This window comes from Nuphar pumila, chromosome 15 (genome assembly GCF_984573655.1).
Source record: "Nuphar pumila chromosome 15, dmNupPumi1.hap1.1, whole genome shotgun sequence".
NCBI classification, from domain to species: Eukaryota; Viridiplantae; Streptophyta; class Magnoliopsida; order Nymphaeales; family Nymphaeaceae; genus Nuphar; species Nuphar pumila.
The window spans coordinates 34,027,408-34,099,496 of NC_143263.1; the positions used below are offsets into that span (position 1 = coordinate 34,027,408).

Below are 72,089 nucleotides of genomic sequence, written 5' to 3' on the forward strand. Positions count from 1 at the left end.
AATCCAAAAATAAAACTTAAATCCAGAATACTAACTACGGATCCAATTGGATATTGAATCTCAACCTCGTTACCCTTTGGCCTTCTTCTTCTTCTTCTTGTTTGTTTGGTTTGGTTCTAATTTCTGATCCACGGTTACATCATCCTCTTTGGGTTGAGAAGGATTTTCCCAATAGGCATTGCATGTTCCATTGCTTGATTCACATTAGTAACCACAAGACAAATCTATCTCAACATAAATAGTAGAACAAAGACCCGTGATGTACCTACTAACATACTGATCCTATTGTCTCTTAAAGCTGCGATGAAACTCTATAGTATACTCGGCCACAAACTTAGAACCCTATCGAAGCCAAAGGCATCAATGGTAGGCTTGTTGAGCATAACTGAGAAGTATAAACTTGGCTTCCATGACTGGTTGCATCTTAACCCATGTTTCTATGGTGTTTAGTCCTTAGTCTTTAGTCCTTGACCCTCACAAATCTGGTGCAAATCAGTCTACCACAATAGTGTGTACACAACAAGTGCAACCCGATGGTGCTTCAGAACCTCTTGAGAAGTAAAGTACACTGGTTTTGTGTAGGATACATGGGTAGTTGCGGGTAGGCTAGAGGTTGGATACACTGGTTTTGGCATTGGGTGGCTAGGATAACAAGCTTGGTAAGGATCTGATTGGATTGCGACCAGATCAAGGGGGTAATATTTCATTAGACCCGAATTGAGGTAGGATGGATACTAGATCAGGTTTTAAGGGTATATATGGACCGGTTTAAACCATATCCAGATAAAAAATTACATTGGATCTGGTTTTGACCCGGTCTGAATTAGAACTGGAGCTCTGTCTGGATCCGATTAGACTCAGTCTTGGTAAGGTTTAAAGTATTTGGACTAAAATGACGGACGTGATCATCACCAGTATTTGGTATTCGCGACAGCGTTGCCCATTTTTTATGTAGTGTTTGTTCCACGTTACAAGCGCAACCTTCGACTGCGTGGAATAGCCCTCAGAGTCTTACGAAAATGCATGGATTATTGTTCGAGATGTCAATGGATAGCATTTGATCCGATATCCGACCAAGTCCAACTCAGTTTAGTTGCATTTGGTAAGCCAAAACTACATCTGATTATAAGCAAATCTTAAAATGGTTTTGATCTTCTGCAACCGAATTGAACAAATATCCAATGGATATCCACGTCTATTTACATGTAAAAAAGCCGATTTGGTATGAGTTTTTCACTGTCCAAATCCGAATTTTCCGAATTCAGATCCATTTAGCCAACACCCAATTAGTCATATATGGTATTAGCCACATCCAACCCGATTCCCAACTGTTTATGTCCCTAATTATCGTGCATTTTTGTGTAAACTCCCAGGTTTCAGCAGCACGCAACCACATCCTTAAAGCATAAGAATGTTAATACAATGGGTTTGGGTCAGATATCAATCATGCCCCAACTGGACTTGGTCAGTTAATTGGTTGATGTATAGCTGATAAATAATCCCAATCCAGAACAGGATAATTATAAAATCTAAAAGCGAGTTACAGATAAATTTAGATTTGATTCAATTCTAACCGGTTCTGGATCTAGTAAGCAAACTCTGACCTAAGTTAGGACTATGTAGACAAGGTGTAACTAGTTTGTTATGGAAATCAGAGCCAACTCCTATCCATACCCATAGATAGGAGAGTCAGTCTGTGTTAGCAGCCATTGAAGATCGAAGTTGCGTTCAGATGACCAAAATCTAGACTTATTCATGTTTCTGCAGATGTTCTTATTCTTATTTTGATTTGTGGTTCATTGAGAAAATTTAAATGCTTTGAGGTGTAAACTATGGGGTTGTTCGATGGCTTGTTCAGGAACAAACAAAATGGATAGAACACTCGTTCTGTACATTCATCATAATTGTACAAGTCTAATGTTTGTTTCAACCATACAAGGATGTTATGTTCTAAATGTCTATTGTTTGATGACGTTGTGCAGACAACTTGAACAGACATGGATAATCGGTCAGATTACTTTTTTTTGGATTGTATGACCAGATCTATATACCATTCTATATGTTTTAACAAGTTTATTATGGTTTTGCCTCATATATAGATCAAATTTTGAACTTATGTCTAAAATCATGAATTTTTATATCAAATATGGATCTCGAATTTGATCTAAATATCAAAAAATAAAAAAATGTATGTAAAACAAATACACGACAATTTTTTTATACAATGACATTCTAATTGGTATCCGATATGGATCCAATTATGAACGTATGTCTAAAATCATGGATTTTTGTCCTGAATATGGATCTTGAATTGGATCTAAATACCATAACATAAAAAATATTTAAAATCTAAAATCTTGGATTGAATTTTAAAACTAAAAATATTTAAAAATTGAGTATTTTGAGAAAAATAAGAATTGATATTTTTTACAAATGATTTAATCAATGTCATATTACATCTAATTATGAAAGTTTATCATAAAAATATCAAATCTTATTAAATCAAATTAACTATAAAAATCAAATTATCAAACCCTATTAAATCATAAAACCTTAAAATGCAAAAAAGTAAATCATAAATAAACTAAAAAATCATAAATTATAAGAAAAATAAATCATAAAATTAAATAAAAAATCCCTAATTCAAACCTTGATCAAAGAAAATAAAAAACTCTAATTTAAGAAATTTGATTTAAATGACTAATCAATGAAAATCAAAATAAAAACCCTAATCAATGAAAATCAAAGAATAAAACCCTATTTTCTGAAGAAAAAAAAACTTAAAATGAGAGAAGAACGAAAAAAGAGAAGAGCAAAAAAAAAAGAAGGAAAAAGAACGAAGGAGAGGAAAGAACGAAGAAGAAGGAGACCTCACCGTGCCTGGCCGACACCACCACCACCAGCGTCGGTGACCCTCAGTGCTGCCTCACCCCACTCGGCCTCATCCCTCACCATTGGCCTCACACCCTTGCTCGCTGACTGCAAGAGAGAGAGAGAGAATCGGTGGACCCCTTTTTCAAAGCCCCTGTTCCCCACGTTCACGTTCTAAACGTAACAAGGGGGTGTTTTGGATATCGCTATTTTCTAATAAATATAAAAATAGCTTAAAATTAAAATTTTAATATAATTTTAATGGTTTTAACATGTGTAATGTTCTGATTGATACATAATATTTTTTTAATTATTTTTTGACCGATTCAGAATGATGCACTTGAGTATCTGTATCGGCGGATACACCCGAATAGTTGGCCAAACGATACATTCCGATTCGATACTGACAACATTGCTCGAGAGCCCCACCACCTGAACTGGGGCTTCCAATTGTCAAATATCAGGGAAACTAGGAATTCACATGCAATACTGGAAAAGTAAGACTGCACTCTCTACTTGTTTTTAAAAAAAAAAAATCAGTGCCATTCATGTAGGGCCTGGGTAATTTGAATTACAATGACAGAGACCATTCTCATCCTTTTTTTTTTTTTTTGTGGTGAGAAAATGGCTGAAGTTAACTTCTCATGCAGTAGACCCACAGTGTTGATCCATACCTGTTGTAGGTTTGATGCAAAGGAGAATTGAACTTGTAAAATTCAGTTCCTGCAAACATCCCCATCCTCACTCTAACCAATTGGGCGACCCCTCAGGCTGAAAAATGGGACAAGCCACTCTCATTCAAACTCATGAAATAGACTCGGCAAACATGAGTATTCATCTCTAGCTTATATAGACTTATCAACCAGTAATAAATATACTTTACGAGCATGATGGTTTATGTAACACTAACTCTTCCAACAGGGTACCGCACACTTGGACACAACTTCCTTTGTGTTAGGTGAAGTCAACCACACTCAGATCCATTTCTATCCAAAAGTAGATTGAGTTAACCTGAATCAAGTCCATTTTTATGTATATTATATATATAAATACATAAATGCACACATTAACTTAAAACTGTTATATATATATATATATATATATATATATATATATATATATATATATATATATATATATATATATATATATATATATATATACCCTTCTCGCACCCGGTACCCAAGTTTTTTCTTAAAGTACTGCATCGCCGCATCAGCACCCTTACTCGCACCAGCATCAGCACCTTCACCTATGTGACATAGATGATGGTTGATGTGTTTAACTTGCAAGCAAGAGTACAAATCCTATTGCTTACAGTTTGTAAACAATGTACTTATTTTGTAAATGAACCAGTTTGAGCTTGGTTAGGTCACTTTAAAATCGAAGTTTTATTATTTTTAATTTTAAAAAAAATGTATTCTTTTGTTAGCAAGCCAGCTCAAACTTGGCTCGTTTAACTCAAACTCACCACAAGCCTCACAAGAATAAGTGGAACATGAGCATTCTCTGGTTGGTTCATTCTGCCAGCCTTACCCTTTGGATATTAATACTTGAAATCATTGACCAGCAAGAAATCTGATTTAACTGTGAAACTATGGTAATCTAGTTCAAGTTATTCACGTACTCCAACGAAAGCAGACAAAGACAGCAAATAAAGTTTATGATTTCATTCTAAATTCTTTGAATGTAAGATCGTCCACTTAAAAACCACTGTTTACACCTAATCATCAAGACGACATCACAATAGAAAGCTTAAACCAAGTATTGACCTACCTTGACTGAAAATACTACCTAAAGCTAGGTTACAGATAGGGGTGTCAATGGGTCGGACTCCTGCTAAAATGGGTGAATCCAGACCCGAATCCAACTAATTGATGTGGGTATTGGATTCAAATTCAGGTCCGGCCATTTTTTTATTATAAAAACCATATTTGGATCCGATAAGAATTACATAAACCAGACCTGGTTTGTACTCGATAAAATAATAGTTTTTTTTACATTGAAAATTTGTGGATCTTAATTGCAACTCAGATCAGACCCCAGTTGGTATAAAATCTCATAAACCATGCCCAACCCATTTAATAATTGGTTCTCATGGATCCAACCCGGATAGTTAATTAGACCCCCTTATTTGCAACCAAACCCTGACCCCATAGGATCAGGTACGGGTAGGGATGGGGTCATACCTGATTCGTTGACATCCCTCGTCACAAAGGATCTATAGGTCAAATTTTCCATACAAAACTGGGTTAAATATTTGGTCACATGGCTTTTAAGTAGAAAGGCCTCTTTTCATTTTTTTTCTTTAGTTTTTCATGAAACTAACTTTACCCAAGTGATCTAATTCTTTTGCATAGTAGGAATTGGCTCTTAGATCATCTATGGGGTCATGTGGGCATGTATTTATAAGGATTAAAAAATCAATGGTCTACAATATGCAATTTTTTTTTTTTGAAAGGCAAACTGGGTTGGGCAGACCCCTACCAGTTATACAACTATACCATTGGGTTTTAAACCTGCAACGTCCCAACACAAGGTGACAGGCACTACCTGCTCCTACCAGACAAGCGGAGCCCCCGTTGGTTATAATATGCAAAAATTTTGACTTGTAAAATCATCGTTTTTATCGATTAAAACGTGATTATGGAGCCGATCCCTAACATTTTGTTTTTTTGAAAGGCAAGCTGGGGTTAGGCAGACCCCTACAAGTTATACAACTATACCATTGGGTTTTGAACCTGCAACGTCCCAACACAAGGTGAACTGCACTAGCAGATCCCTAACATTTGAAACATGTTGAATACATCTGCTGTGAGCTCTAATTGGATCCAAACAACCTGCACCTATGATTTCTAGAGATGTCGCCATGACCAAATATTGACCCTACAAAAAGCTGATATAGTATCTGTATATTGATGCACACTGCAATGACCAATGAGATGGAAAAGAAAGGTATAAGAAAACCTAATCCTAACTAAGTAATAATTCTAGCTAGGGGCCAACGTTGCCTGGTGGAAGGTCTAACCTGAGTCCAATAGAATGTGCAGCTGCAGCCAGCAATGTCCTTTTTTAATTTTTTTGCTAAAAACTCTCTCTCTCTCTCTCTCTCTCTCTCTCTCTCTCTCTCTCTCTCTCTCTCTCTCTCTCTCTCCAACCTATGACCAACTCAACAAGCTCTCTCCCTAGCATAGCTTGTTTGTAAAGGATCACACTTTGGATTGTGCTTTTCCAAAGTAAAATGGTTTTTTTTCAGTTGTAAATTGTGAACTATTGGTTTTTGAAGCCCTTGAATATCCTTATTATACATTACAATCACATTCTTCAAGGCTTTTTTGTTTTCCCTAAAGAAACCATATAGTTCACAACTGCAGAGCTGTTTCGACCATTTGATTATTTGATTGGATGGTCCAAAGTGGGTGCGCACCAAAACTTGATCCACACCTACAATTCTACCATGTATATATATATATATATATATATATATATATATATATATATATATATATATATACACACCAAATCTTCTCAAAAATTGAAGCTTCAATTTGTACGTGCAGAATGCACTCTTGAAATGTGTTGCACCGTTTCTTATATTGCTTGATGGTAAATACATGGTTACTAGAAGCTTCTTTAAGATCTTCAAAGCTCTTTTCTCAAGAAGCTTGCTCCAGAAGTGCAAAACAACACCCTTTCACACTTCTGAGGCTTTATGAAAAATTTTGTAAAAATGGCATGCTGGATTCTCTCAAAATACGAAAATGCCGCTTTCTAGATATTGTATTCTATAATAGAATTTACACATATAATAACAATTTTTGGTAAAAATACTTAAAATTCATTTTAAGTACTGAACATAGGTTTTAACTATACTTTAGGTTATTCTCTACTCGTTTTTGTTGTTCTTATTTGCTTCCCTCTACTCTTCCTAAATGTTTCACACTTCACACATCTAAGCATTTCTTAAATACTTGCGTCTCACTTCTCGCATCATGCATCAGTTCATCCATCCACTTGTTACTCTTGGAACTATGGTTGAGCACTTGTCTCTTGCCTGGTAACTTAACCCCTATGCCACAAGGAAACACCATTTTGGCTGATGACATGAATTGGAGGACACTATAACACGTTAACATTGTAACGACCCCAACTCATACTCCTTGAAAATGCAATTTTTTTTTAAATCATTGCGAAAATCTTCCCAGAAACCTGAAGCCTTTACAGTTTCACTCTCAATTGGATAAAACAACTAATCACAATAGAGCTTATAATTATCATTCATACCAAACCTTTATTGAAATAATAAGTGATAAGTCTCAAGACAATTGCATAAATGAAAAACTCAGAGTGCAATAACAACTAAATAAAACGAAAATGAAATAAAAGAAGAGTTATGTTGTTCATCTGTGATCTGTTTAGCAAGTGTGTGACACCCATGACTCTCCTAGAAGCCAGTTGTTTCATTGATCACCTGCGGCTGCGAAAAATCATAAAAGTATGGTGTCAAAACCGAAATTCTGAGCACAAGTACTTCTAATGAAACAAATGAGCTAAAGAACACAGATAAGATTTCATGCAATAGTTTAGAGAAATACAATTATGATATTTACATAACTCAATTAATTATTCATGCAACATAGAGCATTTATTAAGGATGAAAGAACATTAATCAATAACAAGAATCACCATTTATTTAAGCAGGATATTTAACGTAAATTAAAAATTAAACATCATGCATTCACCAACATGTTACAATTAAGAAAACAGGTAAAATATGCATGTTCTAATGTATAGCAGGATTATGCATGATTTATGTGAAATGCATGAACATTTTAATATCTTTCATTAAAGTTTTCTTTTTCATATGCATGCCTTATTAAATGCATATCATTTAAGTTCTTTTTTTTAATTATCATTGTCTGCGGATACACCAAACGAGTATAATTTCTTGAGGTCAAGCTAACTTCTCAGAGTAGCTTAGCACACAAGTTGTATTTTATTACTAGGTTTCAAAATTAACCCTCGACTGAATCACCTTTGGAACATTAGACATCCATATCTAATGTCGTGACACCATGAACCCTCCACGCCCATAAGTACTACTTTCTTGGTATATCAAAACAACAGTTGTGTCGAACACACCATTCAGAGGTAAAGTGGCGGACTCTCCCTAAAATTGTGGCTAGAAGAAAGAACCTCAGCATCGAGTTAAGGGGTAAGAAGTAAAGCACACAAAGTTTTTTTGTATCCTCGTGGTCCCCCAAAATCGAATCTCTAAGATTCTCATTCTTTCGATGAGAGATTTCAGAATGTATATTATATTGTTCTTATTCATTATTTTTTTATTAAAAGCCAATTATTAAGTTTTGCAGTTCATCATGCAAAAGCAAAGGCAAAAGGTCACATCCACCCCGCGAGAACCATCATGGGACTTCCGCCAGTAGAAACACATAAAACAGTGCAATAAAAATAAATGTGATTTTTGCGATGCATTTAAATGTGAATAAAGAAGGAGCATCTCGTGCTCAAGGCTCTCCAGGCCTACGATGATTTACTTGAATCATCGATGCACCATGAGCAAAAATCATAACAATATGTTATAATTCGCATGCTTTCTAAATGCACATTCATATATGTAGTTTTCAGTTGTGTGTGCGAAACAAAGATATTTAAGAGCATGTTTACATTCAATTCATGTAATAGTGGCAATTGCACGCTTTCACGTAATGCACATATTCAATTTAATGGCATGCTTTCATTCATTGTGCATTACTCATGTCATTTGCATACACATATTCGCCTCAAAGCATAGTTTTCTTAGGTGTGCATACATTTGTCAATGCATAGTACCCTTTGAACATGCATAGGTTTGTTACATGATATCAATAAACGTGTATATGCATATCACTACATATTTCCATCATGTGCACACATAATTGTCAATGTATGTTTTTCATTGGAAGAAAACATCAAATACACATTTTATCATTGCATATTTTGATCAAGTCAATGCTTAATTGTAAGTGCTTATTCTATATATATATATATATATATATATATATATATATATATATATATATATATATATATATATATAAAGAGGTTCACACCCAGCCGACCTAGTCGGTTGGGGTTCCAAACAGGCCCAGCCGACCCTGGTCAGCTGGGTCTAATCTTGACAGACCCCATGCCGGACTTGTCCCAGTCCAGCCCAAGAGCCGGGCAGGTCCCTGCTAGCCCGGGCTAGCCGAACCAGCCCAACCGAGCCCATCGGCTGGGCCCGACAGCACATGCACAGGCCCAGCCCGGGCCTGTGTGTGTTGTCAAGGCTGGGCAGACCTTGCCAGCAATATATATATATATATATATATATATATTCACAGCACCCAGCCGACTGGGCTAGGGCTCGACTTCTGCCCAGCCGATCCTAATCGGCTGGGCCTGGCAGTGCTACTCACACAAACTCACAGTTCTACAGATTCGTGAATTAAAATATCCAATACGAATAATCAAATTCATGAATACATCACAGATTTGCGTATTTATGATTTAACAGAAAACACAATGCTTATGTGACTTACAAACTCTCAACATGATCACGATTCCAGACTTTTTTTTGCTGAACACAAGATTTCATCACTCAAGTTTATGCAAACTAAACCATACATTCACGATTTATCAAGCAGCCTTTACCAACTTGTGGGTTTCCAGAATCATGTGAGTATCATTATACAACTGATAGAATCTGATTCGGCAAATGTCAAGACATACAACCAATTAGATCCACGTGAACCCCATCATACCTGATTCACATCAACATGAAGGTATATATACAACCAAAACTGACTCACGTGCATGTTAAGGCATGCTTGTAACAAGCAGTACATCTTATGAAATAAATTCTGCCTTTACCAAAAGCAAAATACAGAGAGAGAAATTTACATATGTATATTTTTTTAAAGTGTAAAAAGAAAACAAAAAAAAACATCCATGTAAAAGGAGATTCATGGATTCTTTTCCCTGTATTCTAGGATGAACATATAGATCCATCCCTTTATCATGGATTTACACTAAATATTGCATGATAATCGAATCGATGTTCAATTTCTCACTTGATTCAAAGAGAAAACCCGTACAATTACGTGGATCGAAAAAAAGAACAAGGTTGATGGTGAAAAAAAAAATCGTTGGATGGTATAAGAAGATGGCCTCCTTCTCCTTCCTCCTTTCTTCCTCTCTTCCTCTTTCTCTTTCTCTTTCTCTCTCTCCTCTTTTCCCTCTTTCTCTTTTTTTTTTTTCTAAGTAAAGAATAAGAGAGGGGGTGACCCCCCCCCCCCCTTTTCTCCAGCTCTCTCTCTAAGAGTGAGTTCCGAAAAGGTGAAACTCTCCCTCTCTTGGTTTCCTAATTTTTTTAAACTTTACCAAATGTTGACTTTTTTACATTTGATAGTTTTTTTAACTTTTTAAAGCTTTTAAAACTCTCTTTACGTAAATATAAGGGCTCTTTTAAGGAGTCCCACTCAGCCCTAAACCAAAATTCGGAATTAATATTATTTAATTAATTAATTATTAAATATTGATTAATTAAAAATATCTAAAAACTTTAAAAATAACCAAATTAATCCTAAAGGCTTCTTAACTATAATAAAACTCAAATTAAGGCTTTATACTAAATTTAAAGCTGAAAAAAATATTAGGTTTGGATTTGAATTTGAATCCGGATCCAAGATCTAAACTCATACCTAAAACAAAAATTGAAGCAAGACCTAGATCAAATCCAACTTTACGTAGGACCTAAATAGAACCCAAATCTATAAAAAATCAGATCCTAGGCCTTGGATCCAATCCGATCCAACTCCGGATCTATTTCGATAAACTATCAATTTTCAGAAAAATATGATTTTCGGGCCAACCAAAATCTGAATTGAGAAAAGTAAAACACCGTTGCGCTCAGAATTTTGAGACGCATCCAACAATATATTACACGAATATCAAATTCTGAATTTCACCCAAAAATAACCCATATTTTGCTTAAATTTTGATTGAATTTAAAGATCGAAATTAAAACTTTTTTCTCATGTTTAGTTTGGCTCACCTTGACCTTGTCGATGAGACCTGAGTCAAGCCCATACTCAAAAGCTTCAGTTTAAAAATCGAGCCTCAAATGATTTTTCTCCCAGACTTAGCCAAATTTTCGTCAAAATTATAAAATGACTAAGTACCAAAATACGAGATATTACAAACATGATCCGGATACGTATGGACATTATTTTAATATTTTAAATAGTTTTTAAAAAGCTTAATTATATTTCAATAAAAATGCAATTTTTTATATTACAATATCAAAATGGGTTCTTTATTGATTAAAAAAAAAACATGTTCCATTTTCTAAAAAAATTGTACGAAGTTGTCGCATATCGAGTGTGTATCTTTCTTCATAGTTTCACCCCGTAAAATCGAAATATCATGAAAAGAAACACAGCCACCAAGTTAAGACCAAAAAATTGCACACCACTATTGTGCAAGAACCTTCCTCAAAGCAATTCATTCTAATTTAGAGACTGATAAGTGAAAATAATAAAAGAAAATTAATTACATTTTTTTTAAAGGCAAGCTGGGGCTAGGCAGAAAATTAATTACAATTGTTAGAAAATATAGTATCATTAGCCCAATCTATCAGGAAGAGCAAATACAAACTTTTCAACTGTATATTAACTCTGGAAGTTCATTTTGTCTACACAAAGTACCATCAAGATGATCGATTTTCTTTTCAGGAAATGCAAGCTTTCCAGCCAATTGTTTTTTAGGTGGTCATCTATCATTTCCTTAATCTATCATTAGCAATATGCATGCAAATGCATGAATAGAATTCCTAGCAAAAGGAGGAAACAAGTCAACAACTAACAGATGAATCACAAAATCAGGTCTCCTGTATTGTGCAAGGATTTTTCTCAAAACAGTTAAGAATACTTCTAATTTGATGCATTGGCCAGCGAAAGGAATTCAATGATATTCTAAAGAAATTATAACATTATATGCATGTTTGCTCTTTGAAGATAAAATTAGCGCACACCAAGTTTGGGGCATCCAGTTGGCAAGGGTAAATCCAAATTTTCAATGGTTCTGAAGGTCCTTGGAACTATTTTATCTACATAAATAGTACCCTCAAGATGATCACACTCATGTTGTAATATGCGAGCCTTCCAGCCAAAAGCTTCCACTTTAATCGGCAAACCGTCCCGCCCAAATCCTGTTACTTCAACCTCAAGGTGACGCTCAACAAGTGCTCTAAATCCATCAACACTGTGCAATACAAGATGAGATACTATTATCTAGAACAGTAAAACAAACAACAGTGTGTGCGCGCATACACGCAGGCAACAAACACACACATGTAAACAAGCACACATGCTAAAACAGGCAAAAACTTTGTACAGAAGGAATACACAATTTTTGAATGCTAAAACAGGCAAAACTTTGCTCTTGAAGGGAATAAAAAGAAAAAGGGAAAAGCTTTGAAACATATCCATGCATATTTGGGAAACAATGCAAAGGCTGGATGTTATCATCTTATGGAAGAGGTCACAGGTTTGAAGACCCCCATGGGGTTGTAACCTCGAACAATTAAGATCATATAGGAAATATACAGCTAAAGCAATTGCTGGTATACAAGATTCCCGATGTAACTAACCGAACTCCATAATTTGATACTGTTTTCAACATCATTGTTTTCTCGGTTGATTATAGAGTTTAAATTTCAAAAAATGGTATATTCAGGGAAAGCTATTTACTAACTTTCAATAAATGTACCACATCAACCAGTGGGTTCTACAAAAGGCAAAGGACAAGTGTGTTTGACAAAAATAAATTTAATGCATAAATGAGAAAATCATGTAAACTTGTCTAGTAACCTCAAAGAGTGTTGTACAAAGTCTGACTGAGGCAACAAGTAGGTTTGTGATCAAAACTTTCCAATCCAAAGTAACTCAAGTAGGCAAATGTTGGTCAGTCCAGATAGTTGATAATTCAATTACTGACAGGATTGCTTAGGCAACTAGAAAACAGCAAGATCAGATAGCCTTGATGTAAAAAAAAAGAGGACATATTAACAACATTAGCAGCACAGAAGGCACACAAACTGCAATATTTTCCTTACCTCAAACATCCTTCAAAAAAGAAGGCAGTTCTGTCACCTTTTTTTGTAAGTTTTGGGTTGATGATAACCTTCCAAAGAATGAAAATAAATGATCAGAAAGGAACTCATGCAATGAACAATGGAAGGCAGGCAAGCAAGCATCCTTCTGTAACCTTTACCAGAAGTTCAAAGGGTTTTCTGGCCTGGCCTTTAGTTTCCTCTTTCGGAGCATAACTGATATATGTTTCTGTATCTTCCAAGACTATAATCTGCACAGAAGGATTTAAATTGAATTGTTTCTTGCATCTTGAAGCAGTAAACACATGTTTCACTGTCATATGGCAGGGAAGATGAAACAAATAACTTTTCAACTTTATTGGGAAAAAATCCGAGAGACCCCTGAACAAAAAAAAATGCAAAGATAAGAGTAAACAAAACAAGGATACGGACATCCAAACTCCAGCTTTTGCATGACATTCAGAACATAAAATGCCAGGTGATTTTCTTTTGCATTTATATCTACATTTGCTTCCTTCTCTCTCAAAAAAAATCTACATTTGCTTCTTACACAAATTAGAATTGTCTTTTAAAAAAATATACATCTCAAATTAAGCTCTCATACAATGATCATGAATAAGATGAAAATCTTGTCTTTGTACAGGGTATCCTTTGCATAACAAAGTCACACATGGAAAAAAGTTCTTTTCGCATGGTTCTAACAAACCTTAATAGTATTATGGATTTGAACATGCTTATGCTTATCATTCTACTGATCCCTATGGAGAAGGAGGATCATCAAGTCCATGGGCATGCAGAAGAAGCAAGTCAAACCCCATTAGTAGTTTTAATAGCATCATTCTCTTGCTAGGTCATGGATAAGAAGCAACTCAAATCCCATTAGTACTTTTAGCAGCAGCATTATCTTGCTAGGCCTTATTCCAGCAATAGTAAGACAGTCAAATTCTTTCCTGCAGAATACCAGTATTTATAGATCACCTAAAATAACAAAATTGGTTCCAAAGAAGGTGCACATAACTATAATAAATTGAAAAAAAAACATGCAACCATGGGTTGGATGAAAGTCCTAAGACAACCTCATTTTGACCAAATTGTCGATTTTGCAAAAGAATAAGCTCTCTTAAAGGGAACAGCACATGAGCTCGTTCTATTTACAAAAAATCATATTTTAGACTGAAAATAACCATATGCATCTCACAAACAGCACCAACATTATGTCATCCTGTTACAAAAAATTGATCAGCCCATTGAAAACAATCAAATACATATATGGCACCAACATTATGAAAACTACCAATTGGCCCAATTCAGAATGATTATTGGATATCATATACTAGTTGTGCATCCACAGGGCACACCATGATGTGCTGGAGATTCAGTTCCATCAAATATGAAAAAGATGACTGACTTAACCTCTCTCCACCCAACCTATGAAAAGTAATAGGGTTCTACACAAGCCAAAGCAGCTCTCTATTATCTAGTCGGGGAATCCATTGTGGTGCATATATCTGCACATAGAGCCCAAAAAAATGGAAAATAGATCAGTGGCATGTCACTAGCTTTGGTAGGCACTTCTACATCTCCTGGTCTTCAGACCTGAAAATCATTTTTAATAGCTTATCCTGCAGCCTAGAACTCATGCCACAGAGATTAGTTCCTTAAATCAGATGCAGTCAATTAACCACAAGGGCTCCCAACAGTGTTCTGCACTAAACAAGTAAAAAGTTTTTCCATCGCTGGCCAAACATCCAAATTTAATTGGAGGATGCACTATCAAAAGATAACAGACATCCAAGGGGCATCTTGTATCTGAGAATGTCCCATAACATGACCCAATTTGAACAGATACTCATGGGCAGCGGCCTCCTAATAATCGCAGCAGCAACATTAGCTTTTCTTGTTACATCAGAATATTTGGCAAGTCCATTACAAGTCTTACAAATAATAGACTAAAATAATGTGAATCAACAGTTTTAAACTTTCAGCAACACTCCCTTTGCATGCATCCAAACATTTCGTTATTTCCATCAGTGTACCTTGACTGCTGTAAAATACATGTGATAACTGCACTTTAAAGTTTTACAGTGTAACGAAATATCAAACAAACAAATACAAGGTATTACAAAAGTCACCAACGCCAAATACACACCGCAAAGGGCAATACACAAATGCACAAAGACACGAGAAAAAGAGAGAGAGCAACACTTTAAAAATAATAATATTATCAATGAAATGCACTTAAAAAATGCATAGCTTACAAATGGGTAAGGCACCCATATATACATCCACAAGAGGAGAGGTCAAAAGAGAGAACAAAACAACAGCTAACTAGCTGTTAGCCTAATGGCTAGTTCTCAACAACTAATTCAAATAAAAAATAAAAAATAAAAAAATACACAGAGAAAGAACAGGCTTGGAAATGCTTGGGAGAGAAGGGTTTAAAATGGTTGACAAATCTTTTTAACAAGATTTGGCGGACAAATAAGATGCCTAATGAGTGGAGGAAGAGTACTTCGGTGCCTCTACATAAGAATAAGGGTGATATACAAGATTGCACAAACTATCGTGGTATAAAATTCATGAGTCATACTATGAAACTTTGGGAGAAGGTGATTGAGTCTAGGTTGAAGAAGGTTGTCATGATATCGGAGAATCAATTTGGTTTTATGCCTAGAAGATCAACTATGGAAGCTATACATCTTCTTAGATACCTTATTGAGAGATATAGAGAAAGGAACAAAGATTTGCATATGGTTTTTATTGATTTGGAGAAGGCATACGATAGAGTACCTAGGGACGTTCTCTGGTGGACAATGATGAAGAAAGGTGTTTCTCTCAAGTACATTAGTATAATTAAAGATATGTATGAAGGAGTAGTAACCAATGTCCGCACTTGTGGAGGGGTGACAACCAATTTTCCTATAATGGTTGGGTTACATCAAGGATCTGCTTTAAGACATTTCCTATTTGCTATAGTGATGGATGAGCTTACGAGATCAATTCAAGAAAATGTGCCGTGGTGTATGTTGTTTGTTGATGATATTGTTTTGATTGATGAGTCTAGAGCTGGGGTTAATGCTAAGTTAGAATTATGGAGACAGACATTGGAAGCAAGAGGTTTTAAGTTGAGTAAGAGTAAGACAGAATATATGGAATGTCGGTTTAGTAAGCAACGAAGTAGTGATGGGAGTGTAGTGAAGCTTGGTGAGCAAGAAATACCGGTGGATGATTGTTTCAAATATTTGGGATCCATCATTCAAAAGTATGGAGAAATTGATGGAGATGTAAATCATAGGATAAAGGTTGGGTGGATGAAATGAAAAAGTGCAACTGGAATGTTGTGCGATCGTAGAATGCCATTGCGGTTGAAGGAAAAGTTTTATAGGACAACTATTAGGCCCGCTTTGCTATATGGTACGGAATGTTGGGCTGCCAAGAGACATCATATTCAAAAAATGAGTGTAGCTGAGATGCGTATGCTTAGATGGATGTGTGAAAATACAATAAAAGATAAGATTCGAAACGAGGAGATATGTAAGAAGGTAGACGTTGCATCCATTGAAAATAAGATGAGAGAGAATCGTTTACGGTGGTTTGTACATATTCGGCGAAGGCCTAATGATGCTCCAGTTAGAAGGATGGAGAAATGGGAAAATATATTAGTTAAAAGAGGTCGGGGTAGGCCTAGGAAGACTTGGATGGAGATGATAGGAAAGGATATGAATGCTTTGAGCCTCACCGAGGACATGGCATTGGATAGAAATGATTGGAGGAGAAGGATTCATGTGGAAGACCCAGAATGATTTTCTTTTTTGGTTCATATTGTTAAAATGTAAAACTGTACATATATGTATATATAATAATATTATATTATTATATATATATATATATAAATACATTTTTAATTTCTTTCTTTTCTGTATTTTTTTTCCTTTATTTTTATTTTTTGTCTTTATGTCATCTAGTTCAGTTTGAACTAAAATGACTGTTGCTAGTCAAGTCCTGTCCAGACTTGACTAACAATAGAGCTGTTGGACTGACACAGTCCATCAACAGCTCTAAATAGAGCTGTTGGACTGTGCCCAACAGCTCTATTGAGTCCTCTTTCAGCTGTGTATATAAAGGGGTGCAGCCCCTCTTGTATTTTACTCCAATGCTTCTTAAGCAATTGGTTTTTCATATCAATAAAGAATACATTTTTATTTTTATTTTGTTTCCAGTTATACCCTTTTTAAGGGTTATGCTTTAGTGTCATTCTTGACACTTGCTCTTGTTAATCAAAGCTCGTGTTTCGAAGATCCCCATTTCATTTCATGGTATCAGAGCCGCGGAAGTACTAAATCTTGAGGAAAAGCTGCCTCGGTTTTCGTGCCCGTTTGCAAAAGTGTTCGCCACTTGAAGAGAAGTGTTTTATCACTTCATTGGAGAAGATTTCACATCTTGTTGTATTGTTGTTTTTTTTTCTTTCTTTCTCATTTTCCTTCTTGTTTCTCTTCTATCCCTATTCTTTCTTTCCTTGTAATCGATGGATGACAATGATAAAGTCACCATCATGCCTATGAAACTAAGCGATACGAACTATGTAACATGGGCTTCAATCATGAAGCACCATATATGGGGAAAAGGCTTATGGGGGATTGTGGATGGTTCCGATTCGGAACCTAAGCTATCTCTTACTAAAAAGGAGGGAGATAAAGACGTCCCTCTATCGGAAGAAGAGAAAATCAAGGCTATTGCCTCATACGAGAAGAAATGGAAAGAATGGAGAATATCTCATGCGAAGATAATGTCATGGCTTATCAATAGCGTTGACATTAAAAAATGCTCAAGTCTTGCCAAATTTGATCATGCCGATAAGGCATGGGAATACCTTAAGAATATGTATTCCCTTAAAGATATTGCACACGTGTGCAACCTCCAAGAAAAAGTTCGAATGATGACACAAGGAGACAAAACTATTCGTGAATATTACAATGGGTTGTCCGAACTTTGGGAAGAACTTTCCCTTTTAGAACCAAAGTGGCATTGTGCCGAAGACATCGAGCTTCGTCAGAAACAACTCGATGTTGAACATTTTTACCAGTTTATCACTGGATTAAGGCCGGAATTTGAAACCACTAAATCGGCCCTACTTCACCGGGGAAAAATTCCTTCTATTGTTGAAACTATTGAAGAGTTAACAATGGAAGAAAATCGTCTCCGGAAAGGTTCTTTAAAAATTGAAGATGATTCCGTTTTAGCCGTGTCTAGACCAGGGAATCATGTTCGATCATATAGGCCTCCTCACTTTAACCGACAAAATGGTGACTATGATAAGAAGAAAGTTATTTGTCATCACTGTCATGAACCGGGACACTACAGGCCACAATGTCCCAAACTTAAGGAGCTGAGAGAAAAAAGAGTTGCAATTGCTGGATCGGAGCCTAAAGATCAGGATGCACCAGTTTCCCTGGCCCAACTAATGGAGATCCTTCAGCCTCTCATCAAAGGTGCCTCTTCCTCATCTGAAGCTTCAACCGGCGCAGCAGCCTCATCTTTTTCTGATTTAGGTAAAATTTCTTGGCTTCTTGACTCTGGTGCATCTTTTCATATGACCCCAAATAATCAAAGTCTATCCAAATGTGTTAAAAATAAAACAAGTGTGTCAAAGGTCTTTACTGCTGATGGGACTTCTCTTGAAATAGAAGGAATAGGAGATTTTGAAAAAATTTATAAAACAAAAAATTTTTTTATTCCAGAAATTAGACATGTTCCCAAATTAAATTTAAATCTTTTATCTGTATCTCAAATTTCTGATTATGGGTGTAATATTTCTTTTTCTTCTCATGGTTGTTGGGTACAGGATCGCCAGTCAGGCAAGTTGATTGGGGAAGGCCATAGAGAAGGAGGACTCTATTACATGGATTTTTTGGAAATGCCGAAGAAAGCTTTTTGTTATAATATTCAAAAAATAGAGTTGGAACTGTGGCATAAGAGACTTGGTCACCCACATATAGCTAAAATCCAACATTTTCCAAATCTAGGGAAATTTTGTAACTCTGAATCATTTGATTGTAAAGATTGTATTCTCGGCAAAATGAAAAGATTACCATTTCAGAACAGAACCTTTTTCTCTTCAAGACCACTTGAATTAATACACTCGGATGTTTGGGGTCCTGCACCAGTAATTTCTAAAGGAGGATTTGTTTACTATGTTATTTTTGTCGATGATTTCTCCCGACATACGTGGATGTACTTTCTCAAACATAAGTCTGAAGTATTTTCATACTTTCAAACTTTTCATAATATGGTTAAAAACAAATTTCAAAATGATATTACTATTTTTCGCACAGATTCAGGGGGAGAGTTTTTATCCACAGATTTTCAAAATTATCTTAAATTGCATGGCATCACACATCAAAGATCTTGTCCTTATACACCTCAACAAAATGGACTGGCAGAACGAAAACATCGCCATATTATAGAAACCACTAGAACTTTATTAATAGCAAATCAAGTCCCTAAAGACTTTTGGGCAGAAGCTGCCTTAACTGCCACCTATCTCATTAATAGGATGCCATCTTCTTCGTTACAAAATATCACTCCCATTGAAAAACTTATGAACATTTCTCCAGACTACTCTAGATTAAGAATATTTGGGTGCAAATGTTTCATATTTACTGACAAAAATGATAAACTTTCCCCTCGTGCGATTCCCTGTGCCTTTTTAGGATATGCTGAAAACCAGAAAGGTTATAGATGTTTTGACTTCAAAAATAATAAACTATATGTGTCTAGAAATGTTTCCTTTCTTGAAAAGGAGAGCTTCTTTGATTTTAGAAAATTAAAAGACGTCACTGAGTACTCCTTTTTGCTAGATCTAACATCAACATCTGATGAATATGACCTTGATTGTAACTTTGATGATGATCCAAGAATTATTGATCTTAATGTTGAAAATGAAGAAGTTCATAGAGATACTAGTATTCAATATTCCAGGCGACAAGAGTCTAATACTCCATGTGCACTTGAGAAATATTCTAACATTCCAACTAGACAATCATCCCGAATCTCGAGGCCTCCAGAAAAGTTTGTATCATACGAGTCTTTCTCACCCACATATAGGGCAGTTATTGCATTAATTCACTCATATGAAGAACCATCCACATATTTTCAAGCAAAAAATGATATCAAATGGATAGAAGCCATGAAAGTTGAATTAGATGCACTTGAAAAGGCTTCTACATGGAATATTCAAGATCTTCCTCCAGGGAAGAAAACTATAGGATGTCGATGGGTTTATAAAATTAAAACCAAGAGTGATGGTACTCTTGAAAGATATAAAGCCCGTTTAGTAGCCAAAGGTTATGCCCAAGAATATGGGATTGATTATGAAGAAACCTTTGCTCCGGTGGCTCGTATGACTACTGTCCGAACCTTAATTGCCTTAGCTTCTATCAAAAAATGGTCTATTTTTCAAATGGATGTCAAAAATGCTTTTTTAAATGGAAAGCTAGTTGAAGAAGTATATATGGAACCCCCTCCTGGTCTAAGTATTCCTAAGGGTAAAGTCCTTCGCTTAGAAAAAGCTCTTTATGGACTTAAACAAGCACCAAAAGCTTGGTATGATAGGTTTAGTCGTGTTATGATTGATATTGGTTTTCAATTCTGTTTAACTGACACTGCTTTGTTTATTAAGAATTCTGATGCAGGGATCATTGTGCTTCTTCTCTATGTGGATGATATGATCATCACCGGAAGCGATAAACAGGGAGTTGAAACAATCAAAACACTTCTTAAATCTCATTTTGAAATGACTGATTTGGGCTTGTTGAGATATTTTTTAGGCATTGAAGTTGCTTATTCTCCTAGAGGATATTTATTATCTCAGACTAAATTTGTTTTGATATTGTTTTCAGGTCTGGTATTACTGATGATAAGAAAGTTGACACTCCAGAAGTTGTTAATGTTAAAATAAAGATTGATGATGGAGAACTTCTTGCAGACCCTACTCCTTACAGACAGCTTGTCGGGGCACTTTCCTATCTATCCATTACCAGACCAGATATAGCACATGCTGTTCATACAGCAAGTCAATTTCAACATGCTCCTACTTCTGTTCATATGGGAGCAGTCATGCGTATTATCAGATACATCAAGTCCTCTATTTCACGAGGACTTTTCTTATCTTCCTCCTCTTCTCTTGATTTAATTGCATATACTGATGCTGATTGGGGAGGTGATCCCAATAACAGACACTCAACCACTGGCTTTTGTGTCTTTTTAGGGGAATCATTAATCTCGTGGAGGTGTAAAAAGCAGCAGAAGGTATCTCTCTCATCCACCGAAGCTGAATACAGAGCCATGGCAACCACGACCATGGAAGTAGTTTGGCTCCGACGACTGCTTGCTGACATGGGAGTTGAAGCAACAAAGGTTTCACAAATGTGTTGTGACAACAAAAGTGCGATCTACATTGCCAGTAACAGAACATTCCACGAACGCACCAAACACATCGAAATGGATTGTCACTACGTCAGAGAGGAATATCTACACGGGATAATTGATCTGCCATATGTCACTTCAGAATATCAGTTAGCAGACCTCTTTACAAAGCCTCTCACTGCTCCCCGATTTCACTTTCTCTTAGACAAACTTTCGCTCATTGTACCGTAAGTTTGAGGGGGAGTGTTAAAATGTAAAACTGTACATATATGTATATATAATAATATTATATTATTATATATATATATATAAATACATTTTTAATTTCTTTCTTTTCTGTATTTTTTTTCCTTTATTTTTATTTTTTGTCTTTATGTCATCTAGTTCAGTTTGAACTAGAATGACTGTTGCTAGTCAAGTCCTGTCCAGACTTGACTAGCAATAGAGCTGTTGGACTGACACATTCCAACAGCTCTAAATAGAGCTGTTGGACTGTGCCCAACAGCTCTATTGAGTCCTCTTTCAGCTGTGTATATAAAGGGGTGCAGCCCCTCTTGTATTTTACTCCAATGCTTCTTAAGCAATTGGTTTTTCATATCAATAAAGAATACATTTTTATTTTTATTTTGTTTCCAGTTATACCCTTTTTAAGGGTTATGCTTTAGTGTCATTCTTGACACTTGCTCTTGTTAATCAAAGCTCGTGTTTCGAAGATCCCCATTTCATTTCACATATCGCCGACCCCAATTGTTTTGGGATGAAGGAGTAGTTGTTGTTGTTGTTGTTGACAGAGAAAGAATATTATATAATATACAATGTGTATATTATACAACATACATATATATAGAATTTATATACATACGTATATAAATATATATAAACAACACGATAATACATTAATATCTTAACACTCTCCCTCAAACTTACAGTGTGATCACCGATAGTTTGTCAAGAAGGAAAATAAAATGAGATGAAGGCAATGCTTTGGTGAAAAATTTGACAAGCTGACATTCGAAGGACACATAGGGAAGCTCTATTATTCTTTTAATATATTCATCTTTAACATAGTGACAGTCCATCTCTATGTGCTTTGTACACTCATGGAATGTATGATTGCTAGCAATATAGATAGCACTCTTGTTATCACAACACATCTTTGATGAATTTGAGATGCTAACTCCTATGTCCTTAAGCAAACTCATCAGCCATACAATTTCAGTAGTCACCAAGGCACGATACACAACTTCGGTAGATGATAGAGATACCTTTTTTTTGCATTTTGCACCTCCACAAAATAAGTCTCCTAAAAACACACGAAAACCAATAGTTGAAACTCTATCATTATGATTTTCTCCCCAATCAGTATCAATATATGCAATTAAATCTAAAAAGAAAAAAAATGAGAAAAACCCTTTAGAGATAATGTTCTTGATGTATCTGACAATTCTTAAGACAACACTCATGTGAATAGAGGTAAGAGCATGTTGAAAGTGACTTGTTGTATACACTACATATGCCATATCTAGACGAGTGATAGAAACATATGTTAGAAATCCAATTAAATGTCTCTAGCCATCTTCTAGTCTCATCTTATTATTGACAACTTCAAGTGTGTCAACTTTCTTCTCATCGAAGAGGTCAGACCGGGCTATAATATCAACAACACGCTTTATTTGTGACAAGAGATCTCCTCGTGGGGAGTATGCTACCTCTATACCTAAAAAATATCTCAAATAACCAAAGTCAAACATATCAAAATGTTTCTTAAGAATAATTTTCATTTATTCTACTCCTTTTTGTCATTTTCAATGATGAGCATATCATCAACATAAAGAAGTAAAATGACAATATCAAAACATACTTCTATAACAAAAAGAACAATGTCAGTAAAACAAGAATTATATCATAAACTTGTCATAACTTTACTGAATCTATCACACCAAGCTTTAAGAACTTGTTTAAAAACATAAAGAGCCTAACACTAGTCATTTTCTAATGGAAGTTATAGCAATAAGAACCCTAACACTAGTCATCCGAGCAATAGGAGAAAAAATTTCTTTATAATCAAAACCATACTCTTAAAAATATTCCTTAGCCACTAATCTAACTTTATATCTTTCTAAGGTTCTATCTTCTTTGGTTTTTACTATTCAAAGAGATGAATCCTCAAAAAGAAAAAGATGAGAGAAGCATAATGAAAGCAAGAGAAGTACAAAAGAGCCACCAAGGGCATATAATGATCAAAAGAGAGTGCACAAATACAAGTCCACAGAGGGACAATACACAAACCAATCAATGACAAATAGATAAAATCACAAGAGCCATCAATGGGCATACACAAAAGAACACAAAACATAAAAATAATAAATCTTTATTGAGTTAGAATGCTTAGGAAAGCATTAACAAAAATAGGAACAAGATGCCCTTTTTATACATCTCAAAAGGGACCAAGGGAGCCCATATAGTCGTTGGGAGCTCGCTATATTTATAACCATTGGGGAGTCGAATGACTTTATAGCCATTCGACCATAAAACCCCTACATTAAAAGGGAATTAAAAAAAAGAAAAAACTAAAAAAATACAAAAGGACTGATGTGCCCCTAATGGACACAACCTATTATATAAATGTGAAATGACAAAAATACTCCTAATGGGTATTACCTATTACAACCATTTAAAATATATATACATATATACATATTTATATGTATATATAGCTAAACATATATAGTTACATGTACAACTTAACACTCCTCAAACTTACACAGTGTGATAACCAGAAAGTTTGTAAATACAAGTCTACAAATGTCTTCATTGGTGATCGTCACCAAATGCCTTCATCAGTTATCTTCATCTTCATGATATGATGCATCAAAGCTATTAAATTCTCAACCCATCTCATCTTTAAAAACCTGCGGAGAGAACAAAAACCAAAGGTTTCAACTACACAAAGAAAAATATCCTAACTAAATAGTTTTAAACGAAAAAGAGTTTTAACACGATAAAAGTTAAGAATATCTATAGATTGTATATAGTTTCAAAAAATATATTTTGAACAACAACACAAGTTAAAGTAGATGGATATAATATTATAATATATATATATATATATATATATATATGGAGAGAGGATGGTTAAGCACGCCAACAAAACATAAATGTACTATATATAAACTAAACATTTTTAAAAGCAAGTATCAAAAAATAACTTTAAGCAATACTTTTAAAATTTTAGAAAATTTAGGAACAATTCAAGCAAGATACAATCTATGTGGTCAAAAGCGCCGACTAGGTGCCTAGTTGGGCTAGGCATCAGAAAAACTAGGAATCGGTGAGATTCCTAGACTTCTTAAAAAATGTACCATATTCAAAGAGATGAATCCTCAAAAAGAAAAAGATGAGAGAGGAACAAGAAGGGAAAACTAGAATAAAAGCTTCATTGAGAAATGAATGAGGGAGGGTTTTACAGATTACAATGAATATAGGGGTCGACCCCCTTACTCTAACAAACTACATAAAAAATGGATACAAATGAACCTCTTATTTTGACTTCTATGCTACAAACAAATACAAGGTATTACAAACGGCACCAAGGCCAAATACACACCACAAAGGGCAAGAATCATAAGCCATTAAGGGCAATACACAAATGCAATAAGGCACAAGAGAGAAAGAGAAAGAGAACAACACTTAAAAAAATAATATTATTAATGAAATGCACTTAAAAAATGCATCACTTACAAATGGGTAAGGCACCTATATATATACACAAGAGGAGAGGTCAAAAGAGAGAACAAAACTAGCCGTTAGGCATCCTCAACAACTAGTCAAACTAGCCGTTAGGGATGCCTAAGGGCTAAGGGTTAGTTCTCAACAGCTAGTTCAAATAAAAAAAATAAAAAACAAAAAAATACAAAGAAAGAATATTATATAATATACAATGTGCATATTATGCAATATATATACATATGTATATATATAAATATATATAAACAACACAAAAATACATTAATATCTTAACATACTGCTACTATAAATAAAAGGGAAAATGATCACATGACTGAACAGTTCTCTTGGGAAAAAAGGTCCAATGGTTTCGTGCAAACCCCTGACTCTACACACATGGTAGCACCATGATGTTGTTTTCATTTTTGGCCCTATTCACAATAGTTGTGCCATTGCTCTAAAAAAGAACAGAATAATGAATATGTGACAAACCAACAAAAGAATCAGCAAGCTTATCAACCTTAGTGTCTGTGTACCATGTCAACATGAGTGACACTGGAGGACAGTTCATGGACGCAACCAACCAATTCCATAGAATTGGTTTATAAAAGACATTTTTTCTTTGAGTGGATGTTTATAAAAGATGTTCTAACAGTGCCGCATACGATCTGTAACATTGGATAATCCAAATGGATCGCATCATGTTCTGAAGATAAGTTTCAGGAACACTATGAGCTGTACTTCTGAGAGAAACGACATCCATAATCAAGTAAACAGCTCACATGCACAAAGATAAGCTCTGAGCCTAACTGTAATTCCAGGTGATCATAGTCATAACTGGAGGTAAAGGAACCTGCAGCAGACTGTCTAAATGGCAAGGATCAGAACACATGATGAGCACCATTATAAGAAACACATCCTCTGAGGCTAGAGAAGCACATGAAGAAAGTGAAGTGAGATGGTCGAAAACAATATCTTCTTCCAGTATAAAGTGCCTCACACAAAGTGATCCCTTAGTAGTGATTACAATTAAAAACTATCTGAGGCATTAATTATAACAAAAAAGGGGAGGAAAAAAACTCCCTGCTACTGTTTAATAAAGTCTATTGAAATTGTCATTGTGCAAACAACTCTACCTCCAACCTAGATGACAACAGAAGCATATCTTCACATAAAATAGAGATGAGTTGTCTTAGTAAAAGACATGAGCTCATTAGAGTAATTTGTCACACAACTAAATTTTTTTTCTCTCCCCCCCTGGCACCTTCAGTGCCTACAATTTATATAGCCTTTTACAAGTAACTGCTTCCACGCTGCCGAGTGAGTAGCTGAACCCTTCGGCCGTCACCTGTCCCCCACGTCCCGCATCTTTCAATGCTGCCCCTTGCGCCTTAGTGGTCGAAGGCCACTTCCATCTTTCTCGGCCACGGTCGTGGTTTTCAGGTGCCACTTAGCCGCAACCGTCTTGCATGATGGCAACTGTTCCCAATGTGGCACGGCAGCCTTGGCTCCACCTGTCTCACGCGCTTCTACAGACTTCGGCCCCTTGTCTGAGCAGCCGTGCCTCAACCCCGAGCATTTCGGAGTTGTGGCCCACGCGGCCGGCCTACTGCCAGCCAAGTGCTTCGGCCTGCTTCAGCTACGCGCCCTCAGGGCTACACAACACTTGGCCGACGGCCCAGAACCTTGCCTATGGCCAAGTGACTTTGCCTTAGTCTTCCTTGCTTCTGGCCGCCCACTTCGCTTGCTCATGCCGACTTATGTTGGCCCTCGCCTATTGCAGCCTTGAGCCCAAGTGTCCATCCGAGTGCAAGTCCTTCTTTGGCCAAGTACTTAGTCATTCTGTCCTTAGAACTTGGTGCCGCCAGTAGTCCCTTTCTGCCGGCCATGCCTTAGGCTGCCCATGGCCACCCCGCCATCGGCCAGCCCGGGGCCAAGTCTTCACTTGGTCCCCTATATAGGTACTTTAGGATCTGTTGGGCCGAATCCAGGAGGAGCACCAAAACTCCTGGCTAGCCATAAATTCCAGTGTTACAAGCCTCCCCCACCAGCGGAGCCGGACGTCCCAGTCGCGGCAGCAAGGTATTCGTTCACCTCCTTTTCAAATTGCCATAAAGTACAATCTCGCTCCCAACTTCGCTCACTTTTTGGCAAGCCTCTCCACTGAACCAGAAATTCGCGAAAGTGACCTGACTTACTGTGGCCCTTCAGCCGATGGTCCACAATTTTGTCAACTTGTCTTTTGAACTACTTCGAAACACTTGGCGGAGCCCGGACCGGACGGTCTCTGCTTAGGTCTAGCTCATCCTCCAAGTAAGGCTTAAGGAAGCTTACATGGAAAACAGGGTGGGACTTGATGCGCGTCGGTAAGGCTAGACGATAGGCCATGTTCCCGAACCTCTGAATCACTGTAAAGGGTCCATCATAACGGGCAACAAGTCCTCGATGCACCGTCTTGCTGCTGATTTTCTTCCAAATCTGCGGAATAAGTTTCAACATAACTTGGTCTCCGACTTGAAATTCCAAGGGCCGCTTGTGCTTGTCTGCATTTTTCTTCATCCTGCGCACCGCTTTGGACAAGTAGTCACGGGCCTCATCCAATTGTTCTTGCCTGTCTCGCGCTACTTTGACGGCAGCCGGGCACCTAACCTGCACTGAAAGGGCCAAATCCGGCGGTATAAGGGGTTGTTGGCCTGTGGCCAACTCAAAGGGGCTCCTACCTGTCGAACTGCTCCTTTGCAGGTTGTAGCAGAATTGGGCTACATCAAGTAAACTCACCCAATTCTGTTGGTTAGCAGACACATAGTGGCGCAGATATTCCTACAAGATTGAGTTAACCCTCTCAGTTTGGCCATCACTTTGAGGGTGGTTGTTGGTCGAAAGCTTCAACTTCGTGCCAAGCAACTCAAAAAAACAAGTCCAAAACCGGCCAGTAAATCGCGTGTCTCGATCACTGACTATGTTCAACGACATTCCCCAAAGTTTCACCACATTGGACATGAAAAGCTTCGTCGTTTCCTCGGCCGAACAACCCTTAGGGGCTGGAACAAAGGTGCCATACTTGGAAAATCTGTCAACAATTACCAAGATTGAGGCATTGTCGTCTACCTTCGGCAAGCATGTGATGAAGTCCATGGAGACGATCTGCCATGGGCGCTCCGGAATCGGCATCGGGTCCAACAAGCTGCCAGGTTTCTGCCTGTCCACCTTGTCTTGCTGACAAACAAGGCAAGTCCGAACATAGTGCCGAGTGTCCTCCTCCATCTTTGGCTAGTAGAACCCACGCTCCATCAAAGCCAGCGTGCGGTCTTGGCCCGGGTGTCCAGCCCATTCTGCATCATGGTACTCCCCCAGGAGTTCCTTCCTCAAGCCACCAGTCGCTGGTACATACACCTAGTTGCTTTTGTCATAGATGACTCCCTCCTGAGTCATGAACCAACGACATGTTCCTTCCTCGATCATTTGCAGCAACGGCGCGGTTGTTGGGTCTTTCTCCGCCATGTCCCGAATTTTTTACAGCAAGTCACCCCGCACTTGCATCGCAGCCATCACTTGGGGCATCCGGCTAAGTGCATTTGCGACCGAGTTAGTCTTGCCCGACCGATGCACAATCTGAAACTCAAACTCTGCCAAGAAGTCCTGTCATCGAGCCTGCTTCGGTGTGATGCGCTTCTGAGTTTGAAAGTAACTATTGGCCACATTGTCAATGCGAATAACAAAGGGACTCCCCAACAGGTAGTGCCGCCAAAGCCGAAGGCAGTGGACCACGACGATCATCTCCTTTTCGTGGACGGTGTATCTTCGCTCAATCTCATTAAACTTGTGACTCTCAAAGGCAACAGGATGCCCTTCGTGCAAAAGGACTCCTCCCAAGGCAACATCTGATGCATCAGTCTCCACCTCAAAGGGTTTGGAGAAGTCAGGCAGTTTTAGCACCAGTTCCTCGGTCAAAACAACCTCATTTTTACCGAAGGCAAGGTCCCAGCGGTCGGTCCATCTCCATGGGCGATCTTTCTTTAAAAGATCAGTCAAAGGCGCCACTATCTGTGAATACGCCTTCACGAATCTTCTGTAGTAGTTTGCTAGGCCAAGGAAAGACCGTAGCTCGGCAACCTTGACAGGGACTAGCCACTCCTCTATGGCCTTGATTTTGCGAGGATCCATCTCAATGCTCCCATCCCCAACATAGTGTCCTAAGAAAGGCACTTTTGTTGTGCAAATATACATTTCTCAGGCTTCAAGTAGAGTCTGTTTTCCCTTAACTTCCCAAGGACCAACCTTAAGTGTTGGGCGTGTTCACCCACACTTTGGCTAAAGATGACTATGTCATCAAGATAAACAACTACAAAGTCATCAAGATACGGACGAAAGACATTACACATTAAGTTGAAAAAGGTTGTCGGGGCATTGGTTAGCCCAAACGGCATGACACAGAACTCGTACAAGCCATATCGAGTTATATAAGTTGTTTTAGGCTCATCGCATGCCGCGATGCGCACTTGGTAATAACCAGACCGCAAGTCAAGTTTGGTAAAAAACTTAGCGGTTCCAAGCCAATCGAACAAATCTTCAATTCGAAACAGTGGGTACCTATTCTGGATGGTTAGCTTGTTTAATGCCCTATAGTCCACACAAAGGCGCATTGACCCATCCTTCTTCTTCTAGAACAGGACAGGGGCTTTCGATGGTTGGATGTAGTCGGCCTGCAGCAACTCATCCAGTTGACGTCGTAGTTCGGCCAACTCTGGGGGTGCCATCCGGTAAGGGGCCTGGGCCGGCGGTTGAGCGTCGGGCACCAACTCAATGGTGTGGTCCACGTCGCTTCGAGGAGGCAGTTCCTTCAGCATTGAAGGCGGGAGCACGTCCGCGAACTCCTCCAACAGTTCCTGCACTGTCGAAGGCACAGGTTCGGCGCAGGCTTCACTTTAAAGATCCCTTAAGGTAGCTAAGTAAGTCTCCTCGCCGCGCCGAAGTCCATCTCGAAGTTGCAATCCATCTCTAAGATCCCACCTTGACAGGCACCATTTGCGCTTCTCCATTGACGTCGGACGGCGATGCGTTAATGGCCTTCACTTGACAATGGCTTTCGCTCAACTTGAGTCCAAGTTTCCCCATAAGTCTGGCCGCCACGAAGTTACGAGTGGTGCCAGTATCCACCATCGCATAAACGTAGCATCCGTTTATGGTAGCAAACACATACATCAGCCCAGGGCTTAGGAGTGCCTCCTTTACTGTTTTCTGTTGGAAGGCACTCACAATCTACAAGGGATTGAGTTGGGTAGGTTCTGTCGTCTTTGCCTCTACTTCGGCCGTCTCTAGCACCATGACAGAGTTCATGGACTTTCTCTGCGGGCAGTCCTTTGCTCGATGGGATCCTTTGCAGATGAAGCATCCTGAGTAAGTGGAGGACTTAGTCGTTTCGACCTTCGTCCGTTCTTTCACCTTAGTCTTCCCAGACTTCTTCCCAAACTTGCATGTCTTGGGTCGAGGCTTGGCCGAGTCTCTGGATGGCTGGGCTTTGAAATCTACCAACCGGTCGGCCATAGCCAAGGTCGAAGGCAAGTCTTTAACTTCCAGGCACCTCAGTTCGGTCTGAGCCCAAGGGGCCAGGCCGCTCATAAAATTGAAGAGTTTGTCTTCCTCAGACATGTTCTTCACGTCAAGCAGCAGAGCAGAGAAGGACTTGACATATTCTCGCACAGTAAGTGCTTCGCGGGCCAGCCATGCGACGTTGAAAGGAAGGAATTGCGCCTTCAACTCCTTCATTTCCTCCCAAGTGTCTATGGTCGACCGTTGAGCATTGGCGTCGTCTTCCAGTTTGGTTCGCCACCACAGCTTGGCGTCACCGGTCAGGTACATGCTTGCCATCGTGACTTGCTCCTCTTCCTTGGTGTGGGCAGCTTTGAAGAACTGCTCCATGTCCCAAAGGAAGTTCTCCAAGTCTTTGGAGCTTCGAGCGCCGATGAAGCCTTTTAGTTCCGGCACTTTGACACGGGGTTTCTCAGCTACAGACGGATTCCCGAGAGCTCAACCTGCAAGTCCATCATTGCAACAACAAGTTCTTCTCGACCATCGTTCGGGAGTTTGTCGATCCTTTCACCAAGGCCGACTAGGCGTCCTTCCAGCACCTCCACCCGAGTGCCTAACTCAACAAGTTGAGTAGTCTGAGTTCCCACCAACTCCTCCAAACGAGTCCGACGTTCACGAGTTTCAGCAACAGACATTGTTGAACAACCTGGCTCTGATACCACTTGTCACACGACTAAATTTTTTTTCTCAAAGAGACTAGTCGCGTTCATGAGTTGGAGGTAGAGTTGAAAATTTTAGTCGTGTGACAATTACTCTTATGAGCTCATGCCTTTTAATAAGACAACTTCGCTTGCTCAAGCCTTTCACTTGATACCTGCAAGTCCAAACAAATGTTGGACCTGCGCAACAGAAAGGCGATGGCATACCTGGAGCGGCCATTTCCGTCCAGCAGTGGTTGATGTTGTTTCGCATAGTAGAAGAAACGTGGAAAGTTTCACTCCTCAGTTTGACTGCAGCCCTCCAATGAGCGCAGGCACCTTCAACAATCGGTGAGTAGGATCCCTTTTCCTCTTTTGAAAAACTCGGAAAAAGATAATTTCTTGCTTAATCTTTTTCTTGATGTTTCTCTTGATACGGGTTTCTCGATACCCGATTTTATAGCCTTAGTTAGGGAACAGTTAAGATAATTGTTCCCTCTAATCTTTAGTGTTTATTGGAAATGACATCTTTTTTAGGAGTCCCGAACGTGGGTAACTACCACACAATGTAGGTTACTCCAACATTCTCCCACTTGTCCCAACGATAAACTCTTAACCAGAAAACTTTATGAGAATGATTTAATGAATAGATTGGCCTTTACAAATCTATTCTACATATCCTTAGTTGAATTTATGATCCTTATGAGATTAACAACAAACAACCATAATGAGAATCAATAAACTGTATGTGATCACTTTATTCATATGCATATATTAAAAAGAGTTTAACAAGCCCATCCTCAATAGATGCTCGGAATACAATCCCAGTGCTAGCCTTTTAGTAAGAAGATTAGCAATCATCTTTTTTATACCAATATTAACAATTTGTACTAGATAATTCTTTGTCCTTTCTTTAATAATAAAGTATTTTAGCTTCATATGCTTACATGACGTAGTACTTTTGTTGTTGCTCGAAAAGGACACTGCAACTTCATTATCATAGTAGACCTTTAGTGGCTTCTCAATGAAATCAATCACCTTTAATTGTGATGTGAAGTACTTCAACCATATAGCCTGCAAAGTAGTCTCGTATAATGCTATAAATTCTGCCTCCATGGTGTGAGCAACAGTGGTCTTCCCACTCTTCCAAGAGATCACGCCCCCAGCAAGTAAGAAAACATACTCAGTAGTAAACTTTCTACTATCAAGGCATCCTCCTAAGTCCGCATCTGAGCAGCCAATGACCTCGAGGTGATTAACCTTATGATACGACAACATATAGTCTTTTGTTCCTTGCAAATATCGCAAGACTTTCTTAGCAGCCTTTCAATGGGATATGCCTGGATTAGACTAAAATCTACCAAGCACTCCTATTGCGAAAGAGATATCTGGACGCGAACAAATATGTGTGTATTACAAGCTGCCAACAACTGATGCATATGGATAAGCACTCATCTGTGCTTTGTCAATATCGTCCTGTGGATAATCCTTTAAGCTCAATTTGTCACCTTTTTATATGGGTGTTGTATTAGGAGAATAATTCTCCATCACATATCGCTTTAATACCCTATTTATGTAGGATCTTTGGGAGAGGCCTAGAAAGCCTTTTGCTCTGTCTCGGCGGATCTCTATGCCAAGTACATAAGTAGCCTCACCCATATCTTTCATATCAAAATGTGATGCAAGAAACTGTTTTGTCTCTATAAGTAACTTTATATCATTCGTTGCCAGCAAAATGTCATCCACATACAACATCAATATAATGAACTTACTCACACTTTTTTTAAGGTATATACATTCATCAATAATGTTTTCTGTAAACCCGAAAGTCACAATGACTTAGTAAAATTTAATATACCACTGTCGGGAAGCTTGTTTAAGTCCATATATTGATTTGTTATGTTTGCAAACCAAACGATCATCTTCAGAGAAACCAAGAGGTTGATCCATATATACCTTTTCATTCAAATTTTCGTCGAGGAACACTTTTTTACATCCATCTGATGTAGCTCTAAGTTATAATGAGCTATGAAGGCTAAAATTATCTTCATTGACTCCTTAGTTGAGACATGAGAGAATGTCTTATTATAGTCAATGCTTTCTATCTGGGTGAATCTTTTAGCAATCAATCTTGCCTTATGTCTCTATGTCACCTTTAGAGTCCCTTTTGGTCTTAAAGACTCATTTACACCTTATGGGTTTTACTTCTTTAGGTAACTCGACAAGATCCAACACTTGATTCTTAGCCATAGAGTTCAACTCTTCTTTCATGACTTTTATCCAATGCGAAGATTGTTTGCTTTCAACAGCTTCTATAAAAGTCAACAGGTCATCATCTATATCTATGAAATCATTAGGCTCCTAAAGGTACACCACATAATCAGGATGTATGGCAGATTTTCTAAGTCTTGTGGATCTCCAAACAAGTCATTCTTCAGGTTCAAATTAAACACGTTCATCATGTTCGTGCTTTTCTATATTGTTCATAATAGGTTCATTTTGGATTTGTACATCAACAACCGGGTGATCAACCACATCATTATTAGGAATAACAATATGGTATCTCTCGGTGTTCTCCTTAACAGGTAGTGAAACTGAATCTTGTACTTCCTCAAAACCAAGGTTTTGAAGTGCACTTAATCTGACTGAACCATCTTCGAAGAATTTTGCCTTATCCGTTTCAACAATCTGTGGTGAATGAGATAGACAATAAAATTTGTATCATTTTGATCTCTTTGGATAACCAATGAAATATCCACTGGTTGTTCTTAGATCAAAGACTTTAATATGAGGGTTATACAACTTAGCATCTGAAGGACATATCCATATGTGCATATAAAACAGTGATGGTTTCCTACCTGTCCACAACTCGTAGGGAGTTTTAGGTACAGATTTCGTAGGAACCTTATTCAAAATATGCACAGCAGTCCTTAAGGCTTCACCCCACAACTTGATGAGAAGTGTTGAATAATTAAACATGGCCCTCATCATTTCTTTAAGCGTACGATTTCTTCTTTTAGCTATACCATTTTGGTAAGCACTATCAAACATGGTATACTGAGGCACAATGCTTTCCTATTTTAGAAATCGCGCTAATGGTTATTCTCTTTGCCTCATCTCAGTAAACCTATCATAATATTCGCCACCTCTATCAGATCTGACTATCTTAATAACTTTATCAGTTTGTTTTTCTACTTCTTTCTTAAATTCTTTAAATATTTGAAAAACATCAGATTTTTCATAAATCAAGTAGAGATACATATACCGAGAAAAGTCATCAATAAAGGTGACAAAATATCTTTCGGCTGTATAACAGAGGGTAAAAGGTCCGCATACATCCGTACAAACTATCTTCAATATCTCACTACTACGTTTGGCACCCTCTTTATATGTGTTTGTATGCTTAGCCTTTATGCAATCAACACACGGGTCATTGTCGGTAAAATATAGAGATTTCAAGATCCCTTCATTTACAAGTCTCTTTATTATCTTTTTCAGAGATATGACTCAACCTTCGATGTCAAAGCATATAGGATTTATCATTTATCATGCTATGTTTATTCTCAAACAATGCGTATTCAGAAGTCAGAGACTCTTCAGTTTAGATTTTCACGTTTAATTTATACAAACCATCATAAACTAATGCAGAACCAATTTCAATAGAATTTCTATAAATGAATAACTTGAAATTTTCAAATTTAAAGCAATATCCAAATTTATTCATTATTGAAATTGAAATTAAGTTTCTACTATATGATGAAACATAAAAGACATCATGAAGATCTAAATCTACACCTGTATCTAAAGTGATCTTGCAGGTCCCAACACCTTTCACATGCGAACGCATCTTGTTCCCCGAATAAATGTTCTTCTCATGCATTGTTGATTCCCTTCTGTTTAGAAACAGCTGCAGACATTTGGAAATATAAACAGTAGCACCAGAGTCAATCTACTAGCTATTTTCAAGAATTTCTAATAAGTTACATTCATGAGAAACAAATGACAAATTACCTTTCTTTTCTAACCATTTTTTCTACTTTATAGAATCTATCTTTCTATGTCCCTTCTTCTTGCAAAAGAAGCACTTTATGGGAGCAAAATCGAGTTGCTTGCCTTGAGATGACTTATCTCCTGCTGACTTTTTCTTAACATTTTTTTTAAATGCATTCTTCTTTGGTCCTACCTTGGATCCATGAGAAGCCATATGTGCACTTTACACATTCTCTTCTTTCAATCTCTCTTTTTCTTCAACACACTTGTACATAAGTTCAATGAATGTCCATTCATCATTATGTGTGTTGTAAGAGATTTAGAAAGGTTCATACTCCAAAAGTAAGGACGCTAGAATCAAATATACTAGGAATGTGTCAGAAATGATAAGCTTCATGTCATTCAGCTGAAGTGTAATGTTCCTCATTTTCAAAATGTGTTGGCGAATATTATCTCCTATAGAATATTTCATAGATATAAGTTTTGACATTAAGGTATTGGCCTTGGCCTTATTGGAATTGACAAACTGTGCCTCAATGACACTCAGGAATTTCTTTACTGTCCTGCATTGCGGGATAGCACTGCGAATATTCTTTGTCACCTTAGATTGCAAAAGTAACATACTAACTCTATTCGAGTGCTCTCACTTCTCAAAAGCAGTCTTTTGTTTAGAAGTGCTTTGATCTGTCAGGGCAGTAGGCTCATCCATTCTGAAGGTCAAATCCATATACCCTAATGTAAAAAAGACAGTTTCTTTTCAATCACTAAAATTAGATCCATCAAGAAAAAGAATATATTTGAGTCATCTAAAATCATAGAACCAGAAACTGCACGGCAAAAAACATGTATCAAAAGGAAGCATATATGAGACAAACCTGATGGAAAAAGCAATAAATAAAAGGCTCTTGATATGCTTATTTTGGGGGCGAGTGTACGGGTTCATTGAAATCTTACTTTGGTAAGAACTCCAACACACGTAACCACTACGCCTACCAACCATAGTTGGTAAAACTAAAGTTCATGTGAAGCTAGACCATCAATACATGGTACCTTTGGATACACATGCACGATCTATCTCATCACACTTGCCTTATTCTACCGTACTTAGATTCCGAACACAATGAAACTCCCTTTAAGTCGCTCATCATTTCATGAATTTAAGTACAACATCAATATTAGATAAAACTATATGATAGAACAAAATTGACAACATATGTGTATTCAGTTACTTTGGTAACATGAATTCATTAAGTTATCTAGCTATCCTTGATTCTAATATCAAACATTCATTTATACATGCATAATTATAAATAAAATGCATGAGCATGACAAAATAAAAGCTTTTAACATGATGTTACTTAATGTTTATGCCCATAAACCGAAGAAAAAACAAGTATCCAAATCAAAAATATAATATACCGGTGAAATAATAGCCTAAACTGGTCATAAAAACTTGTGAACGTCAGCTAGTCTCTTTGAGAAAAAAAATTTAGTCATGTGACAAGTGGTATCAGAGTCAAGTTATTCAACAATGTCTACTACTGAAAATTTAGTTCCTGTCAAGGTTGTCGAGCTACGGCCTTTCTTAGAACGATCCCATCCCCAACATAGTGTCCTAAGAAAGGCACTTTTGTTTGTGCAAATATACATTTCTCAGGCTTCAAGTAGAGCCTGTTTTCCCTTAACTTCCCAAGGACCAAACTTAAGTGTTGGACATGTTCATCCAAACTTTGCCTAAAGATGACTATGTCATCAAGATAAACAACTACAAAGTCATCAAGATACGAATGAAAGACATTACACATTAAGTTACAAAAGGTTGTCGGGGCATTGGTTAGCCCAAACGGCATGACACAAAACTCGTACAAGCCATACCGAGTTATACAAGCTGTTTTAGGCTCATCGCATGCCGCGATGCGCACTTGGTAGTAACCAGACCGCAAGTCAAGTTTGGTAAAAAACTTAGCGGTTCCAAGCCGATGGAACAAATCTTCAATTTGAGACAGTGGGTACCTATTCCGGATGGTTAGCTTGTTCAATGCCCTATAGTCCACACAAAGGCGCATTGACCCATCCTTCTTCTTCTAAAACAGGACAGGGGCTTTCGATAGTTGGATGTAGCCGGCCTGCAGCAACTCATCAAGTTGATGTCACAGTTCCGCCAACTCTGGGGGTGCCATTCGGTAAGGGGCCTGGGTCGGCGGTTGAGCGTCGGGCACCAACTCAATGGCGTGGTCCACGTCCCTTCGAGGAGGCAGTTCCTTCGGCATTGAAGGCGGGAGCACGTCCGCGAACTCCTCCAACAGTTATTGCACTGTCGAAGGGACAGGTTCGGCGTAGGCTTCACTTTGAAGATCCCTTAAGGTAGCTAAGTAAGTCTCCTCGCCACGCCAAAGTTCATCTCAAAGTTGCAGTCCATCTCCAAGATCCCACCTTGTCAGACACCATTCGCTCTTCTCCATTGACGTCGGACGGCGATGCGTTAATGGCCTTCAATTGACAATGGCTTTCGCTCAACTTGAGTCCAATCCCCCACAAGTCTGGCTGCCACGAAGTTATGAGTGGTGCCAATATCCACCATCGCATAAACGTATCATCCGTTTATCGTAGCCAACACATACATCAGCCCAGGGCTCAGGAGTGCCTCCCCACCACGCTTCCTTAGAACTTTTCTGATTGCGGTTTTCAGACGGACCTGTCGTCTGAATGGCGACGCCCCTCTTACCAACCTCAATTAGGTCGGTTTCTTAAAGAAGGGAGGCGCAAATGCTGTATTCGGATCAGATGGGCGATCCTCTGCCATTTTTCGGGAAAGCCGACCTCTTGAGCCGGCTGTTTCCCAAAAACACCCAAAAAAAAACTTTTACCTCCTGTCTTGGGCGTTGATCGGACCTTCCTTGTTTTTCCTCTCTTGTGAGCGCAGCAGATCTGCCGCACCGTCTTGTTGACGGTGATGCTGGCCATGGCGGTCATCGGCACCTCTGCAGCGTGTCGGGTTGTCGGAGATGTCACCTCCCCACCATCGTCGGTCATGGCCGTCGACTATAGTCAAGGTGGCGGAGGCTGCCGCATCGTTTGCCGACGGAGTCGCCGGCGACCTTTCGGTTGCTGGATCGTCGGAGACGGTGGCGACACTCTCTAAGAAAGGGGAGAGAGAAAGTTAGAAGGAGGGTTGAGAGTTTCTGAAACCCTAATTCGTAAGAAGAGGGCTAAGTTTCGTGTCAGGTCCATATTTAGATCTGGACCCACCCCACCCGTACTGATCCATAAGGATCAACTGCATCGAGTCTTTGTTTAGGTGAGGGATTCAGTATTCTCAGAAACCCAGACCCATGTAGCTTCGGATCAGGATCGGGTCCATAATTGGATTCGAATCCAACTTACCCGTACTGATCCATAAAGGTTCTTTGGATCAGATCGGATTTGGTTCTCAGGTAAGAGACCCAGACCCGTTTTGGTTTTGGAATCGGGTCGGGTTTGTGGAACCCGATCTGGACTCTGGATATGTATCTGATCCATACTGTTTCACTAGATCGGGTCATTGCTTTAGATCCAACCCATAAAGTTGTCAGGTTGGATCTGGATATAGGGTTGCAGATCACAGTACCCGAGTCCAAATGTCCCTGGATCGGATTCGGGTAACTGGACCTGGTTCTATCTATGTTAGATCCAGAATCCGGTTGAACCGGATTATATGGTTCTGGATCTGGCAAACTTGAAAGAACCAGATCCACTGCACTGTAACAGTGTCAGAACCATTTCAGTCGGTTCAGATTAATCCTGAACCGATTCGGGTCTCTCTAGAACTAGTTCTCAATCATCTGAGACGGGTTCAGTGCTACTGGGACCGGTTTGGATTGTTACAGACCCGATACAGTGTGTTTTTTAACCAGTTCAGGGGTTTTATAACCGGTTCATATGGTTTTAAAACCGGTTCGTGAGGTTTTAGAACCGGTTTGAGGGTTTTTATATCCGGTTCATAAGGATTAAGAACTGATACAGTTAATTAATGACCAGTTCAAACCTTTATTTCACCGGTTCATTATATTTTTGATATGGATTGTTGTTTTTCTTTGGTTCACGAGCATAAACATTAAGTTACAGCGTGTTAAAAGCTTTATTTTGTCATGTTCATGCATTTTATTTGTAATTATGCATTATAAGTGAATGTATAATATTGGCATCAAGGATAGTTAGATGACTTAGTGAATTCATGTTACCAAAGTGACTAAATACACGTGTGTTATCAAATTTTTGTTTTATCGTAGAGCTTTAGCCAATATTAATGTTGTACTTAAATTCATGAAATGATAAACGACCCAAAGGAAGTTTTGTCATGTTAAGAATTTAGGTAGGGTAAAATAAGGCAAATGTGTTGAGATATATCGCACATGTGTATCCAAAGGTACATTGTGATGATGGTTTAGCTTCACATGAACCTTAGTTTTACCAACTATGGTCAGAAGGCAAGGTGGTTACGCGTATTGAAGTTCTTACCAAAGTAAGGTTTTAATGACCCCCTATACTCGCCTGGAAATAAGCATACTCAGGGCTTTTTATTTATTGCTTTTTTCATCAGGTTTGTCTCGTATATGCTTCCTTTTGATATATGTCTTTTGTCATGCAGTTTCTGGTTTTGTGGTTTTAGATTGCTCGAATACTATTCATTTTTTTTATGGATCTAATTTTAGTAATTGAAAAGAAATTGTCCTTTTTACATTAAGGTATATGGATTTGGATTTGGCCTTAAGAATGGATGAGCCTACTGCCCTGACAGATCAAATCACTTCTAAACAAAAAATTGCTTTTGAGAAGTGAGAGCGCTCGAATAGACTTAGTATGTTACTTTTGCAATCTAAGGTGACAAAGAATATTCGCAGTGTTATCCCGCAATGCAGGACAATCAAGAAATTTCTGAGTGTCATTGAGGTACAGTTTGTCGATTCCAATAAGGCCAAGGCCAGTACCTTAATGTCAAAACTTATATCTATGAAATATTCTAAAGGAGATAATATTCGCCAACACATTTTGAAAATGAGGAACATAGCGTTTCAGCTGAATGACATGAAGCTTATCATTTCTGACACATTCCTAGTACATTTGATTATGGCGTCATTACCTTTGAAGTATGAACCTTTCAAAATCTCTTACAACACACATAATGATGAATGGACATTCAATGAACTTTTGTCCAAGTGTGTTGAAGAAGAAGAGAGATTGAAAGAAGATAAGGTGCAAAGTGCATATATGGCTTTTCATGGATCCAAGGTAAGACTAAAGAAGAATGCATTTAAAAAAAAATGTTAGGAAAAAGTCAGCAGGAGATAAGTCATCTTAAGGCAAGCAACCTGATTCTGCTCCTATAAAGTGTTTTTTTTGCAAGAAGGGACATAGAAAGGCAAATTGCATAAAGTACAAGAAATGGTTAGAAAAAAAAGGTAATTTGTCATTTGTTTATTATGAATGTAACTTATTATAAATTCTTGAAAATAGCTAGTGGATTGACTCTGGTGCTACTGTTCATATTTTAAATGTCTGCAGTTGTTCCTAAATAGAAAGGAACCAACAATACATGAGAAGAGCATTTATTCGGGGAACAAGATGCATTCGCATGTGAAAGGTATTGCGACCTGCAGGATCACTTTAGATACAGACGTAGATTTGGATCTTCGTGATGTCTTTTATGTTTCATCATCTAGTATAAACTTAATTTCAATTTCAAGACTGGATAAATTTGGATATTGCTTTAAATTTGAAAATTTCAAGTTATTCATTTACAGAAATTCTATTGAAATTGGTTATGCATTAGTTTATGATGGTTTGTATAAATTAAATGTGAAGATCCAAACTGAGGAGTCTCTGACTTCTGAATACGCATTGTTTGAGAATAAACGTAACATGATAAATGATAAATCCTATATGCTTTGGCATCGAAGATTGGGTCATATCTCTGAAAATATAATAAAGAGACTTGGAAATGAAGGGATCTTAAAATCTCTATATTTTACCGACAATGACCAATGTGCTGATTGCATAAAGGCTAAGCATACAAACACATATAAAGAGGGTACCAAACGTAGTAGTGAGATATTGAAGATAGTTCATACGGATGTATGTGGACCTTTTACCCCCTGTTATACAGCCGAAAGATATTTTGTCACATTTATTGATGACTTTCTCGGTATATGTATCTCTACTTGATTTATGAAAAATCTGATGTTTTTCAAATGTTTAAAGAATTTAAGAAAGAAGTAGAGAAACAAACCGATAAAGTTATTAAGATAGTCAGATCTGATAGAGGTGGCAAATATTATGATAGGTTTACTGAGATGGGGCAAAGAGAATAATCATTAGTGCGATTTCTAAAATAGGAAGGCATTGTGCCTCAATATACCATGTTTGGTAGTGCTTACCAAAATGGTGTAGCTAAAAGAAGAAATCGTACGCTTAAAGAAATGATGAGGGTCATGTTTAATTATTCAACATTTCTCATCAAGTTGTGGGGTGAAGCCTTAAGGACTGCTGTGCATATTTTGAATAAGGTTCCTACGAAATCTGTACCTAAAACTCCCTACGAGTTGTGGACAGATAGGAAACCATCACTGTTTTATATGCACATATGGATATGTCCTTCAGATGCTAAGTTGTATAACCCTCACATTAAAATCTTTGATCTAAGAACAATCAGTAGATATTTCATTGGTTATCCAAAGAGATCAAAAGGATACAAATTTTATTGTCTATCTCATTCACCACAGATTGTTGAAACGGATAAGGCAAAATTCTTCGAAGATGGTTCAGTCAGATTAAGTGCACTTCAAAACCTTGGTTTTGAAGAAGTACAAAATTCAGTTTCACTACATGTTAAGGAGAACACCAAGAGATACCATATTGTTATTCCTAATAATGATGTTGTTGATCACCCGGTTGTTGATGCACAAATCCAAAATGAACCTATTATGGACAATATAGAAGAGCACGAACATGATGAACGTGTTCAATCTGAACCTGAAGAATGACATGTTTGGAGATCCACAAGAGTTAGAAAATCTACCATACATCCTGATTATGTGGTGTACCTTTGGGAGCATAATGATTTCATAGATATAGATGATGACATGTTGACTTCTATAGAAGCTGTTGAAAGCAAACAATCTTCGCACTGGATAAAAGTCATGAAAGAAGAGTTGAACTCTATGGCTAAGAATCAAGTGTTGGATCTTGTCGAGTTACCTAAAGAAGTAAAATTCATAAGGTGTAAATGGGTCTTTAAGACCAAAAAGGACTCCAAATGTGACATAGAGAAACATAAGGCAAGATTGATTGCTAAAAGATTCACCCAGATAGAAGGCATTGACTATAATGAGACATTCTTTCATGTCTCAACTAAGGAGTTAATGAAGATAATTTTAGCCCTCATAGCTCATTATAACTTAGAGCTACATTAGATTGATGTAAAAACAGTGTTCCTCGACAGGAATCTGAATGAAAAGGTATACATGGATCAACCTCTTGGTTTCTCTGAAGATGATCGTTTGGTTTGCAAACTTAACAAATCAATATATGGACTTAAACAAGCCTCCCGACAATGGTATATTAAATTTTCCCAAGTCATTGTGATTTTCGGGTTTACAAAAAACATTATTGATTAATGTATATACCTTAAGGAAAATGGGGGTAAGTTCATTATATTGATGTTGTATGTGGATGAGATTTTGCTGGCAACCAACGATATAAAGTTACTTATAGAGACAAAACAGTTTCTTGCATCACATTTTGATATGAAAGATATGGGTGAGGTTGCTTATGTACTTGGCATAGAGATCTGCCGAGACAAAGCAAAAGGCTTTCTAGGCCTCTCCTAAAAATCCTACATAAATAAGGTATTAAAGCGATATGGAACGGGGAATTGTTCTCTTAGTAGATCACCCATATCAAAAGGTGATAAACTGAGTCTAAAGGATTGTCTACAGAACGATATTGACAAAGCACAGATGAGTGTTTATTCATATGCATCAGTTGTTGGCAGCTTGCAATACGCGCAGACTTGTTCACGTCCAGATATCTCTTTCGTACTAAGAGTGCTTGGTAGATTTCAGTTTAATCCAGGCATATCCCATTGGAAGGCTGCTAAGAAAGTCTTGCAATATTTGCAAAGGACAAAAGACTATATGTTGTCGTATCATAAGGTTAATCGCCTCAAGGTCATTGGCTACTTATATGCGGACTTAGGAGGATGCCTTGATAGTAGAAAGTCTACTACTAGGTATGTCTTCCTACTTGTTGGGGGTGTGATTTCTTGGAGTGGAAAGCAGACGACCACTGTTGTTCACAACATGGAGGCAGAATTTATAGCATTATACGAGACTACTTTGCAAGTCATATGGTTGAAGAACTTCATATCACAGTTAAAGGTGGTTGATTTTATTGAAAAGCTACTGAAGGTCTACTATGATAATGAAGTTGCAGTGTCTTTTTCGAACAACAAAAGTACTACGTCATGTAAGCATATGGAACTAAAGTACTTTATTATTAAAGAAAGGACAAAGAATCATCTAGTACATATTGTTAATATTGGTACCAAAGAGATGATTGTTGATTCTCTTACTAAAGAACTAGCGCGCCGGGATTGTATTCTGTACATGTATTAAGGATGGGCTTGTTAAACTCTTTTTGACATATGCATATGAATAAAGTGATCACATACAGTTTATTGATTCTCATTATGGTTGTTTGTTGTTAATCTCATAAGGATCAGAGATTCAATTAAGGATCTGTAGAATATATTTGTAAAAGCTAATTTATTCATCAAGTCATTCTTATAAAGTTTTCTTGTTAAGAGTTTATTGTTGGGACAAGTGGGAGAATGTTGGAGTAACCCACATTGTGTGGTAGTTGCCCATGTCCGAGACTCCTCAAAAAGATGTCCCTTCCGATAAACACTAAAGATTAGAGGGAACAGTTATCTTAATTATTTCCAAACTAAGGCTATAAAACCGGGTGTCAATGAGAAACACGGATCAAGAGAAAAATAAAGAAAAAGATTAAAGAAGAAATTACATTTTCTGAGTTTTTCACTAAAGAGGAAAAGGGATCCTGCTCACCTATTGCTGAAGGTGCCTTCTGTCATTGGAGGGTTGCAGTCCGGCTGAGGAGTGAATCTTACTCTACTTCTTCTACTCTGTGTCCGCCACCCCCAGACAAAAATGGCTTCTTATCAGTTTAAGGATAATTGGAGAGAACAGAACATATTATCACCATGTCTTAATTCTTCCTCGAGCCTCGTGATGATCAGGAATTTAACGAAAGAGCTTTACGAGCGGCATTGTCCTTGTTCACTCACGTGATAGTGCCGCATTGGGGCTTTTGCCCACTGTCCAATATTCCCCGATGCTGCCCACCTGTCCGCGGCAGTGTCTCAGTTTCAGTGTGGCTGATCATCCGAAAGAAACATCCCTTTTTCTCACGGCACAATTTTCCTAACCGTTTACCGTACCACATTCTAAACTCGACCGGTGGTGCTCTACAACAATAGTAGAATGACAAGATTTCTAGTAGCAGAGTGTGCAATTTGGTCACGAATGTAACTATAAGCAACCCTAACGGCTATCTGCAAAGTGATTCAAGCTCAACAAAACTTCAATGCCATATAAGGAACATCAACTACCACCGGCAAAGCGATTCAAGCCTAAGAAACTTCAGAATGTCATTCAAAGCCCCAGCCAACATAAGAAACAGGCCAATTCAGATGGGCATTCTCAATATCACAATTAAAAACTAAACTGAACAATCTACAAAGTACAAACAAATAGCGTTTCGAAACGCCCATTTTGCAGAAACAGTGGAACGAACTCAAACTGGGCTTCTCTGTAAACTAAAAAGATCCAGTAACGCACCACCAACTAACACTGCCCGAGAAGATTGGTGACCAAAAAACACAAGAGATAGAGAGAGAGTCTTTCAGGATTTGCAGGGAAAAAAGCATACTCTGTAAGGAAATCCAATCTGGGGCGCAGCGAGACCGACGACGGGGGCCTTCCGCATCACGGCGACCATATCGTCGATCACTTTCTGGATGCTCTCCGACCTGATGTCCTGAAACTCGACCTCGCTCGCGGGCTCGTGGAGCACGGGGTCGCCCGCCTTCACTATCTCTGGCTGCTTCCCTTCCTTCTGGCCGAAACCCAGAAACCAACCAGCAGAAGGAACGGTTTTGGAAGGGGAGCCGATGCTTCCTCTTCCCTTTGTTGAAATGGGTCTGATCGATTGTGGCTCTCGGCCGATGAGGAGAGGTAGCAGGTGGTGGGTAGGCGAGCTCTTGGCTCTTCTGAGGAAGCCGTGGCCTTGGCCGCCGGCGACCGGAAGGAGCCGAGCGGAGATGCTTCGGAGACGCACCACCATCTTCGCTTTACGTGATTGTGATTTACGCATAAACGATAAGGATGGGAGCGCACACGCAGCCTGTAGATTGGCTCCCCACAGGAACGTTCGATGGGGCTGTTTGGGATCACGTGAAAGGTTGAGCCAAGTTCGCGAAGAGGTTTGCTTTTTTACTCTACGCAGTCCTTATGTTGGAGATCACGAACTCGGTCGGATTTTGCATGAACAGAGCAACTTTATCGAACCAGGCCATTGTGTTCGGGATTAAGGTTCGGCCCGGTCCCACCCAAGGCCGATTTATGCCCAAGAAGTCCAACCCCATGGCCCGGCCCAAACCCTCTCAGGTTCGGGCTAGGTTCCATTGACATGGGCAGCCCTTAGCTCATTGATAGAATAAATAAGATTGATATGAGGGTTTCATACTTTTTGAAAGGCAAGCTCAACCCAACCAAATTCAGAGTGATGCAAACATGCTAAATGAGTTTTTTTAGACTTTTCAGCGTTTTTTCTTGATTTCAACACCAAAATGGGCCGTGTCATGTGTTTGAGATTAAAAAAATGATATTTGAAGTCTCAAAAATTTACAAAGGTTTTGGATCATTGGTTTTTCTAACCTTTTAATAACCCATTGGTGTATTTTGGAATCGAACTCTCCAAGAACTGATCCCTATCAAATTATCACATCGGTCGGAGTTTAAAAATAAAACAAAAGATACCCGAGAAACCTATTTATCAACGTGTCATTTTGTTTAATTTAGGTCACACGGTCACATGAACAAAATAGCGTGTCCATATGACGTTGGTTTGAGTAGACTCGCCAGCCTCATTGACTCGGCTACAGTCAATCGAATTGACTCGGAACAGTTCAGAGGGCCGAGTCGAATCAGAATCGTTTCATCCTAACTCCCACTGCGCTGTCACTCTTTGTGAGGGAACATCATGTCATATTTAATCTCCACCGCACATCTCACTCGGGAACTGTTGAGATTCTATCACCCCCATCAAGTGAAATGTGCAGTGAAGATAATCAGTTAACATTCAACCGAGAGTGCAAACTCAGTAAGAAATAAAGCTTCCCCGGCTCGAAAGAAGAAGCAAGGAACTCTCTCTCTCTCTCTCTCTCTCTCTCAAAAGAAGCAAAGAAAGAAAAAAAGAGAGAGACGGAGAAGATGAAAGCTCTCAGCAAGATGATGGTGGTCGGAATCTTAGTCACCCTCTTCTTCACCGTCCAGGACTCCTCCGAGTGGAAAAAACTCGATGTCCATGGCCACGACGTTCTCCTCGCCAGAAAGGCCGACGTCGCCGACGTCTACCCAGACCCGCCCGACCTCCAGTACGACTTTTACCGCGAAGCCTGCCCTGTGGCGAAGCACGTCATACGTGAGGCAGTCCAAGAACTCCTCACCAAACTCTACGACGTCACCCCCTCCCTCCTTCGCCTCGCCTTCCACGACTGCTTCGTCCAGGCAACAGCTTTACCCCCCTCCCCCATTCTCTTTCTTTTCTTTTCTTTCTTGGCCGCCCGGATGGAAGCGACGATTAACTCCTGTGAGTCTCGTGTTTGGTTTCGTTCCTTGGGTCCGCAGGGGTGCAATGGGTTGGTGCTGCTGGAATCTTCCGACGGGGTTCTAGCTGAGGAGGCGCCGGCGAACAAGAACTCGACGCCATCAAGGAGAGGATGGAGGAGGTATGCCCGCTCTCTGTCTCCTGCGCTGACATTGTTGCCCTCGCTGCCAGAGACGTCATCTTCTTGGTGGGTCTCTCTCTCAGGAATTCCCCCATCATATTCTCACCTACACGCTGACGATATGATCCTGTTCGATCGTGCCTCCGTGTAGTAAATGTTGATATTCAAACTCATCCTTCAATTTTTTCTCTCTCTATCAGGTTTATCTCTAAACAACAATAAATGTTGTCTGTACATGTTCAATATTCCTTGCTGACCACAAGGCAACATATTTTTGTCTGTGCTACTTCGGATCCTCCTATTTTCTATCTAGGTCTCCCTTTGCAACTTACGTGCATCCCCTCAGCCGCTTGGAATGCCACTCTTCAAAAAGTTCATACCAAAATTTCCTCCTGGCAAGCTTCCTACCTTTCCATCGTAGATAGGCTTGCCCTCATCAAGCACGTCTTATCGTCTATCGCAAAATTTCTTATGTCTATGTTCTTGAAGCCCACGAGCGTGGAGAAGAAATTCTCCCGTTTGATGGCGGATTTTCTCTAGTCTGGTTGTCATCCTCAGACTAAGCGCTATCTGGTGGGTTGAAATTCTATGTTGCTCCCTAGGTGTATGGTGGGTCTAAGGATTCTTGCTCCGAGACTTAGAAGTATTGCTCTCGTCGTAAAGCAATGTTGGATGGTGCACTGTCCTGGCAATCTGTGTGCTCCCTTACTGCATGCTAAATATGGCTCACTTGAGTCATTCTTTTTTTATTGTCGTCATCACAGGCTTTCTACTTTGCACCTGCGTCGCATGTGGCTTAAAGTCATGTCTTTCGTCCTCATGAATGAGGGCGATCCTGACCCTGCCGCTCAACTTTTGCATCGGGAATTGCGTCCAGCGGCGTTTTTTGCACAAAATCTCTTTATCGATCTCTTCTTCCTCCTGGAGCTGTCTAGATACCTAAGCATTTGTTATGGGCTAAAGGCCCAACTTCGCATTCTCGGTTCTTAGCTTGATTGATTCTGCATGATCGAGTACAGATAGACAACTTCCTCAAAAGAGTGGGTTTTTAGCTTTCGAGTCGGTGCATCTTGTGCAATACGACAGAAGAATTCACCTATCATCTGTTTTGGGCCTGCCCTATCTTTGTGGATCTCTTCAAGTGTACGTGGAACAAACCAGATGTCAACATGCGACATGACTCCTTCGCGCTCAATTTTCTATGGGGCCCACCGTAGGTGCGCAGTTGCAAGAGATGGCGGCTGATCTGGAGAACTTGGCTTCTCACTTCCTGGTGGGTTGTTTGGATGACCCGCAACAATGCGATATTCCGTCAAACTCCGGTTGTTTTCAATAAGCTTGTGCATTGCATCTTGACTTATGTGTATGCAATTTTGCGCCTCTGCTGCCCTGGTCTCTTCCGCCTTCAACCGCCCTCTCTTCCTCCTGACCCTCGTTGAATTTGTCAGAATTCAGTTCTTTTTTGGCCTTCTGTCCTCATGTTTTTCTGTTTGCTTTCGTGTTTTTTTGGCCGTTGGTTTGGGTCGGTTGTTTTGTTTGCTCGTGGGCTCAACGTTTGTTGACCCTTTGTCTTAGTAATGTTGATGTTTTATTCGGCTCTCTCTCTCTGTATATATTGTTTTGAGAGTAATGATCTGATACGCGCGTTTCTCACATAGAATGGAGGCCCCTTCTATCCTTTAAGCACAGACAGGCGTGACAGCACAGCGGTGATGGCCGAAGCCCAACTTCCATCTCCATTCGCCACTCTTGAGGCTATTCTCACTGCCTTCCAAGAAAGAGGTCTGGACCAGAACGACACCATCACTCTTGTAGGTATCTCACCAACTTTTCCCTCTCCTTTTTCATATCTCCTTACATTTTAAAAAGGGATCCTGTACTACTCCATATGATGCCCTGGGGTTGTACGTCGATCCTAGCCGTCCAACTGATGCATCTGGACTTCGAGGATTAGTACACAGTCCGAGTGAGAATGTGGACTCATCGCAGCGATTGATTGGGGGGGCTAGGATCGATATAGGACAAATCCCATCGTACGGCTTATGATGGGATCCGTCTTCCCTGTGTTTAACATGCATATATACTCTTATGACATGGGATGCAATAGAATGGGAGTGTAGACTTGTATCTTACGAATCTCAGAGTGAGAAATTCAAGCTTTTTTCTGAAAATATCACAGAAGAAAACGGCATTTTAATCAGCGTTTTAGAAAGCCAAAATAACGTGATATTGTAGTTTAATTAAAAATATCTTATATACTTTTATAGCACCATTTGCGTTTATATTGAAAAAAAAAACTCACTATGTTTTTTTTTGTATATTTATTTTACATTTTTTTCTGATTTTTAATGTACTTTGTATGCTTATTTATGTTTTCGGCATACTTTCCATGACTTATAATGGGATGTGATAGTATGTAGGTGTCCACATGTATCTTACAGATATCATGGCGATAAATTCAGTTTTCTTTCTTTGAAAATATTACGAAAAATAAGTTATTTTGACCAGGCTTTTAGACAGCCAAAATAATGTTATGTTATCGTTTAGATGAAAATACCCTAATTTTATAGCACCATTTACGTTTATATAATCTGTATCTCGTGAAAAAAAGTTCGTTGTTTTTGTATCCTGTTCATGTATATTTATTTTACAATTTATTTTCTGCTTTTAATGTTCTTTTTATGGTTATCAAGGTTTTGCATATTTCCTGTTTCAAATTTATTTTTTGCCAATGTTTTTCAGTTTAACGTTAGAAAGACAAAAAATTCCAATTTCTCACGATAATTTGCCTTCTTTTATTTAATTTACTGTATAAACTTCTGTCACTGTGCTTATAATAGGTGCGCATACTATTGGACACACGCATTGCCGGTTCCTTCAGTCCTGCTCTACAATTTCACCGGCGGTGTGCCGGATCCGACGATGAGCTCGATGCTCATGGAGAGCTTGAAGATGATCTGCTCAGATGCCGATGCTGATGCCGAAGTCGCGGGTCAGGTCAGGGTGCCAATGGACATCGGCAGCCATGAGAACTTCGACAGCCACTACTTCAAGAACATCATAGCGGGCTATGGCATGCTCTACTCCGAAACAGCAGCTCATGGCCAGCTTGAGCACTGCGAATTTGGTCGTTGACCATGCCACCAACCCGGACCTGTTTCGTAGGGAGTTCGCCAGAGCCATGGTCAAACTAAGCTCGGTTGGGGTGCTGACTGGGTCGCAGGGCGAGGTCCGGAGGAACTGCTCGAGGCCACTGGCACACGAAGGTGGTCACTAGAGCACGGTGCTCTAGGGCGAGCATGGGTTTGGTTATTGGCATACGTGATGCATCGGCTTCTTCTTGTGCTTTTTTGGACGAAGGGAATGTGCAGTAGGTCTAGTAGTTAAATTTTTTTATGTCAAATAGTAAAGGACAGCCTGAGAGCACTTTGTCAATCATGGATTCTCTTTTATCCTATGCAAACTGTGGGGTGTCAATGGATCGGGTTTGACATTGACCCAGCCCGTATCGAACCTGATAGGGTCTGGTTTTGGGGATAAAGAAGGAGGTGCGATTAAAATTCTGTTATGACCCAAAGGTTCAAATTAGTATATAGAGCCTCGTATGGTTTGTGAAATGTTGTACCAGACCCAGTTCCGATCTGAGTTCCAAATAAGATCCACAAATTTTCAATGTAAAAAACATTATTACCGGCAAAAATAGTATTTTCAAGCAGTGTAAAGTTGCGCCAGAAAATGCATTACCGGTGACACCTTTCTTGGCGCTACTGCTGGCACGTTCTTGTTCCAGCAAAGGTGTTTACTAGTGGTATTAGTGAGCCAATAAAACCTTTATTTATTTCTTGTAGTGTCAAACCAATTCTTTATATTTAGGTATATATAGAGAGCAAATATCTAACTAATGTTGGACCGGCCAAAAAAACGAAATATTTTAGTTTGGTAAAGGGTGATAAGCCCATTAAGTGACCTGTGTCCATAAATCCATATGAAGGTTCCTTATCATTAGGAAAAAAAAATCGCAATATTTTACTTGAATTTGATGCAGTAACAATAAGAATAGTAACTTTATTTGTAGGTTGAAAATGATGCCCTACATCATTAAATTACTACTGTCAGTAGGTTGAAAATGATGCAAATTATAGTTGATATTTTCAAAGGTGATACAATACCATAGTTACCAGAAACTCCTCCCTAATGGGAAACGGGCTTCTGAAGCACGAACAGACATGTTAGGGAGATGTGTGGGGGAAAACTCACTTTCCATTCGTGGAAAGGTGCTTCCCACTCACTTTTCAAATCGCGTCCCTCTCACATCCCTTTCGGTTCCTACTCGATTTTTATTGCTTCTCCCTTAGTTTTTTGTGTTTTTTATGTTAATATTTTTTTGTGTCGCTTCCCACTCCTTTTTTTCATGTTTTCTTTTTCATTTTCACATGCTTTCACAATCACTTTTAAAATAAATCATGTTTCTCGATTTATACTACTCTTTAACACTTTTTTGCTTCCACTCCACGCGTTGCTTCCCATATCTATTTTTCTTTCTAATAAATATGTATGATACTAAAAAAAGTGATATTTTTAAATAATCAATATTTTTAAAATATTACATTTTTGTAGCGATATTAAAGATATTTTTAGATAATAACACCAATGCTATTTTTATTTTTATTATATATATATCGATATTTTTTTAGATTATATATATATATATATATATATATGTGTGTGTGTGTGTGTGTAGCACGGCCCTTCCCTCCAACACATGTTATCTTTCTCTTTGTTTGCCCTGTTGGGTCATAATGGTTTCTCAACCTAGATAACTTCAGTCTTTCACCTTTGAACGTATCTTCCTTCGCTCTCAAATAAACTTCACACATGTGCTCAAAATCTTCTCACCGATGTGAACTCACTGGATCTCCATGACACTTATCTGGTGATTTGTATCACATCTTTAAATGTGATGGTTATCTTAATATTTCTGAACTAAAATGTGTTTGGTTGTTAGATTTCAAAATTGCATAACAGACTCTAAGAGATTGTGACCAATGTTCTATGATGTGATATAAAATATTTGAAAATGCATCTGATCCAATCAGTCCTTCGCTTCCTCCGTTAATGTTAAAAACCACTCTTGTGCTTGAAACTAGTAGAACAGGTGCATACGAGATATTGGATTTTCTAAATCTTTTGGTTGTAGATCCTACAACTATAATTAATTTTGCTGAAATTAGTTAAATATCATAATTTAATTATTAAATATAAGTCTCAAATTCAAATCATACACATATATGACAAATTAATCATTAAATTATAATATTCAAAAAACTTGTCTTACAAACATGCTTATACACAAATATAACATTTTAAAGACTGATTTGCAAGAATCAATCTAGTTATCCTAAAACATGTTTCACATACACATGACAAACTACTCAATCAATTGCAAGAATCAAACTAGTTATCCTAAAAACATGTTTCACACACACACACATACACACACATATGTGTGTGTGTAGTAATGAATAGTTGTCTGATGCTTTTTTTGCCTACCGCATGCCTACCCAGCTTTGGAAAGATTGTTTTTATTTTTTCTAAAATGTGACCATACAGAAGTGATCTACATGCTCTAGTTTATAGGGACCGACTTTCAGATTGTTCGATTCCAACACCAAGTTAGGTTTTTATAAAATTCACAAAATCAATGGTCTATAATTATAAAAAATATTCAATGCCTAAAAATCATCTTTTTACTTAAAAAACATTATCCAAGTGTGATTTCTTAGAAAATCGATCATGCAAAATACATTTGTAGCGTCAAGTTTTTGAAAAACAACCTGAAAACCCCTATTCACTGGTGGTAGGCACAAAAAGCATCAGGTACCTACCCATTACATTATATATATATATATATATATATATATATATATATATATATATATATATATATATATATATATATATACACGACAATTTAATTAATGATTGAATGTAAAATTGATAATGATTGCAAATATCTTACAAACATGTACGTACAAAATAACAAATAAAGAAAATATATGTCCACCAACACCGAACATTGTTTGTCGTTGTGGCCTTTTCCTCAAAGCAAGCATTTTCCTCTCCAAGAGATGATCTATCACCTTATTATTTAGAACTTTCATCTCAAACTTCTTAGAAACCTTCTTCGATCCCTTTAAATTATCTCCCTCAGGATCCTCGTGTGCACTCTCCAGCATAACCTCAACCTTTAACTGAGCATTCGATCCAGCCAAAGGACTCTCACTCTTTTCCATTTTTTGAGGACCCTCAACGTCAATATTCAGCTCTATTTCTTCAAGTTTTCGATTCTCCACCATCACTTCAATCTCAGGCTTCGCATCCTCCCTTTGTTAAGGTACCTGGTGACGATTTTAAAAATAATATTTTTAAATCAAGAACTGCACACCAAATAATAATTTAAAACTAGTTCTTACACTCGTTAAATAGCAAGACAGATCATCTCTATAGGGAAGGGAACTTAGGCAAAATAAATTCACTGAACTTTACTTTATTAATAACGGAAAAAGAAATTACACTATTCTTTATTTACAAGCTAATAAAAATAAAAAAGAACAAAAATAATAAAAATTCTAACTAAATTCGGGCCCTCAGATAAAATTCAGGGAGATTTATAATCCTCCTCTTCATTTGTATCCACCTCAGCCCACCCTCCTCCTTATGTTGGTACATTAGGGACTTGTAATATAAAGAAACAAAAAATAAAAAGAGACCTTCCCTCTTCTAACGGTGTAGTCAGGTATATTCAACTAAATAAGGGATGATAGTACACTGTTGAAGGGGAACAATAAATAAAAAGGGAACTCAACTAAAGAGCCTATGAAATAAAAAGGGAAACTATGTTAAGGTTTACAAAATTAAGGAAACTAAACTACGAAGTAAAGGGCCCTTAATTAAAAAGGAAAATTTGATTATTCTAAAATTAAAAATACACTATCAAATAACAATAATTAATCTAATAATTGAATCTAACTAAATTAACTAAGTGAAATTAATTCAATTAAGTATAAAAACATGAATTCAAGAAATAAATAAACTAATTAACAACTTAGATAAAAGACAAGAAATAACTAACTTGACTAATTAACTAACATGAATACCAAATTAACAAACTAACTAACTTAATAACAAAACATGCTTTACAACAATAACAAACTAACTATCTAATAAATCTGGAACAATAAAATAAAGAACTAACTAAAGTTATCTAAACTAATTAACTATGAATGAAAAGAATGAACAAGAATCTGACTATTGCAATTCTAATCTAAACTAAGTACCATCTTGAAATAAGAATTGAATAAAACCCACCTGAATCTAATAGACTAATTAGCTAAGGTATTAAAGCTACGACTAATCTAAAAGGAAATTAGATATTGACTATGTGAATTAAAGAAAATGATAATAAAAGAACAACTCGACTGTTATTTATTTACTAACTATGCAAGATAAATGAAATCAAAATCTAAACTAAACGAATAACATGAATCAAATAAACTAAACCAACATGAATTATACACAATTAACTTTGACTAACTGAAATAAACTATTAATGAGCTACAACAATTCCTAATTAAACAAAAATATTCTAAACTATGCTAAAATAAAATGATAATTGATGAAGAAAATAATCTGGCTATGATAATTTTTATTCTAATCTAATTTTCAAGCGACTACTCTAATTTAATCTCATAAAACTAACACTAACACTAATCTAATTATTGTGAAAATAACATTTGACATAAATTAAAAATTGTAAATAAAAAAATTAATTACAACTATCTAATCAGCTAGAATAAATATAATTAATTAAAAATGATAATTGAATTAAAACAACTATTTCTAATCTGATTGCTAAAAACTAATTTCTAGAAATAAATATTAATTTTAACTAATAAGAACAATAAATAACTCTAATCTATTCAGCTAAATTAAAAGAATTAAAGTAAATAAAGATTTATACTATCGATTTCTAATTTAAGCTAGTAATTAAATAAAAACTAATTAAAATTAACAAAAACTAATTAACGTGCAAGAAAAGTAACAAGAACGTGATTCAATCAATAAAGAACTAATATATTAATGAAAATAATCAAGAAACGTTTAGATATAATTACCAAAAATTAAACAGAATCGAAAATCTACCAAAAACCCTAATCGGCTATTGAGAAATTACTAAATAATTAATTAAAACTAAATAAAGAATTAAAGAATCTATTCTAAATTAAATCTAACCTAGATCTGAACCTAAACTAACTTAAAATCATGTGAATAACAAAAATAATCTAATATAAACCTAACAATTTGAAGAAAAACACAAAACTATGCATGAAAAATCAAGAAGATCAATTAAAACCTAATTTTCCTTAATTTTTATTTTTATTAAAACCTAAATCTATAAGTAAAAAAAATTACCTAAAGTTAATCAAATCAACGAGAATGTAGAAATAAACTATGCTACAGATTCATACAGACAGTTTTTACAAATCAAAACTTTCCCGACGGGCCTTTTCGGTTAAGTTCTTTGACCCAAATGACTCATAACTCGACCAAAACACACAAAAAAAAACAATCAAACCTCAAAAATATATTCTAAATGATAAATAATATCTAATATAAAAAATTCAAAACAAAACAAAAAAGAAAATGGGCTAAGACTTAGGTTTTTTTATACAAAATAAGGGGTTAAAGATCGAAAAGTAGAGAGGGGCAGGAAGGCGCACCTCAAGGGTTGCCCGACGAATGTGGGGTAGAAGGGAGAAAACTTATACCTTGGTTTTTATGCCATAAACATCTTTTGCCGCTGAAATTTGTTTTTGACTGCAGCACGTTGGAGACCGAGTTGACGAAGAGGGAGATCGATGGTGGGAGAAAAGATATTGGTCGGTTGCAAAGGAAAAGGGTTCTCGGCTGGTCGATCGTGAAGGTAGATGGTAGTTCACACCAAATCCGAGTTAAAGCCTCCAGCCATATGTACCTGCAACAAAAATGAAGTCAAACAAGAAAAAGAAACATACAAAACAATGGAGGGAAAAAAAATTTGAAATTGCAAGCGAGGAAGAATAAGAGGGAAGAAGAAGAAATCAAAACGCTAAAGGGAAGAAAGGGTTTGGGAGAGAGGGTGGCATGAAACCTTTGGGAAGGATATTTTTCTTCGTGTTGGACGTTCCTCATATATAGAAAAATATTTTATAAAATTCCAAATCAAGGCCCTTTTAGAACTATTTATAATTTAGTACCTAAAACTTTCTAAAATTACTAAAAACCACTTGTGCCAACTTGGACTTTAGGTCTGGGGGATATGTGGACCAGATTTGATATCCATTTGGTATGATTTGGATCGGATATGGATCCAGATTGCATCGATAGAGATCTGATTTCTTAGAAAATGCTCTAATTTCCTCGTTTTAACTCCGATTTTGATAAAATTTGAATTGTAGCTCCTACACACCTAAAATAACATAAACAAGGGTGTTTAAGCTATAAAAGTTTATATAAATGCATGATTTTATGATAATATGATATGCATTTCATACATTATCAAATGCCCCCATGCTTATTTGTTTGCTACTCCTCGAGCAAACTAACTTTAAACTGTTATACTAAGAAACTAGAAATAAACAATGTATGAATTTAAAGCAAATAATAAATAAATTATAACTCACTTTCGTAGGAATCACGATTGTATTTAGCATATGTAACAAGCCCTTTAAAGCCTTGGGTTACCCTAGTAGACGAGTAAGGTCTCGTGAGGGTTTGCAGTGATGCTACCCACAAACATCTTTGTCATGCATAAGTATAAAATTTTCAAAAAGCATTAGGCAATTAAGAAATTAATTTAACAAATATTTCATGCAATTATATTCTCACAATATATTTAGAGTTTAACATGTCTCCACAGTAGAAAACTTTTTCTTTCACTTTTCTATAATTTGCAATTATCTATGCTTTTCTTCAAAAAATGAAGTACAATCATGCTATTGCCCATTTATCATCACTTATATATTTTCTGCATAGTTTTTCACAATTAGTTCTAAGTAATAATTTTTTTATTAAGCTCTTATTCTTATTTTTCTTTTTTCTTTATTTTTAATTTTTCATATTTTTTTTAGTTGAGCACTATTTCAATTTTCAGGTTTTCGTGATCAATGTAGCGAGGTTTGGGTCAGTAACTCCCAGGCGAGATAACCTTAGGGCACCAGATACAGAGTATCCCTCAAACTTAATTACTCAAGTTACTAGACCTTATATTTTCATAGTTACGTATAGTACTCTTCCTGTTATGTGCAATGTCTACATCTATTAGGCTCTCTACTGAGTTCATGTAATGAGCTTTTAGGCCGGTGGCTCCCAAACCAGATGGTTTTAGGGCACCAGGTATAAATACCCCTCATACTCTACTTACTCGAACCAAATAGGCCATAAATATCGACTGCACAAAGAAGTGATATCTTTTGTTGTCATTTTCAATATAGAAAGCAAACACATCGGCTTGTGTCTCAACCCAGCTACTAGGGAGCAACCAAGATATCAAACAAACTAAACGAATGATCTTTTTCTCTTAAATTCTTATTTCTTTATATTTTTTATTTGCTTAGTTTTTCAAAAATAAATGTGTATATTCATATTTGTGATTCAAAACAAACTATAACATTCATATACCATCTTTTCTTTGAAATCCACATAAATAACCACTCTTTCTATATCAGTTTTAGAAAAAAAAAATTACATGGGGCTTAAAATTCTTTAAAATGTCAGATTATGTAAAAATATTCATATATGATTAAAACTTGTTTCTTAAAGGCCTAATTTTATGAGTTTTTATAAAAAACAAATACATGGACAAAAAAAATTGGGGGGGTGTGCATCTCATACCCTCCTCGTGCTTGAATGACACTATCCCTATTGGCATACAATAATGTAAACATGCAGATGTTGATGCACACCTAAGAACATAAAAGAAATACATATGGGAGGAAGGAAAGATACAACTTGTTTTTGTTCAGAGCCTTTTGAGTTGATTGTTGCCTTGTCCTCACACCACCACCATGCATATGCGAATGCATGATTTTTCGCTAGTCTCACACATGATACACTCCTGTAAAGGTGCCCTGTGTTTGGTAACCTGTAACTTATAACACTAAAGCACAAAAGATTAAGGCATACATGCATGACAGAATAAAAAAAAATGAAACAAAAAAGCAAAGCAAAGATAAAAAGAAAAGAACAATCTAATCATACTCTTACTATATACATATGGTACAATATCTCTACTCAAATCTTATCTGATTCCTCTTGAACACAATATGCCCGAGCACAATCCCCTCCTCTGACACAACGGAAAAACATCTACAAAGTCTCTATCTATGCTATCTTCTACTGTATAATACACCTCGAGTGGATCATTATATAACAGCAAGTCAAAGTCTTCTTCCAATAATTCTTGAATAATGTCTATATAGAAACAAGACTCATCTCCAACGGGTCCCATGGCAGCATTAAAGATATTCAGTCTCACATTCCTGTTGCCAAAGGATAAATCCATCGCTCCGGTATGACAGTTAATATACGCATTGGCCATCGCCAAAAATGGTCGACCTAAAATGATCAGAGTCTATTGATGGCTTTTTATGCCCTCTATATCCAAGATTATGAAGTCGACTGAGAAATAAAACTTATCAACCTTGACTAGCACGTCCTCTAGGATTCCTCTCAAAACCTTGACAGAACGATCTGCTAGTTGTAGGGACATCAGTGTCAACTTCATTTTTCCTAACCCAAAAGAATCATAGAAATACTCGGGTAGGATATTCGCACTGGCCCCTAAATCTAATAATGCTTGCTCGATTTTGATGTTTTCAATAACATATGAAATGATCGGGGCACCAGGGTCTTTGAGCATAAGTGGAGTTTGGTGTTGAAGTATCGAACTCGCCCGCTCGGTCAAGAGAACCTTGGTAGGAACTTTGCCTCTAGATTTGCGCCTTTGTGTGCAAATCTCCTTCAAAAATTTGGTGTACTCTGAAACTTGTTGAATGCCATCTAGAAAGGGAAGGTTGATCTGCACTTGCTTGAATACTTCCAGCATGTTTTGCATCTTAACTCCCTGCTTGCTTATGCCAACGAGAGATTCTAACGCTTTAGGATAGGATGGTTTAGGGACATATGCAGGGGGATTCTCCTTCTCTCGAGGAGACACACCTCTATCCTTTCTCTTATTAGGGATAGACAACTGAGTAGAAGTAGATGGCATGGTCTCACTGGGCTCATCTGTCAACTCTCTATAGACTACATGATACTCATGTCCGATCCTAAGGGCCATCACTGGCTTAACCTGTTGTTGATAAATATCCACCATATGCAGGCCAGACATGGGTTCTTTGCCCTTAGGGTTCATAACAGGTTGACTGGGTAAACTACCCTCAGTTCTTCACGTTAGAGCCACTGCTAATTGTCCCATTTGTTGCTCAAGCTTGGCTATGCATTGGGTATGAGAACTTAGCGCTTGGTTACACTTCTTGAAAGTATTTTGGTTGAAAGTTGTCACATCCTGAAGTGCTTGGAGAAGTTTCTCCTCAAAAGACAATTGTGGAACGGTTTCTTAAGGGGTAACTATAGGAAAGTGTAGAAAAGGTTGGGGATAGTTCGACTTCTGATAAGAATAAGTAAAAATGTTGGGCCTAACCTGTTGATTCGGAGGGACTGGAATTGAGGCTTGTGTATTTCTCCACAAGAAGTTAGGATGGTTTCGTCAGCCCGGATTATATGTTAAAAATTATGGGTCATTCGTAGGTTTGGTGAACCCCTGAACAGTCTGAACTTATTTTTTAACAAATTTAGAGTATTGAGATGTTGAAGGGCACTCAGTAACATATTGTGCCAGACTGGCACAGAGAGCACACATCTGATGAGTAAGTGATGGGCCTGCAAGAAGTTGGTCGAGCTTTTAAGTAATAAGATCAACCTTGCTCCTTAACTCAACAATTTTCCCAATCTCTAAAGCACCATCTTTCTTGAAAATGCTAGGTGTGGGTCTCTCGGTACGAGAGCTAGAGGCATGATGTAGGGAGTTTTTGCTCGATGTATTAAATAACTATCATGCCTCATCTTCGCTCTTCAATATGAATGTGCCTCCATAAGAAGAGTCGATCATCTGACAATTCCGTTCAGATCAACTGTCATAGAAGTACTGCACCAATTGTCATCTCAACACCTAGTGATAGAGACACTTACGAAGAAGATCTTTCATTCTTTCCCAGGTCTCATGAAATTGTTCACCCTCTAGCTCTGAGAAGCTAGTGATGGCTCGCCTAAACTGGTTGGCACGACCTATGGAAAAGTATTTCTTTAGAAACTCCTTTTGCATCTGATTCCAGAACCCTATTTCTATGAAATTTATGGACTTTAATAAATACTTGGCCTTGTCATTCAACAAAAATGAGAAAATGGTCAATTTTAAAGTATCGCCCCTGAAAATTTGGATTTTCACAGTGGAACATATTTCAAGAAACTCGCCAATGTGTCTATAGGGATCCTCAGGACTAAGGTCATAAAAAGAGAGTAACATCTGTATTACGTTGGCTTTAATCTCATATTGTGGTGCCCCTACAGCAAGCCCCCTGATGTAAGATGCCTAGGTGTACTCTGTAGGTAAGAAGTACTTCATCAAAGGGCATGTACGAGCAGCAGGTGACATGTCACCCATTTCTCTTAGACCTCGAGGAGAATGAATAATTCTCTTAGGATCTTCGACAAAGGGATGAAACGAGTTACCCAAAGTCCTACGCCCTTGCACATATTGGTGTCTGGACCAGGTATGCACACGAGCCTAATATAATATAAAAACCAAACTACAAAACACAAAAGAAAGTGAACTTATATGTACTAACTATGTTAAAACCCGAATCTAACTATGTTAGAAACTAACTACACATATATTAATAAAGCAAGAAAGTGAACAATTTGCCTTTCTCCGTTCTCCGACAATGACGCCAAAAATTTGGTGATGATTTTGAAAACAATATTTTTAAATCAAGAACTGTGCACCAAATAATAATTTAAAATCAGTTCTTGCACTCGTTGCAGAGTAGCAAGTCGGATCGTCTCCACAAGAAACGAAACTTAAGCAAAATAAATTTACTAAACTTTACTTTATTAATAACTGAAAAAGAAAATTACACTATTCTTTATTTATAAGTTAATAAAAAAAATAAAAATTCTAACTAAACTAGGGCCCTCAGATAAAATTCAGGGAGCTTTATAATCCTCTTCTTCATTTGTATCCACCTCAGCCCACCCTCCTCTTTGTGCTGGTACAGTAGGGACTTGTAATATAAAAAAAACAAAAACAAAAACAAAAAGGGACCTTCCCTCTTCTAACAGTGTATTCAGGTATATTCAACTAAATAAGGGATAATAGTACACTGTTGAAGGAGAACAATAAATAAAAAGGGAACTCAACTAAAGAGCCTATGAAATAAAAAGGGAAACTATGTTAAGGTTTACAAAATTAAGGAAACTAAACTATGAAGTAAAGGGCCCTTAATTAAAAAGAGAAAACTGATTATTCTAAAATTAAAACTATACTATCAACTAACAACAATCAATCTAATAATTGAATCTAACTAAATTAACTAAGTACAATTAATTCAATTAAGTATAAAAATATGAATTCAAGAAATAAATAAACTAACTAACAACTTAGCTAAAAGACAAGAAATAACTAACTTGACTAACTAACTAACATGAATACCAAATTAACAAACAAACTAACATAATAACAAAACATGTTGTACGGCAATAACAAATTAACTATCTAATAAATCTGGAACAATAAAATAAAGAACTAACTAAAGTTATATAAACTAATTAACTATGAATGAAAAGAATAAACAAGAATCTGACTATTACAACGTTAATCTAAACTAAGTACCATCTTGAAATAAGAATTGAATAAAACCCACGTGAATCTAATAGACTAATTAGCTAAGGTATTAAAGCTATGACTAATCTAAAAGGAAATTAGTTATTGACTATGTGAATTAAAGAAAATGATAATGAAAGCACAAGTCGACTGTTATTTATTTACAAACTATGCAAGATAAACGAAATCAAAATCTAAACTAAACGATTAACATGAATCAAATAAACTAAACTAATGTGAATTATACACAATTAACTTTGACTAACTGAAATAAACTATTAATGAGCTACAACAATTCCTAATTAAACAAAAATATTCTAAACTACGATAAAATAAAATGATAATTGATGAAGAAAATAATCTGGCTATGATAATTTTTATTCTAATCTAATTTTTAAGCGACTACTCTAATTTAATCTCATTAAATTAACACTAACACTAATCTAATTACTATGAAAATAACATTTGACATGAATATAAAACTGTAAATAAAAAAATTAATTACAACTATCTAATCGGCTAGAATAAATCTAATTAATTAAAAATGATAATTGAATTAAAATAACTATTTCTAATCTGATTGCTAAAAAGTAACTTCTAGAAATAAATATTAATTTTAACTAACTAATAAGAACAATAAATGACTCTAATCTATTCAGCTGAATTAAAAGAATTAAAATAAATAAAGATTTATACTACCGATTTCTAATTTAAGCTAGTAATTAAATGAAAACCAATTAAAATTAACAAAAACTAATTAACATGCAAGAAAAGTAACAAGAACATGATTCAATCAATAAAAAACTAATCTATTAATGAAAATAATCAAGAAACATTCAGATCTAATTACAAAAAATTTAAAAGAAACGAAAATCTACCAAAAACCTTAATCGGCTATTAAGAAATTACTAAATAATTAATTAAAACTAAATAACGAATTAAAGAATTTATTCTAAATTAAATCTAACCTAGATCTGAACCTAAACTAACTTAAAATCACATGAATAACAAAAATAATCTAATCTAAACCTAACGATTTGAAGAAAAACACAAAACTATGCATGAAAAATCAAGAAGATCAATTAAAACCTAATTTTCTCAATTTTTTATTTTTATAAAAACCTAAATCTAAAAGTAAAGAAACAGATATCTACTCTAAAACTAATCTAAAGATGATTAAATCAATGAGAATGTAAAAATAAACTACGCTACGGATTCATACAGACAGTTTTTATAAATCAGAACTTTTTCGATAGACCTTTTCGGTTAAGTTCTTTGACCTGGATGACTCAGGACTCGAGCAAAATACCAAAAAGAAAATGATTAGACTTTCAAAACATATTCTAAACAATAAATAACACCTAATATCAAAAACTCTAAACAAAACAAAAAAGAAAAAGGGGCCAAGACTCGGGTTCTTTATATAAAATAAGGGGTTAAAGACCAAAAATAGAAAAGGAGAGGATGGTGCACCTCAAGGGTTGCCTGACGAATGTGGGGGTAGAAGAGAGCGAACTTACACCTTGGTTTTCACACCACAAACATCCTTTTTGTTGTTGGAATCTATTTTTTGCTACAGCACATTGGAGACCGAGTTGACGAAGAAGGAGATCGATGCTGAGAAAAAAGAGATCGGTCGGTTGCAAAGGAAGAGGGTTCTCGACCAGCCGATCGTGAAGGTAGATGGTGGTTCGCACCAATTCTGAGTTGAAGCCTTCAGCCATGTATATGTTATCATGGCAAAATTTTACTTTTGCAAGTCAAACTGACCTTTGAAAAAGATTTTAAAAATAACTTGCCTCTGTTTTAAAATGCAGGATAATTCCGAAGAATGAGACTCGCTTGTCAATACGAGGTTCAACCGTTCATGGCACCATAACTAGGGGTAATCGAACCAAAGATCAACCATGTGCCTTGCTTTGTTCAACTTGTCTAAATCAATGTTCTATTTCCTAAATACACAAAGAATCAGGCATGTGCTATGACTTAGAAAGATTTTGACTTGAAAAACATGATATATGCTTGAAGTACTTTAAAATATTTGGAACAGGAAACACCTTAAAAATCGTGAACCATGTTGAGAGAACATTTCTGAAGAAAAGTAATCAATTTCTGAAGAAATCTTGATTTGTTATGAAAATCGATTTCTGAGAAAAATCTAGCAACTTTGAGAAAATCGATTTCTCTGAGATGAATTTATGAAGTGAATCAGAAGAAGGGGCGTGTGTCCCTATGAAATATTTTCATGGTGCAATCTAAACCTAGATGAATGAATGGATGTCATTTGCAAAAATATTTTCTGAAGAATTTGAAGAAAATCTTTGATAAAAGAATTTTTTGTGCCTTACAGAACTTTGATGAAAAAAAATCTTTACATATCCCTGACTATGGCCACAACTATGTATTAAATATATCTCATTTGGTTCTAAAAGAGGAAAATATTTGGAAAAACTTTGAAATATGCAATGGTTTTTTAAAAAGACTAAGAGTGTAGGTAATTTGTGGCTTAGAAAAAGATGATTAATCTGGGTTTCGTTCGTATTCTGACTATGGCCACAAATACGAAACCCACCGAGTTTATCAACTCCATAGAAGCTAGTGTACGTGCCATTTGTGTAGATCATGGTGAATTTGAATATATATATGAATCATCATCCATTACACATTAACATTATTTAAAGAAATAAACTATATGCAATGCGGCCTAAACTAAGCAGGAATTTAAATTCTTATTCCAAATTTACAATTTATATCACTAATTGAATTAAAATAAAGAAAAATAAAAAGAAATATAATCTTGAATATTCTTGCAAAACTAGAAAACTTGTTAGTGAAGATATGTCACCTTTTCTAGATTTATCCAATAATATATGAAATTGATGGATTTATCCGGATATAAGCCTTTTTCCATGTTTCCCTGAGATAAACATAATAAAAGAGGATGTAAAATTGAAGAAACAATAAGAATAAACAACTTTGAAATTTAGAACTTTGGGGGAAAATAACAAAAATGCCCCTAAAAACAAAACTATGACCTTGAAATTAGGGGTTTCAAAAAGTTTTTTGTAAAACTTTGGATTTAGGGCTCAAATAGATTCAAATAAACACCAAAGAGGGTGTGAATCACCCTAGCATGATTATAAATATTACAAAATATTAAAAACATAAAAATTTTTATAAAAAAATCGAAATATCATAAAAATAGTGATTTTCGCTAGTGTTTTACTCGAACGAGGACTCTACGGGCACTCTATTTTCATGATTTAATCAAACAATATATCAAATAAATTAAAAAATTAACAAAAATCAACATAGACAATTATGATAACTCTAAAATTAATCTGCAATAAAAAAAATATGTTCTTAGCATTATGTTAATATAAAAAGTGCATAAAACCCTAAAAATATATGATTTTGTCCATGGGCATGTACCTATCACAGTGTCAGACCCGAATTGGGTATCAAATCATCATGAAAATTTATAAAAAATTACAGAGAGATACTAGACAGAAAAAAAAAAAAAGATTTCTTTGTTTACAGATCAGAAAAATCATCTCCGGTTAGAGAGATATCATTCTTACAATATACGCTTGATTTCGGCTTATATATAGTGAGTTAAAATAAATACATTCGGTTTCGGGTGCAGCGAAATATAGTAAACAATGTTCAAAAATTATAAATTTTTAGTAGATGATAGTAGATGCAAAGATTGAGATTCTCCTTTTTACGGATCATCGACCGAATCTTTGGTGAGGGAGATATGATCCACACAAGTTGATCTAGGGTTTAGACAATGCATAACGGGCTCTGTAAAATTGATTATGTTTTCTATCAAAGGAAAAATAGTAAACAGATATATAAAAATCTGAACATTTTACAGGAAGTACTATACATGATAAAAAAGACACTGCAACTTATGGATCATCGATCGGATCTCCGACAAGGGAGATATCTCCTCGGAAAGTCGTTTCGGAATCCACATAGTGATTTCACAGCTCAAAAAGCAGGGTTAGATTTTAGATTTTTTTGATAGGGTTATAGAACCTAAAATAATCTAAATTTTTTTATATAAAATCACTACATATTCACGGTTTAACTCTAAAAAAATCTTATTTTTTTAATAGAAACTTAAACATAAAATAACATGGGTCCCGCGTGCCCATGATCAAGAATCACATATTATCGATAAAACATGAAAAACCCTAATCTAAGCATAGAAAATAATAAAAAAAAACTTGCAAATAACATCACGAATTTGGATTTGATGTTTTAATGAAAATAATAAACATGAACATGATGAAATAAAATAAAAAAATCAGGGAAAGCATGGTTGAAATTCGATTTATCCTTCGAAAGAGGGATTCAACCCATTGAACGGGCGAATCTCATCTTTTATTCGGCATAAATATAAAAAATATGAATTTAAGCTATTCTAATGGATCAAAAACATAAAATACATCATGGTACAACATTAGATCATGTTCTTGAATTTTTTCATGGTTCTTGAACTAAAAGCATGCTTGAATCCAACAAATAAAGGACGATAATGGTGAAATCAATGAAATAAAGTAATAAAAATTATTAAAATAATAAAATAAATTAAATAAAACCTTACCTTGGGGGCTGCAACAATGGAGGAAGGCTGTTGAAAGAGGGGATCACGAATTTTTGAGAGGGAGAGAGGGTGAGAAAGCATGGGCTGGACCCCTTTTAGGTGCCCTTATTTATAGATTTTTTTTTGGATTTGGTTTAAGAAGAGTTCTAGCTTGTCTAAAATTTCCTTAATTGAATTAATTAAGGAGGGACGGTTTTGGATTGACTTTTCAACCCTCTTAATTATCTTAATTGAGTCCTAACTGAACTAAAACAAAATCCAAATGTGGCGCCACCTATTGTGGGTCCACGTTTGATTTTAAAGGCTCTAATTCCAAGATTTTTTAAAAACAATTTTTTTAAAAGGTGAAAACAAAGGTTATATTTTGAAATTAATTTTTATTTTTCAAACTCCTAATCTAGTTGGGATACTAACTAACCCTAACTCTTTCAAATGTGTCACCATTTAATTGGGCCCCACTTGGCTTTTCAGAAAATGATTTTAAAACTTTAAAAACAAAGAGGTTAAAACGATGTTTTTCAGAAACTTCAAAAGGGACATCTAAAATAACTAATATTTTTTTGTACTTTTGAAATATGGAAGATATAAAATGAAATGAAAATGAAAATTAGGGTTTTGCATCCCTGCATGGTGGGTCCCGCTTGAAGAAAGTTGAAAATTGATTTAAAAATCAAGTTTTTGAAATAAAGGGTTTTAAGAAGGAAAGTTTTGAAAATAAAACTGACGTTCTAAATCAATCAAAGTCCTAAATGGATTCAAACTCTTCCAGATGTGGCGCCAACTGTGTGGGCCCCACATTAGGGTTTTGAAAATTGAAATAAAGATTGAAAAGGGTTTTGAAATAGAGTTGAAATCATTAGATGACAATCGAAGGTTTTAAAAATAGAGTCCTAAACAAACTGAAACTCCAGACTAGAGTCCTAAACCAACTAAGACTCTGACATTTAGGTTTTTGAAAGCCAAACGAAGAAGTTTTTGAAAGATTTTCTCAAAACTAGTAAAAATAAGTCAGAAAATACAGTCAAAATCAGAGTCCTAATTCAATCAAAACTCTGAAATAGAGTCTTGAATGAACTGGGACTCTGCAAATGGACTAATTTTTGAAGGATGAAATGAAAAGATTTTCAAAACAAGTGAAATTTGAAAGTGAAAATAAGATTCAGAATAGAATCCTAACCAAATTAGGACTCTGGGACAGAGTCCTCAGATTTTGAAACTCTTTATTTTTTGGGGTTTTTGAAAGACAAACAAAGAGATTTTGAAAGCTCTTCTCAAAGATTAGTGAAAATGAGCAAAATACGAGACCAGGGTCAGAGTTCTAATCAATTGGGACTCTAGAATAGAGTCCCAAAATTTTGAAACTCTTAGTACTAAATCTGTTTTCGAAAAACAAGTAAAATAAAAGCAGAAAGAGAAAATCAGAGTAGAGTTCTGGACTGACTGGAACTCTGGACAGAGTCCTAAAATTTTGAAACTCTACAATGAAGTCCTAAAATTTGAAATTTGATTGTTTGAAAGATGGATAAAGAAGTTTTTGAAAGATTTTCTAAAAAAATGAAGTCAGAGCTAGAGTCCTAATCCAACTGAAACTCTGAAACAGAGTCCTGATTCGACTAAAACTCTAAAATTTTCACTTCTTTTGAAAGATTTTAAAAGATTATCATGAAAATAGGTAAAAATAGAGATAAAAAATAAAGTCCTGATCTGACTGAAACTCTAAGATAGAGTCCTAGTCTGACTGAAACTCTAGAATTTTGACCAAAATAGAAGATTTTGACAGATTTTGTTGAAAATAAGTAAAAATAGAGATAAAAGAAAGAGTCTTACTCCGACTGAAACTCTGTGATAGAGTCCTAGTCCAACTGAAACTCTAAAATTTTGGCCAAAATGAAAAATTTTAAAAGGTTTTCTCGAAAATAGATAAAAATAGAAGTGAAAGGTAAAGTCCTGATCCGACGAAAACTCTGAAAAAAAGTTCTAATTCGACTGAGACTCTGAGATTTTGGCCAAAATGAAGGAAATGGACTAGAGATAAAGACTTCTTCTGGTTTAAAATCAAAATAGAATTTTGAAGAGATTCAAAAATGTAAAAAGACAGAGTCCTGGTCCCACTAAAACTCTGAAATTTGAAATTTTTGGATAAAAAATGAGATCCAAAAGGACACCACCTATATGGGTCTCATCTGAAAATTGAGATCAATTAACAATTGATTTTAAAACGAATCAAGATAGCTTTCTAAAGAAAATATTTTGACATATAAGATCCTGGGGGTTGACAAAAAGGTAAATATCGATCTAAAAACCCAGGTTTTTTAAATTAATTTTAAAATAAAAGTTTTAAAAATGAATCTAGATTGAAAGATTTTGAAAAACCAGATTATTGGATCTCGAAAATGCCATGCAATGCAATGAAATAACATGAAATAGCGTGCAATGATACAAAATGATATAAAATAAGATGCAAAAGGCGAACCCTGGATGAGAGATTTAAAGTCCTGAACCCCTGACAAAGACAAAGAATTGAACATTTATGTTCGAAAGCAAGAATTGATGATTGAAATTGAGCTAAAATAGAGATTAAATCTTGATTGCAAGATGAAATATTGGATTTTGATGTAAAACTTAGGCTTTGAATAGCCTTGGCTCAGATGTCGACCAACTGGTCCTCTGAAGACTTTAGAGAGTGAGCCCCAGTGGCAGGAAGCAGGTGTTTATGAATGAAGATGAAAATTTGAGGTGTTTACAGTACACCTGCAGCAAAACGAAGCTAAACAAGAAAAAAAAAACATACAAAACAATGGAGGGGAAGAAGATTTGAAATTGTAGGTAAGGAAGAACAAGGGAGAAGAAGAAGAAATCAAAAAGCTAAAGAAAAGATAGGGTTTGGGAGAGAGGGTGGCGTGAAACCCTAAGAGAAGACATTTTTCTCAATGCTAGACATTTCCCATATATAGAAAAGTATTTTACAAAATTTCAAATCAAGGCCTTTTTAAAACTATTTACAATTTAGTACCTAAAACTTCCTAAAATTGCTAAAAAACATTTGTGCCAATTCAAGAGGGGATTTTTGGATATTTTTCATGTGTGGATCTTAGAATTTATGTTTGGTAGATGTGTGAACCATATTTGATACGATTTGGATAGGATCTAGATCCAATTCGCATTAGTACAAATTCGATTTCTTAGAAAATGCTCTAATTTCCTCATTTTAACTCTGGTTCTGAGGAAATTTGAACCGTAGATCCTTCACACCTAAAACAACATAAACAATAGTATTTAAGCTATAAAAGTTCATATAAATGCATGATTTTATGATAATATGATATATATTTTATGCATTATATCAGTACCTCCTCCGCCCTTATACATGTTCTCCCTCTCCATCTCACCACTGCCACTACAGGTGGTCGCGCCTTTAGCTTGTTCTAGTTGGGGATTAAGGTCAGCAACAACTTTAGATTGAGTCAATGACTTAAACTTCTTCACCATTGACTGTACACATGAGTTTCTATCTCTATCCCTCCCTAGATGCTTTCGGGATGGAAGACATTAATGTGGTAATAAACTCCTCAACCCTTTTTCAGCTTTATCCGTAGATTTAGGTCATATTAAGGGTGTTAGCTACTAATTGTTTGAGCACAAATTTTTGTGTTTCAACTTACTAAGGCTATATTTTTTATGAAAAATGTCGAATACCCAGGCTTTTGGCCATAGAGCAAGGTCCCTCTTTACTCACTTGTCAAGTCTATTCCATACATCATACTTGAAAATATCGCATAGTGTGTAATTTTTCTTCTTTGGCTTTTCCTGTTGGAAACACAGTGTGTGAGTGTGGACCCCTCTAACAGAGTCTCTTCAATCATCATTTTTTAATAAACAAATTTAGAATTTCTTACAATAATAAAATGATGAATAAAGGTAAACAAACAAGCAACAAAGACAAGGAATAGACTATTGAAAAAACATTATAAAAAATAAACAGAATTGGCTATTGAAAATATAAAAAAACTAAAAAAATGATACAAGTGTTCGCTATTCATGTTTATAATACAAAATACACAACAGATAAAAAAACCAAATTCGATGATAGAGGCATACCAATCGTTAAGAAAATAAAGTGACAAACATACACTCACTGAAAAATAATTTAAATAAAGAAAAAATACAGAATCGCTATTGAAGATGCAAACATAACTTAAAATTCATGCAATCCTTCCACAAAATAACTAACTCATGCCAATGTTTCAGTTATTTACTGATTCATGTTATTGTTTAAAAAATAATTGATTCAAATATTAAATATGTGTTTATCAAAAAAACTCATCATCGATTATTCTAAAAAGGTCATTGATGAAGTACCATCGATGAATTGCCCAAAATAGTTGTCAAAAAATAGTCACAAAATTTTGTCAAAAGAAGAACATTGGGGATTACAAAAATCCCTAGTTTATGCAAAAATAGCCCTGAAATGTGAACCATAATTTATATTGATGATCATCGCATTTAATGCTCTTACAGTCGTTGACAAAAACTGAAAAAATTTGCAGGCAAGTCATTCCTCAAATTTACGAATGTTCGAGAACTACGCAAATGAGTCAGAACTTTCACATATACAGAGCAAATTCGCAATGACTGAATGCGAAGGTCAAAGACATTCACAAATATTATATGTGAATATTGTCACACAATTGAGAACCTCCTTGAGGATCATTTACTTAAAAGAGATTCACATGGTAGTCCGCAAATACTGTAATATATATGTGAAGGAGGTATTTTATTTGCAAAGATCAACTGAGTGTGAAGGTCGAAGACATTCACAAACATGAATATGTGAATGTCGCCACACATTTGTGGATCTCCTTAAGTATCAATTACTTAAAAGAGATTTGCACGGTAGTTAGCGAATGGCATCTCTCTATATATATATATATGCAAATTTCATAATTCAATTACATGAAGTTCACAAATTTGGTTATTCGAACTTTGTGAGGTCCGCAAAATCATATATATCACGACCTTAAGAGGTGGGATCGTGC

At 36.6% G+C, this 72,089-nt stretch overlaps 2 protein-coding genes across 2 annotated transcripts; one reads left to right on the forward strand and one right to left on the reverse strand.

Annotated features, from left to right (window-relative positions):
- Window positions 1–11,856: 11,856 nt before the first annotated feature.
- Window positions 11,857–45,920, reverse strand: LOC149815080 (peptide deformylase 1A, chloroplastic-like). Its single transcript, XM_089988919.1, has 4 exons — window positions 45,379–45,920; window positions 13,186–13,275; window positions 13,028–13,095; window positions 11,857–12,174 (listed from the first exon to the last, which is right to left on the reverse strand). The coding sequence occupies exons 1-4, from the start codon at window positions 45,820–45,822 to the stop codon at window positions 11,934–11,936; spliced, it is 843 nt and encodes a 280-aa protein (XP_089845045.1). The 5' UTR covers window positions 45,823–45,920; the 3' UTR covers window positions 11,857–11,933.
- Window positions 45,921–46,940: 1,020 nt separating this feature from the next.
- Window positions 46,941–50,593, forward strand: LOC149815081 (peroxidase 54-like). The gene is made up of 3 exons (XM_089990475.1): window positions 46,941–47,237; window positions 47,358–47,458; window positions 50,299–50,593. Exons 1-3 carry the CDS (start codon window positions 46,941–46,943, stop codon window positions 50,591–50,593), a joined length of 693 nt encoding a protein of 230 aa, XP_089846601.1.
- The last annotated feature ends 21,496 nt before the right edge of the window (window positions 50,594–72,089 follow it).

Excerpts from the sequence above, each read along its gene's own strand:
- LOC149815080 (XM_089988919.1), bottom strand. The coding sequence starts at position 45,822 with ATGCGTAAATCACAATCACGTAAAGCGAAGATGGTGGTGCGTCTCCGA. Across the intron at positions 13,276-45,378 it reads AGATTGGATTTCCTTACAGA|ATTATAGTCTTGGAAGATAC; the intron begins GTATGCTTTTTT and ends CCTTCTGTGCAG. Across the intron at positions 12,175-13,027 it reads TTTTTTGAAGGATGTTTGAG|TGTTGATGGATTTAGAGCAC; the intron begins GTAAGGAAAATA and ends TGTATTGCACAG.
- LOC149815081 (XM_089990475.1), top strand. The coding sequence starts at position 46,941 with ATGAAAGCTCTCAGCAAGATGATGGTGGTCGGAATCTTAGTCACCCTC. Across the intron at positions 47,238-47,357 it reads TCCACGACTGCTTCGTCCAG|GGGTGCAATGGGTTGGTGCT; the intron begins GCAACAGCTTTA and ends TTGGGTCCGCAG. Across the intron at positions 47,459-50,298 it reads TCAAGGAGAGGATGGAGGAG|GTGCGCATACTATTGGACAC; the intron begins GTATGCCCGCTC and ends TGCTTATAATAG.